The 72,089-nt window shown below is 35.1% G+C and overlaps 2 protein-coding genes across 2 annotated transcripts; one reads left to right on the plus strand and one right to left on the minus strand.

Moving 5' to 3' along the window:
- Positions 1–17,837: 17,837 nt before the first annotated feature.
- Positions 17,838–27,695, plus strand: LOC142224892 (uncharacterized). The gene is made up of 6 exons (XM_075294669.1): positions 17,838–18,032; positions 22,899–23,069; positions 23,431–25,791; positions 26,107–26,603; positions 26,768–27,112; positions 27,308–27,695. Exons 1-6 carry the CDS (start codon positions 17,838–17,840, stop codon positions 27,693–27,695), a joined length of 3,957 nt encoding a protein of 1,318 aa, XP_075150784.1.
- Positions 27,696–37,037: 9,342 nt separating this feature from the next.
- On the minus strand, positions 37,038–37,982 carry LOC142224893 (uncharacterized). Its single transcript, XM_075294670.1, has 2 exons — positions 37,829–37,982; positions 37,038–37,657 (listed from the first exon to the last, which is right to left on the minus strand). Exons 1-2 carry the CDS (start codon positions 37,980–37,982, stop codon positions 37,038–37,040), a joined length of 774 nt encoding a protein of 257 aa, XP_075150785.1.
- Between the last annotated feature and the right edge of the window lie 34,107 nt (positions 37,983–72,089).

The following is a 72,089-nucleotide window of genomic DNA, read 5'->3' on the forward strand; positions in this document are numbered from 1 at the left end:
GCGTGAGTAAACTATTACCCACGTGCACACCTCTACACGTGAGTAATGTTTTACTCACGCACACTCACGACAGAAAAATCTTACTCACGCACGATATTGTTTGGTAGGACTCACGCACATTCACGAAATGAAATACTGTGACTCACGAAAATATTTTGACTCACGAAAATTGTCATGACTTACGAATAATTTTATGAGTAATTTACCTTAGAGACGTATCTGAAAAAATGAGATTAAAATCGAGAGCATTATTCAACTCTTAACATCCCAGATGCCACTAAAGTTGTAAATCAATTCAACTCGTAAGCGTTTTGTCGGTGGGCGAGATTATTTTCGTGAGCGTATTTTTCCGAAATTCGTTACTCACCCACTCTCACGATTCACGCGTGAGTCACGACAATTTCGTGTCACGTGCATACCTCTACTTGAAACGGGTCACCTTCATTCAATACGTTTTCAAATTGGTTGTGAATTACTTCCAAATCGTCAAAATGTTGACTAAATCTTTGAAAATGTGTTTCTTTTTATTATTAGTATTAAGATTACAATATCCTTACAGACTAAAATATATAACCGCTATGGATACGTATTTATAAATTCTGGATTTTTTGAATTAATTCATCAATACAAATAGTATTATTTTATGATTTAAAGTGTATCTATTTTCTGAAAGGTCTATAAGGGGATAGTTGAAATCGTAAAAGAGATGACGAAGAGAGTCATTATAAGCACAGTCCCTTTGAAAGTATTGAATTGCCAATAAAGTTTCATGTCCGTCTTGTTGGAACATTGAGATACATACATAAAAAACAAAAAAATAATACTAAACTACATTGAGTTTTAAATTCTTGATTTTTGCACAAATTTTTACTTGAAATTTTAAGTACGTATGGACTATTTTGTACTTTAATCAAGGTGATAAGAGATCATCTAAAAAAATCAAGCTTAAGGATTCTAAAAATGAGAAATTACTGCTCACTGAAGTGCAAACACTCTTGTTTTTAGTCCAAAATAAATACAGAAAATAGAGGGAGAAAAAATATAAAGTTTACTATCATTTGTACGCTCACAGAATACTATGTCAGTGTTGCCGCTTCTTGAAATTATGTAAAACTAAAAAGCTTCCACATGTCAATTAACTATCCTTAAATTTCAATACTTCCAATTAATTTCCGTACCGTTTTCAGACAATGAAAAAATGTAGTGTCGTGTACATATTGAATGAATCTATGAAAACGATGATGCATTATGTCCCTGTAAAAATTTTCATTAAAATAAGCTTATTGACAGAGTAATAAACAATGAGTATATAATACAAAATTATAATACTTTATGGACACATAAAATATATTTAGTCATAAACTACCGATTAGTTAAAAAAATGCGTGTTTTAGAAGTGAAAGTGAAAAACAAAAGCAAAAATGTATATTGATTAATCAATTAATACAAACAATCTCATACTTATTTATTTCTATTTATTTATTGAAATCTTTCTCACAATTTAATCTATACTCATCATTCAAGAAGAAAATTGTCAAACGGCAACACTGCTTTCATCCCCTAAAACTAATATGATAATACTGCTGTACTCGAGTAAAGCTTATGAGTTTGTAAGAATATACATCCTCTCTCTGTCTCTTTACTCTCTTGATATGCGCATCCTACTCGATATATTCGCCAGGGTTGGAAACTTTGTATCCTAGAACTTTTCTGTACATGCTTGGAACTAATTAACTTCATTACAAATTTTATTTGGGGAATTCTAATAATTGGATCATTTCGAGTTATCGATCTCACAAAAACATAAAAAGTGAAATTTTTTAATATAGTTTTGTTTGAACGAAATTTTAGTAACAAACTTTTGTTTCAGCGTTTAGCAAACTATTTAATATTTAATATTAACTTCAGTAACATATACACATTCTGCTTCAAGTATATATTTTGAGGATTGGTCCAAACAAAATATTGTTTGTATTATTCGTTTTTTATTTGATTTTTGGTCGACCTTTTGTTAGAATTATAAATTAATGTTTCTTCAAGCTCGAAGTCCTTTTTTGAATATTTTATTTTATTGTTCCCCATATTTCGAGATTACGATATTGAATCGCTTCCTCAGGGGTCTACAATACGATTTATAGAAATTACATTTCATAAATATCACAGTATTAAACATTTTATAATTTAAATAAGTGTAAATATTAATTACTTTTAGTTAATAATTTAAAATGGTATTATAAAATAATATAATTGTACAAAAATTAGACAGACATATCTTAATCTCATTTTACAAGTACCAGGCGAACAGAAAAATTAAAACAGCTATAAAACCAATGACTTACATGTATAGTATCGACAACACAAAAATACTTAAAGCTACTGTAGATTCACTACACTCCTCAGCTGTCTGTATTGCACTGAGTTGGTTTTACTATTGCACGATGATCACTACCATGTATTTGTTGTTTCCTTTTCCGAAGCAAATGCCTGTAACAGTGAGCGATGTTTTCTGTATTGAAGTTCATTCGTTTCCTTGCAGGTACATTGTTTATATGAAGGGTTTATTTTTTTATTATTTTATTATTATTCGTCTATGCAGTAATCCTTACAGACTAACAATGCTGTACTACAATATTTACAAATGGTAGCTTATTCCTAAGTATTTAATAATAGTGTAATATTTCTTTTTATAGTATATTTATCTTCTGAAAGATCAAAATATTTATAGTATTTATTAAACTCATCACATAGTCGGCGAACAGGATGGTTATTTTCAAAGTTTGTGCGAAAGTACTGAATGCGAAGCAGTTCAAAATTACGAGTATGTCTTGACTGAGGTCTTGACTTGAATGAGATACTGTTAAGAAGGAACTCAGATTTAAATCTACCATTAATAACATCAGCCATAAAACAGATATTCAGCATAGTACGTCTACTTTTCAGTGTAGGAATTTGGCAAGTGAAAGTCTTTCCTTGTAAGATGGCATGGTTTGAGGAGTCCAGTTGTACCGACGTAATCAAAACAGTGCTTTTGTACAGATTCAACAAGGTTACAGTGTATTTGATACTGTGTCCCATATTACAGATCCATATTCAAGGATTGGACGCACAAGTGAAGTGTACACATTCCTTGTTACAAATGGGTCAAAAAACTTCTTAATCCAGCGTTTGACAAATCCACGTGATCCATATGATTTATTGACGGTCATAGATATGTGAGATCTAAAATCTAGTCTCCGATCCAACAGTATTCCGAGATTCAACAGTTTTAAACATGTCGTTATTAATATAGTAATTTGTATCAATGTGGTTCAATCTATAAAAAGAGATGTGCTTGCATTTTTTTTTATGTTCACTTCCATCATATTTAGAGAACACCAGTTGTACATGCTAGTTAGATCAGATTGAAGTAATCTAGGTCATCACTATTCCGGATAATTTTCATAATTTTAACATCGTCAGCATACATAAGTGTATTACCAAATAGAATTGCTGATGGAAGGTCATTTATAAATAAACAGAACAATAAAGGTCCAAGATGACTGCCTTGAGGAACACCAGAAGGCACATGTATCGATCCCGAAATAATGTTATCAAATACTACACATTGAGTGCGATTTGTCAGATAACTTTCAAGCCAGGATACCATTAATGCCCTGTTCCTGTATATCGAACGAAAGCTTTCTTTCGTATTCCAAATGAAAGAAAATTGATTTTGGTACCTCTATTTGGAAAGGCTAGTCATTTCTTATTTTGTTGTTGAATAATAAACGAACATATACAATATGCGTCAAGAAAAAAATGAAAACCTTGTTAACATTTGAATGAGTTCTCAGGGCAAATATTTGAAAAAAATTTTTGATAATCAATGTAATCTCATACAAACGAAACGAACTTTCAAAAATAGAGAAACCCAAATTCATTCGAATTCGTATGACTGCCTTTCTTTCGAATGGGGTTTCGTTCTATATACAGGAACAGGGCATAAGTCACTGAAACCCATGCGATGTAATTTGTACAGTAGAAGTGAGTGATTTACTTTATCAAACGCTTTACTAAAATCAGTATAGACGACATCAGTCTGTAAACGATCTCTAAAGCCTTCATTAATCATTGTGGTCAGTACCAAGACATTTGTTATGGTTGAACAAGGTTTACGGAAGCCATGTTGTTTGGGTGATAGAAAAGAGGAGACTTGATGAACCAAAATATCAGATATAATATTCTCCATTAGTTTTGGAATAGCACTCAGTTTAGCAATGCCTCTGTAGTTAGTAATATCAGACTTTTCCACTTTTAAATAGTGGAATGAGAAATGAGTCCTTCCACAGAGTGGGAAAGATACCAGTTCGCAAAGATTCGTTAAATAGAATAGAAAGAGCAGTCGATAGAGAATGAGCACAATATTTTAGTATGTTACTGGGGATACCATCAGGCCCCGGACGAAAAGAATATTTTATCTTTTCCATGTAACTCAGCACAATATTAGGAGATATAAAAGGAGTGGAGAGTGTAGAATGTTCCATTATCTTACATGGGTACACATCATATTGCTTGAAATTCTTATGGGAGTATATTATTGCAAAGAACTTGGAAAACATATTACATATAGATCATCCGCCTCAACAGTACCATAGTGAAGATTTCTTGGATAAACATTCGATTGACGTTTGGAATTAACAAATTTGTAAAATGATTTTGGGTTAAGTTTCAATTCATTTTTGATAGATGATTATTGTATGTCTATTCCACAAGCTGTATTCCGAACGAGCGATTGAGTAATTTGCGTAATTTGTAAAGTTTTTTCTTCCTGTTTTTTAAGTTACTTAATTTAATGTTGTTCCAGGGCGGACCAGTGTAATTAGTAACGCGAATTAATGGGACAGATTTACCAATGAATGAGTTCAAAGTTTCGTAAAATATATTTATTGATTCCTCAAGATTGTTCGCAGGAAGAATTTAATGCCAATTTACATTTAATAGTAAGGAGTTCAGTTTTCCGTAGTCAGTTTTACAAAAATAGTATTCCTTTTCAGTTTTCGTGTCACTTTTATTTCGTGTCAGTTTTTCTTGAATAGGACATATTTATATTCATACAGATAGTAGGATGATAAGGGTCGTCTGGATTTACAATAGCATTGATGCGTGAAATGAATACATCTTCTAGTTCATTCATTAGAATCAAATCCAAAAATTTATTCTTATAATTTAGAATGTTGTTGACTCGAAAAACACCATCCTTCAATAGATTTTCGATAAATTAAGAATGAAATCCGTTACTTATATTTGGTACAGAGTGATTCATATCCTTAAAAATTCCATGAAATAGATGGAAGATTAAAATCGCCAGACACAGCGATCAAATCAGAGGATCTTGCAGTAGCCATGACCGATCGGATAGCTGTGAAATGAGCATTATAAACATCGTTACAAGAGGAATATAGGAGAAAGTTACAAACAAAAATTTGTAGCCGCACCTTATTTTCACTCCCAAATACTCAATTTGATGTTCGTTAGGAATATCAAGTTTTGACGAAACATACTTTGTAGAGACAGCAATTAGGACACCACCACCTGATTTCTTCAAGCCATTAGTGCGGTCACATCTGTAAATTTGGTATCTATCGCATAAAATTTCAGTATTCAAGACATTGCTCTGAAACCAGGTTTCAGTAAATATAATTAAATCGTAATTATAGCCAAAGCTATCAGTGTATAAATTACATAATTTGGTATTAAGTCCCCCAACATTCTGATAAACCATAATAAAATTTATATCAGACAGGGTTGTATTCAGTTTTTTGATGGCTCGACAGTACGGGGAGGTAAACGGGCAACTCTATCTTTGAAAACAAATTCATGAACTACAGCTCTGTACGCCCAGAAATCCCGGTTTTCCACAGCATCAAAAATGTTGAGGACAAAAATTTTAAATGATCCTTCTCTCCATAAATTGCAGTTTAGATACTTTGACATCAACATTTGCATTCAGTTTAGATTTAATGTAGAATTGAATATCATCCTCAGTTGTTTCAGAAGCAAAACGAGCAGCAAAAATAGTTTTCATTGGCGGTGAGACTCTTAATGGTTTTGGTGCAGTACCAGCATGTAACTGATTTGTAGGCGTATTGAAAGGGGAATAGAAAGTATTAGTATCAGTGGGCACAGTAGCTAACGCCATGACTGTTCCACTATTCAGTGTGGCAGAATGTGACGGGGTAATAATAATGGGTGGAACAGCTAAAGGATTTATTTCAGTATTGTTAGTCGGAGTGGTAATTTTCCACCGCACGGTATTTCATAAATCGTTTTGTCTATAGTGGGGATCTTGCTTTTCATGTTGGAAAATAATTGTTTGACTTGTGTGCTAACGTGTATTGTCCTTTATCAAAGATTTCGGAGTTTGTAATTCGTTCGGATAATTTGTTCACATATACCAGTGACTTGTATATTGTTTTCTCGTTTTTATTCTCGTTTTGGTTTTCTTCCTCCGGTTTAAGTTGCGATATGAAGTCGTTGATTACATATTTTGGAAAATTATTATTGTATAGAATATCTCTAATAATGGATTTGTTTTTAGAATGATATTCTTTGTCACTTATGTTTAACACCCTATTTATAAGACTTTTTGCTGTGGTAATCACTATCCTTTTTGAGTGTTGTGAAAAATAATTCATTATTCTCCCCGATGCTGTTGGTTTTTGGTACCAATCTAAACCAAGTTCATAATTTTCTTTCCTGATAACCAGCGTGTCTAAGTATGGAATGCTGCCGTTTTTATACCCTCTACCATAGGATGGGGGGTATATTAACTTTGTCATTCCGTTTGTAACACAACGAAATATTGCTCTAAGACCCCCTATATATATATATATATATATATATATATATATATATATATATATATATATATATATATATATATATATATATATATATATATATATATATATATATATATATATATATATATATATATATATATTTACATTTGTCATAAGCGATTTTAATTTGTTCCCAAGAAGACGTGAGCTCATTTCTAAGGGTCTCAATAAGACTAACCTGTCGGTTATTCGAATAAATTGGTTGAGGGACATTTTGTCGTTAACAGATATATGAATAAAAGACTCGAAATTTCAAGGATCTAGTATGTCAAGGATTTCGAGATACGTATAATAATGACACAATTATAGACCGTTTGGAATGCGGACAATTCTCACAAGCCTTCAAATGAATATGAAGGATGTTGCGATGGCGAAGATGATATTGATAAAACTTATACAAAAAGAATATATTTCGTTTCCAATAACGAAATCAATTGGAATCTCCTCGATCACGGGAATGCTAGTCCCAATCAACAACGTCAATTAAATAAATGAACTGACCTAATCGAACAATTAATTTGGACAAGTTTGTTTCAGTTAACAAATCAGTCGAATTAGTTCAATTCATAATTGGAAATTTGAAAACTCAATTAAATTATGAATTGAAGATATGTCGGTGATATCTGATTTCCTCGTGGACAATATATAATTCCTATTCCGATTTGAGATATGTAGCTACACAAAAAAGAAACAAATCCATCACTAAGAAAGGTGGGGGTTATGTTCAGAAAAGTTGGATTAAAGTATGCCCGATAACCAGTAATATCAAAACGTAGTTTACTATTAAAATGCGGTTTCTCCAAATGAAATGTCAACTACTTTTGGCCAACTCTCGTAAAAATAAATAAGTCTCCTTGAAAGAGTTGAAAATACAATTTCAATTAAAAAATAATCTGCCAAATAGAAGTTTTCGTTCGTGTACAGAAAATCAATTATACATATAAAACCCTTTGAGTCACTGTTATGTGGTATTTCTAAAAGCAACCCGACAGATACTTCAATATTCCACCGATCAGCTGATTCATAAGAAAAAGAAATGTGAAAGCAAAGTCCATTGACCTATTTCCAAAAAATATTCCAATTTTCTAATGGAATGTTTACATTAAATTTCCAGTCAAATGGAACCCAGAACAAGAAGTAATCAAGGAGATCAAAAGAGTGACAATAGAGTGTGAGTAGGACAGCTATAAACGTGATGACAATACATCAATGGTCATACTGAAAACCTGAAAGAATCAATTTGAAGTAGAGAGAATAGCGAAAGGGCACCCTCTTCAATTACGGAGTTACGGTTCTGGTTATGTCTCTATGAAAAATTATATATTTATATACATGTACATGTCCTGGACAAAGCATATAGATCAATGGAGAAAATATTTTATTTGCTTAATAAAGCCTATCTATGCAGAGCATTAGGAAATGTAAAAAACCACTCTACCAAATATTCATCCGCATATTTTGAAGAACAAATTGATACGAAATGGAATTAAACCAAACAAAATTATGAATATAAAGGTAAGAACCCGAGTACCAATTCAAGGTGTAATCTTGAATTTACGTATTAGCTGAGGCGGTACAGTAACTTTGGGGTTTGGTATAGTTTAAAAAAATAAGTAATGATTGACAACAACAAAACTGTGATGGAGGAGATCGGTATGAGTGATAATTGAGTGAGTTTGTACAATACTCAGAGAGCGAAGGTTATTGTGTGAGATAGGAGTAACTTCTGGGAACAGGTTTTGTGCATTGAGAGAACGGTGGGTGAAGTGTGTTATAGTAGCATTAAGGGGTAAAACTGTAAGGGGAAAGCTGTAAAGGAATTATCATACATTGGCATATCATAACATAAGAACAGCGACGCCACGAGGTTTGGGACCGCTCTTTACATTCCTAGGTGGGGAAATATATCTGGTTATGTGGATGGTTGGGGTATGACAAGAAGGCATGCGGTATATGGTTTCTTCTTTTCTCTTTCTTAACTATTAGAAATTATTCTCTAATTATCAACCATATATACGCGAAACTCACCAAATTCACCAAAAAACATGCTTTATTATTGGCAATGTTTTTCAATATATGTTTTAATTGTTGAATGTAATTCCTTTTTGGGTTTTCCTATTTTATATTTCATGTCGTTATATTTTCGCCAATGAATGTTCCAACTGGTTAATTAAATTTTATTCAATTTAGACTTTTCCCTGAAATGTTTACTTAATTCTTTTTCTCTGTTGCATTTATGTATTCACATGCCAAAATAATTTTTTCTTATCCGTAATTTAAGTACACTCCACCACTGAATAGCACTTATACTCAAATGAAATGATAGAAAAGAAAAAACGCAAACTGACCTGTTTTGTTGATCCGTAAATTGAGCTGTTGGTTAAGTGAAGTTGGATTCTCAGAGAGAGTTCCCGTTAGCGATGGTATTCTCGGCTGGTTATCCGGTTGGAACTGGACCACAATGTTTATGTGAAAAGGGAGCAGATTAGAAATGAACTTCTCATGAGCCTTAAATGTCACAAATTATCTGGAATAGACGATGAGTAAGACCTTGTACTCCAGCGGCATACGAGGAGTACAATAACAATCCAGTCCAAAGAATGAGACAAGAAAAAACAAAGGAAAGAATTGTTTCAGGATGGATGGACAAATTTTGGATTTATTGCTTCATTAAATCGTATGTCTTACCAGTATTAAAAAACGAATCAAACAAGCCAGAGGTTACGGAAGAATGTAGCGGAAGTAGTACCCAAGCCAAGGTTTGTCTTTTTTTTTAAGGCGAAAAATTACATTGACATTCGTTATGTTTTAATCGATATTATAGGGTACTTATCGATATTGGTATTAGCGATTTTTAAGAAATTTTAAATCCGCTTTTAAGGCCGGTACTCTGTTCGGTTTTCGCGTTGAAACTCCATACAAAACCAAAAAATGCGAAAAATTTGCGAAATTTTTTCCATTTGTGATACTTTGTTTTTTCGTGTTGAAAAACTGACGTTTATAGCACGGCGCCAGTTGCAATGTGAATTAAGAAATAATTTATTTATTAAAAACTATTTGTGCGGGTTTATAAATCAAACACGGACCATATTTTTGTTCCGAAACTATACAAAGGATCAAAGGAATAGCAGATCAATTGCCCAAGGAAAAATAAAATGTTATTTTGTAAAAACAAGCAACAACCACCAACTTAATCCAATATCGCTCCCTATAAAATAGCGCTCCAAGCTACCTAAAAAAACGCCGCTTTCTATGTGCGAAATAATGGTTTCCATAAAAATTTTTCGCAAGAATGAACATAGTACCGGCCTTTAGGAAGAAATTGACATTGACATTGCCATTCAATGTATTGGGTTTATGTATGGCATAAACAAGCACGTTTATTGATTAGTTGGAATTCTATCTATAAGTTAAGGTAAAATATATACCAAATTTATGAGGAATCTATAAAAAATGATATGTACCCGTCAAGGATTATATTAACTACTTTTTATTCTACTTTATCTAAAATTTTCAATGTGAGGAAAAACACTCCAACATATAATAAAAAGGGAAATAATCTGTAGGTAGCCATCATATGAATCGGTAATTTCGTTCAGTTAATTTTTACTACAAAAATTTTTTTCCATACAAAATTTTTTCTTAGTAAATTGTCCACATTTCGTTGTAAGATTTTTATATTGCTCATGTATTTTTATAATAGAATCAACAATGGATTAACTACTGTGTTGGAAATTTATTTAAGGAAAAATTCTTCCCATTTCGTAGTTAGTGAACTAAAAAACATTTACTGAATTTTTGTAAGTTTTCCTTTAGCTAAGTTAATTTTCGTTGTGGTTACGAAAAATGAACTATATTACAGTAAACTTGTTGAACTATGTGGAAGTTAAAATGGCCCTTAAATTTACAAGACCCTTTTTTCTGTGTAAAAGTGACGAAAATGGATTCAAAATTTTTAAAATGTGTGAATACAAAAGTGGGTACTGGTTCCGATATTTTAGCAAGTGAACAACTAATAATGGAAAACCTACAACAAATTATAGAATTTCATGTAACTTCTATTATTTTCTTACTGTGGTTATAAATGAACATTTCGAAATGTACGAATGGTATGTATTTTTGTAGTATATTATTGATGTTTTGTTGAACTTAACAATTAGTGTTGTTTTAACACCGAAAAAAATGAACTGTTTTATAGAAAGAATGAACTACCACGCACAAAAATTGAACTAAATTTTACTCCACATTTTGAGATTTCCACAAAGCGTTGTTAAAACCAGGAAATTTTAATGCCCTGTTGTACTTTTTAACTGCAGTTCACGAAATTACATCATATCAAGAAGAAAAAATGAACTAAAAGTAAAGAAGAAAATCATTGGCGCCAAATCATGACCATTTTAACCATATAGTGGTTCATTCTTACTATTTTTGGGAATCGTATGAAAATGTTAGTTTGTTTTAGTTCATATTGAACTTATGTGTACGGTTATTGAACTGTATACTCACGTTTAGTTCATGAACAGTTGAGACATACTTAAAAAAAGTAAGATTTCATTAAGCTGTAGAAAATTTCGATAAAAATAATAAAATTTAACTACAAGTAAATAATTTTTTTTCAATAAAAATAAGTTAAATTTAGCGTTAGTTTAACTACGGAATTTTTTTCTGTGAACAAACTTAATGATACAAAAACTGCTCAACCAAAAATGACGCTGCGCCCCCCCTGGAATCTCGTGGTGCTCCCCTAGGGGGGCGCGCCCCCCATTTGGGAAGCTCTGCTATAACCTAACCTAACCTATGGGTACTCCTCTCTTTTGTTTATATATTTTATCTTCGTACGTAAAGTATCTATTCTCCACAATGCAAAATTTTAAAATTTACATAAAGATATTTTTTGTAATTCTAGTATGTCCCTCCAATTCTTGCCATCTTCTTTCGATGATTTTTAAAGCTAAGTCAACCGGTACGCTTGGGAATAGGGACACAACGTCAAAAGATACCAATTTTTCATCCTCATTGATAGTCAAGTTCTTGATCTTATTTTTAAATTGAAGAGAGTCCTTTACATTGTACTTTGAGTCATGTGTTAGAATTTTCAAAAGGTTTCCAATGTGCTTGCAGAGATTGCTCGAAGGTGAATCTATGCATGAGCAAATAGGCCGTAATGGATAACCATCTTTATGTGTTTTGGCAAGCCGTAAATCCTTGGTGCTGTAGCTACGTCCGTTTTTAGTCGTTTTTTCTCTGCAGGAGAAATCATGTTGTTTTTGGCCAGTTCCTCCACTAATTCGTTTTTTTTTTCGCTGTAACGATGCCGTTGGATGCTTGTTGATTCTTTGATACATCATCATGTCGCCTACAATATTCGTCATTCTCTGTTGATATTCACTTTCTCCATAGCAACTGTTGTATTGCCTTTGTCTGCATTTAAAATTAATATATTTTTATTTTTCTTTAGAAATTGTCGAGTTTGCTCCACTGTTCTTGTAACGAACTTCTCCCTACTGTTGTATTTCATTTTATTTAAATGGGTTTCTAAAGTTGTTGCGAACATGGTTCTCGTAGTTTCCTGTTCTTCCTTTTCTTGTTTGGTGGATTGTATTATATGTTCCCCATCGCTTATATATTTAAAAAGTGGAAATTCGGCTTTTGATGTTGGGAGACCATGTTTTTGTCCTAACGACAGTAACCATTTTACATTTTCAAGAAATTGAGTGTCTGTTGTATTGATAAACCATTTTTCGTTTGTTATGTCCAATTCCTCTATTTGTTGTTCTTGCAGTTTTCTTAATTTTTTCTTGTGTGTTGCGGTTGACTTTTCTTTAATTCCCCTTCACCCTCAAAAAAAAATCGCTTCTCTAACATATGTTCCAAACATATTTTGCAGGAATCACATATATTATTGGATACTGCCGAAACATTAATATGTTTGTTTTATGTGAACATATTATATGTTTGGAAGCATTTTGAGCCCAAACATATTATATGCTTGGAAGAATTTGCCCCAAAGAAGATTGTGCTCATTCCCTCACATAATTTTCCCTTCCACAAAATTTTTTAGTTCTTGGCACCTTTTTGTGTAATACAAATAATGTTGAAGAAATTATTCAATTTTTTAAATTTTACCTTTCGCCTGGACGGAGAATCGAACCGAGGACCATACAGTTTGTAAGCCGACACACTATTCACTGGCTACGTAGCTGTTATAGTCACCTGTAGACAATTATCGTTAAGTTACATTTATATAGCATAGTTTGCAGCGCCCACGAGCCCATGCAAACATAACATTATTTAACAGAAACATACATTTGTTGGCCACGTGGAGCAGTGGTTAACATGTCTGTCTTGAATGCAAAGGGTCGTGGGTTCAGTCCCTGCTCCGACCGAACACCATTTTTTTTTTTAATTTACACATTTGTACATAATTTCATTTTTGCCTTTAAGGCCGGTATTAAGTTGGCATTATCACTCTAAAATGGAAATGTTTTGCCTTTTACTTTTCTTTAATAATTCATTTCAAAGAAAATAATCTTTTTCAATTGTTTTAGCTGCAAAACTCGAACTTAATGTCCGCTTTTCTACTTGAAGGTGTCCGTCAACTCCTCTTGGTCTATTCTCTTGGTTCCGAATGTCTATTCTCTTTACTCCGAATACTCATTCTAATATTCAAATTAAATAATATTTAGACTTAAGCATATTAAATTTTTGGCCTTATCATAAAACAGTTTTCCGAAACAACATACAAGCGGTTTCACAGAAATTGCTCCCTTTTGATTCTCTCGCTGTGTTATGTTGATATCTTTCGTCAACCCTCCCGGTTTCCATCTCTATACTCTCTCTCTCTCTCTGTCGCTCTCTGAATAAAATATCACAACATATATATGTCTACTCGAAATTTGTAAATTTATATATGTTTACATTCACACATATTATTTTTATGAAACATTCATGCCCCAAACATAATATATTCTAACATATTAACATATGTGTCCCAAATATTTAGTGTTAGTTTAGGAACATTAAATGCTTGCACTTAAATATATTGTGTTTAAAAATTGTGCCCGAAACACATTTTGTTTATATCGGAACATATGAAAAACATATTTTTCTAACAGTGTTGTAATTTTATTTTCTCTTGTCCAAAAATAGTTCTTTTCTTCTTCATTAAGTTTACTGTCTAAGGATGATTTTATTCCGTCCTTTTCTCGTTCAATATCTCTTTTTATATTGTGGTGATGTTTTATAATAACATTTAGAATTTTTCTTTGAAAATTCTCAGTCATTGTCGATTTTGTCCTTATAGCTTTTACATTTAAATGTTTATTTATACTGTGTTTTATGCTGTTGTTTTTCTCTAGTCTATTTTAGATCATTTTTGAATTATATTGTTGTTTCGGCGGGCTCTTCGTTTTAATTATTCGTTTTTTATTTGATTTTTGGTCGACCTTTTGTTAGAATTATAAATTAATGTTTCTTCAAGCTTTAGGTCTTTTTTAAATATTTTATTTTATTGTTCCCAATATTTCGCGATTACGATATTGTCTACAATAGATATAGAAATTACATTTCATAAATATCACAGTATTAAACATTTTATAATTTAAATAAGTGTAAATATTAATTACTTTTAGTTAATAATTTAAAATGGTATTATAAAATAATATAATTGTACAAAAAAAAAATGGCGTAGAAGCTTCTACGAAAGAATGTCATTCACAATCGAATTACTTGGGTTGTTGTATCTTAAAACTTCTGAACATCGTTTTCTAAATTGTGAGTTAGTCTATACGTGGTATATATTAGACAAAAAAGTTATGTATAGGTAAGTCTACAAATAATTACGAATCGATATGGACTTTTTGCACGATACGTAGAGAGCCAGAATTGAAATATGGGGGTCGCTTATGTGGGGGTCATCCGAATCGGATGAATTTTGCTTTTCCAAGGGGCCCCGGTGGTCAAATTTTGGGATCGGTGTATATGGGGCCTATATATAATTATGGACCGATTTCGACCAATTTTTGCATGGGTGTTTGAGGCCATATATTAAAACCACGTACCAAATTTGAGCTGAATCAGATGAATTTTGGTCTTCCAAGAGGCTCCGGAGGTCAAATCTGGTGATCGGTTTATATGGCGGCTATATATAATTATGGACCAATGTTGACCAATTTTTGCATGGTCAGTAGAGACCATATACTTACACCCTGTACCAAATTTCAGCCGGATCGGATGAAATTTGCTTCTCTTAGAGGCTCCGCAAGTCAAATCTGGGAGAATATATATATATATATATATATATATATATATATATATATATATATATATATATATATATATATATATATATATATATATATATATATATATATATATATATATATATATATATATATATATATATATATTATATATATATATATATATATATATATATATATATATATATATATATATATATATATATATATATATATATATATATATATATATATATATATATATATATATATATATATATATATATATATATATATATATATATATATATATATATATATATATATATATATATATATATATATATATATATATATATATATATATATATATATATATATATATATATATATATATATATATATATATATATATATATATCGATCTGAGCATGTCCGTCCTTCCGTCCGTCTGTTCAAATCACGCTAACTTCTGAACGAAACAAGCTATCGACTTGAAACTTGGCACAAGTAGTTGTTATTGATGTAGGTCGGATGGTATTACAAATGGGCCACATCGGTCCACTTTTACGTATAGCCCCCATATAAACGGACCCCCAAATTTGGCTTGCGAATCCTCTAAGAGAAGCACATTTCATCCGATCCGGCTGAAATTTGGTACATGGTCTCTAACAACCATGCAAAAATTGGTCCACATCGGTCCATAATTATATATAGCCCCCATATAAACCGATCCCCAAATTTGACTTGCGGAGCCTCTAAGAGAAGCAAATTTCATCCGATCCGGCTGAAATTTGGTACAGGGTGTAAGTATATGGTCTCTACTGACCATGCAAAAATTGGTCAACATTGGTCCATAATTATATATAGCCGCCATATAAACCGATCACCAGATTTGACCTCCGGAGCCTCTTGGAAGACCAAAATTCATCTGATTCAGCTCAAATTTGGTACGTGGTTTTAATATATGGCCTCAAACACCCATGCAAAAATTGGTCGAAATCGGTCCATAATTATATATAGGCCCCATATACACCGATCCCAAAATTTGACCACCGGGGCCCCTTGGAAAAGCAAAATTCATCCGATTCGGATGACCCCCACATAAGCGACCCCCATATTTCAATTCTGGCTCTCTACGTATCGTGCAAAAAGTCCATATCGATTCGTAATTATTTGTAGACTTACCTATACATAACTTTTTTGTCTAATATATACCACGTATAGACTAACTCACAATTTAGAAAACGATGTTCAGAAGTTTTAAGATACAACAACCCAAGTAATTCGATTGTGAATGACATTCTTTCGTAGAAGCTTCTACGCCATTTTTTTTTTTGTACAATTATATTATTTTATAATACCATTTTAAATTATTAACTAAAAGTAATTAATATTTACACTTATTTAAATTATAAAATGTTTAATACTGTGATATTTATGAAATGTAATTTCTATATCTATTGTAGACAATATCGTAATCGCGAAATATTGGGAACAATAAAATAAAATATTTAAAAAAGACCTAAAGCTTGAAGAAACATTAATTTATAATTCTAACAAAAGGTCGACCAAAAATCAAATAAAAAACGAATAATTAAAACGAAGAGCCCGCCGAAACAACAATATAATTCAAAAATGATCTAAAATAGACTAGAGAAAAACAACAGCATAAAACACAGTACACCCAGAGAAGGAATATGATCACCTCAAAAATGTTTTAAGAGCAAAATGTTATTTTTGGGTGGTGACCATGTAACATGGTTTTCGCAACAATGTCATTTTCTCGGAAATCATGTATCTGATTTCGGCAAGCAGGTTATATTTTACGAGAAAATAACATTTTAGTGACAAACATGTTACATGGTCACCATACAAAAATAACATTTTGCTCTTGAAACATGTTTGAGGTGATCATATTCCTTCTCTGCGTGTAAAAATAAACATTTAAATGTAAAAGCTATAAGGACAAAATCGACAATGACTGAGAATTTTCAAAGAAAAATTCTAAATGTTATTATAAAACATCACCACAATATAAAAAGAGATATTGAACGAGAAAAGGACGGAATAAAATCATCCTTAGACAGTAAACTTAATGAAGAAGAAAAGAACTATCTTTGGACAAGAGAAAATAAAATTACAAGGGGAATTAAAGAAAAGTCAACCGCAACACACAAGAAAAAATTAAGAAAACTGCAAGAACAACAAATAGAGGAATTGGACATAACAAACGAAAAATGGTTTATCAATACAACAGACACTCAATTTCTTGAAAATGTAAAATGGTTACTGTCGTTAGGACAAAAACATGGTCTCCCAACATCAAAAGCCGAATTTCCACTTTTTAAATATATAAGCGATGGGGAACATATAATACAATCCACCAAAAAAGAAAAGGAAGAACAGGAAACTACGAGAACCATGTTCGCAACAACTTTAGAAACCCATTTAAATAAAATGAAATACAACAGTAGGGAGAAGTTCGTTACAAGAACAGTGGAGCAAACTCGACAATTTCTAAAGAAAAATAAAAATATATTAATTTTAAATGCAGACAAAGGCAATACAACAGTTGCTATGGAGAAAGTGAATATCAACAGAGAATGACGAATATTGTAGGCGACATGATGATGTATCAAAGAATCAACAAGCATCCAACGGCATCGTTACAGCGAAAAAAAACGAATTAGTGGAGGAACTGGCCAAAAACAACATGATTTCTCCTGCAGAGAAAAAACGACTAAAAACGGACGTAGCTACAGCACCAAGGATTTACGGCTTGCCAAAAACACATAAAGATGGTTATCCATTACGGCCTATTTGCTCATGCATAGATTCACCTTCGAGCAATCTCTGCAAGCACATTGGAAACCTTTTGAAAATTCTAACACATGACTCAAAGTACAATGTAAAGGACTCTCTTCAATTTAAAAATAAGATCAAGAACTTGACTATCAATGAGGATGAAAAATTTGTATCTTTTGACGTTGTGTCCCTATTCCCAAGCGTACCGGTTGACTTAGCTTTAAAAATCATCGAAAGAAGATGGCAAGAATTGGAGGGACATACTAGAATTACAAAAAATATCTTTATGTAAATTTTAAAATTTTGCATTGTGGAGAATAGATACTTTACGTACGAAGATAAAATATATAAACAAAAGAGAGGATTACCCATAGGTTAGGTTAGGTTATAGCAGAGCTTCCCAAATGGGGGGCGCGCCCCCCTAGGGGGGCGCAGCGTCATTTTTGGTTGAGCAGTTTTTGTATCATTAAGTTTGTTCACAGAAAAAAATTCCGTAGTTAAACTAACGCTAAATTTAACTTATTTTTATTGAAAAAAAATTATTTACTTGTAGTTAAATTTTATTATTTTTATCGAAATTTTCTACAGCTTAATGAAATCTTACTTTTTTTAAGTATGTCTCAACTGTTCATGAACTAAACGTGAGTATACAGTTCAATAACCGTACACATAAGTTCAATATGAACTAAAACAAACTAACATTTTCATACGATTCCCAAAAATAGTAAGAATGAACCACTATATGGTTAAAATGGTCATGATTTGGCGCCAATGATTTTCTTCTTTACTTTTAGTTCATTTTTTCTTCTTGATATGATGTAATTTCGTGAACTGCAGTTAAAAAGTACAACAGGGCATTAAAATTTCCTGGTTTTAACAACGCTTTGTGGAAATCTCAAAATGTGGAGTAAAATTTAGTTCAATTTTTGTGCGTGGTGGTTCATTCTTTCTATAAAACAGTTCATTTTATTCGGTGTTAAAACAACACTAATTGTTAAGTTCAACAAAACATCAATAATATACTACAAAAATACATACCATTCGTACATTTCGAAATGTTCATTTATAACCACAGTAAGAAAATAATAGAAGTTACATGAAATTCTATAATTTGTTGTAGGTTTTCCATTATTAGTTGTTCACTTGCTAAAATATCGGAACCAGTACCCACTTTTGTATTCACACATTTTAAAAATTTTGAATCCATTTTCGTCACTTTTACACAGAAAAAAGGGTCTTGTAAATTTAAGGGCCATTTTAACTTCCACATAGTTCAACAAGTTTACTGTAATATAGTTCATTTTTCGTAACCACAACGAAAATTAACTTAGCTAAAGGAAAACTTACAAAAATTCAGTAAATGTTTTTTAGTTCACTAACTACGAAATGGGAAGAATTTTTCCTTAAATAAATTTCCAACACAGTAGTTAATCCATTGTTGATTCTATTATAAAAATACATGAGCAATATAAAAATCTTACAACGAAATGTGGACAATTTACTAAGAAAAAATTTTGTATGGAAAAAAATTTTTGTAGTAAAAATTAACTGAACGAAATTACCGATTCATATGATGGCTACCTACAGATTATTTCCCTTTTTATTATATGTTGGAGTGTTTTTCCTCACATTGAAAATTTTAGATAAAGTAGAATAAAAAGTAGTTAATATAATCCTTGACGGGTACATATCATTTTTTATAGATTCCTCATAAATTTGGTATATATTTTACCTTAACTTATAGATAGAATTCCAACTAATCAATAAACGTGCTTGTTTATGCCATACATAAACCCAATACATTGAATGGCAATGTCAATGTCAATTTCTTCCTAAAGGCCGGTACTATGTTCATTCTTGCGAAAAATTTTTATGGAAACCATTATTTCGCACATAGAAAGCGGCGTTTTTTTAGGTAGCTTGGAGCGCTATTTTATAGGGAGCGATATTGGATTAAGTTGGTGGTTGTTGCTTGTTTTTACAAAATAACATTTTATTTTTCCTTGGGCAATTGATCTGCTATTCCTTTGATCCTTTGTATAGTTTCGGAACAAAAATATGGTCCGTGTTTGATTTATAAACCCGCACAAATAGTTTTTAATAAATAAATTATTTCTTAATTCACATTGCAACTGGCGCCGTGCTATAAACGTCAGTTTTTCAACACGAAAAAACAAAGTATCACAAATGGAAAAAATTTCGCAAATTTTTCGCATTTTTTGGTTTTGTATGGAGTTTCAATGCGAAAACCGAACAGAGTACCGGCCTTAAAAGCGGATTTAAAATTTCTTAAAAATCGCTAATACCAATATCGATAAGTACCCTATAATATCGATTAAAACATAACGAATGTCAATGTAATTTTTCGCCTTAAAAAAAAAGACAAACCTTGGCTTGGGTACTACTTCCGCTACATTCTTCCGTAACCTCTGGCTTGTTTGATTCGTTTTTTAATACTGGTAAGACATACGATTTAATGAAGCAATAAATCCAAAATTTGTCCATCCATCCTGAAACAATTCTTTCCTTTGTTTTTTCTTGTCTCATTCTTTGGACTGGATTGTTATTGTACTCCTCGTATGCCGCTGGAGTACAAGGTCTTACTCATCGTCTATTCCAGATAATTTGTGACATTTAAGGCTCATGAGAAGTTCATTTCTAATCTGCTCCCTTTTCACATAAACATTGTGGTCCAGTTCCAACCGGATAACCAGCCGAGAATACCATCGCTAACGGGAACTCTCTCTGAGAATCCAACTTCACTTAACCAACAGCTCAATTTACGGATCAACAAAACAGGTCAGTTTGCGTTTTTTCTTTTCTATCATTTCATTTGAGTATAAGTGCTATTCAGCGGTGGAGTGTACTTAAATTACGGATAAGAAAAAATTATTTTGGCATGTGAATACATAAATGCAACAGAGAAAAAGAATTAAGTAAACATTTCAGGGAAAAGTCTAAATTGAATAAAATTTAATTAACCAGTTGGAACATTCATTGGCGAAAATATAACGACATAAAATATAAAATAGGAAAACCCAAAAAGGAATTACATTCAACAATTAAAACATATATTGAAAAACATTGCCAATAATAAGGCATGTTTTTTGGTGAATTTGGTGAGTTTCGCGTATATATGGTTGATTATTAGAGAATAATTTCTAATAGTTAAGAAAGAGAAAAGAAGAAACCATATACCGCATGCCTTCTTGTCATACCCCAACCATCCACATAACCAGATATATTTCCCCACCTAGGAATGTAAAGAGCGGCCCCAAACCTCGTGGCGTCGCTGTTCTTATGTTATGATATGCCAATGTATGATAATTCCTTTACAGCTTTCCCCTTACAGTTTTACCCCTTAATGCTACTATAACACACTTCACCCACCGTTCTCTCAATGCACAAAACCTGTTCCCAGAAGTTACTCCTATCTCACACAATAACCTTCGCTCTCTGAGTATTGTACAAACTCACTCAATTATCACTCATACCGATCTCCTCCATCACAGTTTTGTTGTTGTCAATCATTACTTATTTTTTTAAACTATACCAAACCCCAAAGTTACTGTACCGCCTCAGCTAATACGTAAATTCAAGATTACACCTTGAATTGGTACTCGGGTTCTTACCTTTATATTCATAATTTTGTTTGGTTTAATTCCATTTCGTATCAATTTGTTCTTCAAAATATGCGGATGAATATTTGGTAGAGTGGTTTTTTACATTTCCTAATGCTCTGCATAGATAGGCTTTATTAAGCAAATAAAATATTTTCTCCATTGATCTATATGCTTTGTCCAGGACATGTACATGTATATAAATATATAATTTTTCATAGAGACATAACCAGAACCGTAACTCCGTAATTGAAGAGGGTGCCCTTTCGCTATTCTCTCTACTTCAAATTGATTCTTTCAGGTTTTCAGTATGACCATTGATGTATTGTCATCACGTTTATAGCTGTCCTACTCACACTCTATTGTCACTCTTTTGATCTCCTTGATTACTTTTTGTTCTGGGTTCCATTTGACTGGAAATTTAATGTAAACATTCCATTAGAAAATTGGAATATTTTTTGGAAATAGGTCAATGGACTTTGCTTTCACATTTCTTTTTCTTATGAATCAGCTGATCGGTGGAATATTGAAGTATCTGTCGGGTTGCTTTTAGAAATACCACATAACAGTGACTCAAAGGGTTTTATATGTATAATTGATTTTCTGTACACGAACGAAAACTTCTATTTGGCAGATTATTTTTTAATTGAAATTGTATTTTCAACTCTTTCAAGGAGACTTATTTATTTTTACGAGAGTTGGCCAAAAGTAGTTGACATTTCATTTGGAGAAACCGCATTTTAATAGTAAACTACGTTTTGATATTACTGGTTATCGGGCATACTTTAATCCAACTTTTCTGAACATAACCCCCACCTTTCTTAGTGATGGATTTGTTTCTTTTTTGTGTAGCTACATATCTCAAATCGGAATAGGAATTATATATTGTCCACGAGGAAATCAGATATCACCGACATATCTTCAATTCATAATTTAATTGAGTTTTCAAATTTCCAATTATGAATTGAACTAATTCGACTGATTTGTTAACTGAAACAAACTTGTCCAAATTAATTGTTCGATTAGGTCAGTTCATTTATTTAATTGACGTTGTTGATTGGGACTATCATTCCCGTGATCGAGGAGATTCCAATTGATTTCGTTATTGGAAACGAAATATATTCTTTTTGTATAAGTTTTATCAATATCATCTTCGCCATCGCAACATCCTTCATATTCATTTGAAGGCTTGTGAGAATTGTCCGCATTCCAAACGGTCTATAATTGTGTCATTATTATACGTATCTCGAAATCCTTGACATACTAGATCCTTGAAATTTCGAGTCTTTTATTCATATATCTGTTAACGACAAAATGTCCCTCAACCAATTTATTCGAATAACCGACAGGTTAGTCTTATTGAGACCCATAGAAATGAGCTCACGTCTTCTTGGGAACAAATTAAAATCGCTTATGACAAATGTCTTCATGATATTGAGATCGAGGCGCAGGGTAAAGACCCTGAAGATGCCATTGAAAAAGAGGAAGGAGATGAAGATGTTGCATCAGAAGAGGACATCGTAAAGGGAAAGTTCATATTGTCCTTGTAGCGCGAAACTATCTGAAGTGCTTCACGATCTCACCCCTCCTGAGGCAACCCAAGTTCTTCGCCCCATTAATTCCCCTTGTCCAAATCAAAATTCTGGGACCCCTAATGATTTCAAACTACCGCCATGCGAGATACCCATTTTTTCTGGGGAATATTCTTCGTGGCCTACTTTTCGCGATATATTTATCGCCGTATGTATAAAAAACCCGAGGTTGAGCTCAGTTGAAAAACTATTCCACCTTCATCAGAGAACCAAGGGTAAGCCACATGATATTGTGAGCAAAGTTCCTTTGACGAATGATAATTTCGATGTGGCTTGAACTAACCTCAAGACGCGTTATGAGAACAAGAGAGTCCTAGTGAATATTCAGTTGAAAACCTTGTTTAGCCTCCCAGTGATCACTTCCGAATCAGGATCTGCTCTGAAGAAACTCCAGAGAGATATTAATACCTGTATTTCATTGCTACAATTATATGAAGTGAGGACAGACACTTGGGATCCAATATTCACATTCATTTGTTCCAATCGACTTCCGGATTCGACGCTCACACTATGGGAACAAACCTTGTCCGATAAGACAGTCATACCCAAGTGGTCCGAGTTAGACGCATTTTTGACAAATCGTCATAGGACTTTAGAGTCCATATCCGAACTTCGTAAACAGGAATCCAGTGGTTCCATATCGAAATCTAAAGGCTCAGAAAACAAAATGGGTAACCGTGCCACAATTCCAAAAATTCGGTCATACCATAACAAGGTTTCAGATCCGAAATGTTCTCTGTGTCCAAACGAGTTCCATCTAATTAAAAGATGTCCTAAATTTCTACAAATGGATCCAAATGATAGATTTGCAGAAATAAAGAATAACCATCTCTGTGTGAATTGTTTTTCAAAATCTCACACAGCGCAAAATTGTCCCAGCAAGTACTCATGCCGTTCATGTAGCCAAAAGCACAATACACTTTTGCACAGGCAAACGCAACCGAATTATCCAAAAGTTTCACCTTCTCAACCATCTACCTCCACTGCCTTACAGTCCACTACCTCTTCTGGGAATGGTGTAGTACACTCATGTTTTGCCACTCAATCCCGAGGTGTACTACTTGGTACAGCCATTGTAAAAATCTTACATAATGGTCTCAATTATGACGCGCGAGCACTTGTTGATTCGGGGTCCCAGGGAACTTTTATTTCACAAAAGTTGTTCAATGCCCTCAAGCTTCCTTTTAGGCGCACTAATGCTCAAATCTCAGGTCTGAACAATACGATTTCTGCCGATGTCCAGAAAGAGTGCTCCTTCGTTCTCGGGTCTCACATCGATGAAGACATAGCTATAACCACTTCAGCTTTGGTTGTTCCCCATTTAGCAGGAAGTCTTCCTTCTAGAACTGTAGATTTAAATACTATTCCTAAGCTTCCAGAAATTCCACTTGCAGACCCCAAATTCCACGAAAGCTCTAGAATAGACATGCTTATAGGGGGTGACCTCATACCATCCATTATGCTTACAGGCATAAAGCGACAGTTTTGTGGATCTCTGATTGCACAACAGACTGTATTCGGATGGATTCTTACAGGTCCCCTTCCTTATCAATCCGAGACAACACCTCCCACTATAGTCACGTACTTTTGTGAAATCTCTCTGGATAAAAAGATTCCACGCTTTTGGGAGGTGGAGGATATTCCAAGGAAAAGGTTTTTGTCCGCGACTGACAGTTTTTGTGAGGATTTGTATATCCGAACTACACATAGAAATGAGGAGGGAAGATATGTGGTATCCCTTCCGTTCAAGGAATCATATCCTCAGGATACTAATATTGGGAAATCCAGGCATATCGCTATGGCGCAATATTTCCGTAACGAAGCTAGACTGATTCGAAACCCAGACTTGAAAATGGATTATGACAGCGCTCTTGAGGAGTATATATCTTTAAACCATATGGCCCCTATTAATTTTTCTCCCGAAATAGAATCTCCAGAAAGTTATTACCTTCCCCACCACGCCGTGATTAGGCCCGAAAGCAAAACCACAAGAGTTCGAGTGGTTTTTAACGCTTCAGCGCCAACCTCGAATGGCATAAATTTAAATGACATATTATACTCCGGGCCGGGTTTGCAGAATGAACTCATTGTCCTCATATTAAAATGGAGATTTTTCGAATATGTATTTAATGGCGATATCACTAAGATGTATCGTCAAATTCTGGTGAATCCTAAGCAAACCTCTTTTCAACGCATTCTCTTCAGAAAGCAACCCAACCATCCAATCCAAGATTTTGAACTTCAAACCGTCACCTTCGGGGTTAACTGCGCCCCCTATTTGGCCATACGCACTATGATGCAATTGGCTGATGACGTCATAGTCAAGTTTCCACTAGCTAGTGAAATCCTAAAAAACTTTATGTATGTTGACGATGCATTAGCAGGCGCCCATACAATTTCCGACGCAAAAGAAGCAAGAAACCAGTTAATTTTGGCCTTGAAATCTGCAGGCTTTACTATGCGTAAGTGGACCTCAAATTCGAAGCTCATTTTGTGTGATCTTCCCCCTGAAGATCTTCTCCATGACGATTTCCTCGAGTTTGAAGATTCAAGTACCGCAAAAACACTTGGTATTCGGTGGAATGCCCTTTCGCACTCATTTTTCTTCTCCGTCCAAGAGTTCCCCACATCTGCTTATACAAAAAGAGAGGTACTGTCCCAAATTTCAAGATTATTTGGCTAGCACCCTGCATCATAGTAGCGAAAATTATTATGCAGCAAATATGGATTGAGCGAACTGGCTGGGACGAAATAATTTCCACTGAGTCCTTAAATAGGTGGAAAAGCTTCCAGTCTAATTATGCTTCAATAAATTGTATAAAAATACCGAGATGGTTTGGGTTTTCTCCAAAATGTGCTGTGGAATTTCATGGATTCAGTGATGCTTCTGAAAAAGCATACGCCGCCAGCATATATACGTATAAAGACTGACAATTCCATATCCACACATCTGGTATCTTGTAAGACAAAAGTTGCTCCAATTAAAACTCAATCGATTCCAAGATTGGAGTTATGTGGCGCAATGTTACTTGCAGAGACCATTGAACATATTATCCCTCAATTAAAATTGGAAAGCTATTCTGTTTATTGTTGGACAGACTCTACAATAGTCTTGTCCTGGCTCTCCAAGCCTCCATGTTTTTGGACTGCTTTTGTAGCAAATCGTGTATCCAAGATCACCGAAATAATTCCGCCCTGTAAGTGGCACCATGTCGAATCCGAAATGAATCCCGCAGATTTGGCAAGTCGCGGTCTTTCTCCTCAAGACTTATGTGACAATCAACTATGGTGGCATGGACAACCATTTTTAAGAAGTGCTACCCAAATCTGGCCAAAGTTTGAGGCTGTTGATAATATTGATGTTGAACGGAAGCCTGTAATAGTTAACTTTACCTATTTCAATAAATTCGAGGACATTTTAGAACGTTTTTCATCTCTTCCGAGAGCATTCCGGGTCATCGCGTATACCGTTTCTTTTTTAGAACACATCCTAGATATCGTTCCAATTTTCAACGAGATAGCACAAACGTTTCTGCTGTTGAAATCTCATATGTTCAAAATCAACTCCAGATTATGTGCCAGAAGGCACACTAACCAAAAGAGTATGTGACCCTAACCAACAAAAGGCCAATATCTTCTTCAAGCTCCCTCCTAAGCTTCAATCCGTTTATGGATAGTGAAGGTAAGATACGAATATGTGGACGCCTCACCGCATCTCCATCACTATCCTATAATGAGCGCCACCCAGTAATCTTACCTTACAATTGTCAATACTCCCGGTTATTAGTTCGATTCATTCATGAGATTTCACTTCACGGTGGTAACCAGCTAGTATTGAGACTAATTAGAGTACAATATTGGATACCAAAGGTGAGGAACCTTATAAAATCGACCATTAACAAATGTAAACCATGCATCTTTTATAAACGGCGTTGTCAAACACAAATAATGTCTGCATTGCCTCCTTCCAGGTTGGAGATATCTCGTCCATTCGCCCATACGGGGTTGGATTTTTGCGGACTTTTTGACATTAAATCATACTCCGGTCGCGCATGTCGCATATCTAAAGGATATGTATGCGTATTTGTTTGTTTTTCAACCAAGTCCATCCATTTAGAAGCAACTTCTGACCTCTCAACCTCCACTTTCCTCGCTGCCTTCAGCAGATTTATTTCTAGACGTGGTTGTCCTCTTCATGTCTATTCCGACAACGGCACCAATTTCGTGGGTGCCTCCAAAAAAATAGCCAAAGAATTCGTTTTAACATCCCAGAAAGGTATAACCGCCAATTATGCCTATCAAAATCTCATTTGGCATTTTATACCACCAGGTGCTCCACACATGGGTAGGCTGTGGGAGGCGGGCGTCAAAAGTTTTAAGAGTCACTTTAAAAAAGTTGCTTCTAATTTCAAACATACATTCGAAGAATTTCAGACGGTGTTAACGAGAATCGAAGCTTGCCTAAATTCACGGCCTTTGTCTCCAATTTCCGAAGATCCTTCCGATTTATCTGCATTGACTCCAGGTCATTTCTTAATTTGTTCACCAATTTAGGTGCCAATAGACCCAACTATCCAAGACTTTCCAATTTCAATTGTGAACCGTTGGCAAAGGTTAAAAGTTATTCACCAGAACTTTTGTATTCGTTGGAAGGACGAATACCTTAAGGAACTTCACAAGCGGCACAAATGGAAACGTCCAACGGAAAATTTGAAGGAAAATACAATGGTTGTAATTAGGGAAGAAAATTTACCACCGAACTGTTGGAAATTGGGTAGAATAAATAAGGTCCATTTGGGAGCCGATAACAGAGTTAGGGTAGCTGAAAATCAGACTGCCAAAGGTTGCATTACTCGACCAATTACAAAGTTAGTCGTTCTCCCATGCGAAAATAATTCTTCCTAAATATCACTTGATATATATTCCATTTACCTTCAAAATTCAATCCTTCCATCGTTATACGATTACAGTCAACCATGCGTGGAAATAACTCGGGCTCGAAGAATAAAAAGCAGAACCATCAAAACAAGCGATCACAGAAGTATCTTTGCCGGATCTGTAGAAAACCGCATCCTCTACGAAAATGCAAGAAATTTCTTGATATGAATGCCAGGAAAAGACAAGAAATGGTTAAGAAGTATGGCTACTGTCAAAATTGCCTAGCCCACGAACATTCAGAGAACTCGTGCTTCACAACAACAGGATGTCACCACTGTCATAAAGCTCACCACACCCTCCTACATACCAATCCTAGATTGCAGGAAAACGATCATGACACAGATGCAGAACCAAGTACATCGGCCGCATCTGTATCTAATCGAACTCGAACAAATGGTGTAAGGGGAAAAGGGACCCACACTTTTAACTCCAGAAATACAACGCTCTCGGCTCTCCTGAGGCAAAATGCTGCTACATTGCTTCCAACCGTCATTGTTTCCATTACAGCAAAAGAAGGACACCACAGATTAAGGTGTCTCATGGATTCGGGGTCAAAATCAAGTAGTATTTCGTCCAAAGCAGTGAGCAAACTCCATCTAACCACTTTAACCTTAGAGGATGAAACAGTTTGCCCAATTACTCTTACTTCCGTATACGATCCTAATATATCTATTGACGCAGTTTTGAAAGTGAATAACAGAATTTCCATCCACACCCCTTCAAAATCTCTTCCATCTTCCCTTAAAACCAACTTTTCCAACATTCTACTGGCCGACAATGAGTTTTTTAAATCAGCCCCAATCGACATTATACTTGGCGTAGATAACTATGCTCGTATCACAAGTGAAGGCTTTCTAAATAGAGCTGGATTGCCAACCGCTCAGAATACCATATTCGGTTGGACCCTCTATGGTACCTTCTCGACTTAAAACATCAATTTCTTGCCAATTCCACTCACCAATTTTCATTTCGAGTAACTCCACCAAACCCAACTACTGAACAAAGCACTTAAAATCAATGATAAAGAAAAACGTAAACGATAGACTGAATTCTCAAAAAAAAAAAAAAAAAAAAAAAACAAATAAAAATAACGATGTATATATTACTTAATATTATCTTAGAAAATTTGCATGAATTAAAATCATATAAATTGAATTGTATCATTTTAGCTTTTATATTACCATTATACTAAATTTACGTCATTATAGATTTACAAGTCAGTACTTAAGCCCAGGTTTGGACCACATCTCAATTGCAGCCACACTGCAAGGGGGGCGCAATGTTTATGCCATACATAAACCCAATACATTGAATGGCAATGTCAATGTCAATTTCTTCCTAACAGCGGATTTAAAATTTCTTAAAAATCGCTAATACCAATATCGATAAGTACCCTATAATATCGATTAAAACATAACGAATGTCAATGTAATTTTTCGCCTTAAAAAAAAGACAAACCGTGGCTTGGGTACTACTTCCGCTACATTCTTCTGTAACCTCTGGCTTGTTTGATTCGATTTTTAATACTGGTAAGACATACGATTTAATGAAGCAATAAATCCAAAATTTGTCCATCCATCCTGAAACATTTCTTTCCTTTGTTTTTTCTTGTTTCATTCTTTGGACTGGATTGTTATTGTACTCCTCGTATGCCGCTGGAGTACAAGGTCTTACTCATCGTCTATTCCAGATAATTTGTGACATTTAAGGCTCATGAGAAGTTCATTTCTAATCTGCTCCCTTTTCACATAAACAGTGCTACTGGAAAATGAAGTGAGAAGAGAGTAATGAAATCATTGCAACATATGAGGGAGTTTTTAGAGACATTTTGTGTATATCTCGTATGATTGTTTGTGTTTGTTATTGCGTCATTGATGCTGTTGTTGGTTGTTTTGATTCTAGAGACAATGGAATGTTCCTTGTGTGTTGTTGGTATCTTTTGTGGTGAGAGTTGTTTTCTTGCAATAGCGAGATCACAAAGGGATCGTGTGTGTGTGTGTGGAGTTGTTTTTCTTTACGGCTAGTATGTATCCTTTATGACTATTTGTATCTTTGAATTTTATGTTGATGCATTTATGAAGTGCACACGTGGATTTAATTTTGCAAAATTGTACGTGCGGTATTGGTCTTTATTAATGAAAATACATTTATTTCGAAACATTTTAGAAACTGAGAAGTGAATGATGTGATGCTAGAGAAATCAAAAACGCTTTTTATTGATAAAAAAAAAAACAAATAACAGATTAAGGAACTGTATATTTCTGTTAATAGTTTAAAATTAGTACGGATTTTTAATTGATTTACATAAAAAATATACAGCATGAGTGATCCTGTAATATGGATCACAGGGTGGAGATACAACCAGTTTTTGAATCTATATTTTTTATGTTACAGCAATTCCTACAGGTGAGTACTAAGTTCGAGTTTAGCCGCTAAAATTAAAAATAAATCACTAAGAAAAGCATAAAATTATACGTCTTCAATACAAATTTAAATATAACTCGATGGAGAATAGCCTAAACCAAGTTTTTTATAAAGATTATTTGTTTATAATGGATTATTAAAGACAACTTATCATGAAAATTGCGATTTTAGCCTCTAAACTCGAACTTAATATCCACCTTAAATACTAAATGCTATACTGACAAGTGGAAATTATGTCTAATTTTATAATATTTTTAATTTCAAATATATTCTGAGAATAATTTCAAAAACGTCCCATTAGTCCATGGATATGATTTCAATAATGTACCTACTGGATGGATTTTTCAATGTGGTAAGTTTTTCTATAAACGGTATTTTGTCCGTTTTTAATAAAACCAAAATTTCAATTTATTAAAAATAATTATTTTCAATTTCAGGTAGACAGGTCTTGCAATGGTAATTTTTTGAATATTCTTACTGTTTAATCCTTATTGGCTCTAGGAAATACTCTGGAAAGCCGTAAGTTAAAAATCAATATGAACGATAGAATTTGATAATATTTTTCTTATATTTTGTATAACTTTGCAATTTCAGATGGTTAGGTTAGGTTAGGTGGCAGCCCGATGTATCAGGCTCACTTAAACTATTCAGTCCATTGTGATACCACATTGGTGAACTTCTCTCTTATCACTGAGTGCTGTCCGATTCCATGTTAAGCTCAATGACAAGGGACCTCCTTTTTATAGCCGAGTCCGAAAGGCGTTCCACATTGCAGTGAAACCACTTAGAGAAGCTTTGAAACCCTCAGAAATGTCACCAGCATTACTGAGGTGGGATAATCCACCGCTGAAAACTTTTTGGTGTTCGGTCGAAGCAGAAATCGAACCCACGACCTTGTGGGCATGCTAACCATTGCATCACGGTGGCTCCTGCAATTTCAGATGCTTATAAGACAAATCCGCCCAACAAAAGTTAGCCAAAATCGATGAAATTGGACAAGAATTCAATGCATATAGTAACTTGTGCCACATATATCTTTCATATGGATAGAAAACATGGAAATTTAAATTAATTAGTTTAGTCCTAATAACATAGAATATTACTCTTATGAAGAAGCAATTACTAACTACCGACAAGTAACTGCATCCAACGTACGAATAAAAATATTTCCTTTATTGTATATCATAAGCCATCGTTTTGTGTAATATAATTATAATTTTTATACCCTCCATCATAGGATGGGGGTATATTAACTTTGTCATTCCGTTTGTAACACATCGAAATATTGCTCCAAGACCCCATAAAGTATATATATTCTGGGTCGTGGTGAAATTCTGAGTCGATCTAAGCATGTCCGTCCGTCCGTCCGTCCGTCTGTTGAAATCACGCTAACTTCCGAACGAAACAAGCTATCGACTTGAAACTTGGCACAAGTAGTTGTTATCGATGTAGGTCGGATGGTATTGAAAATGGGCCATATCGGTCCACTTTTACGTATAGCCCCCATATAAAGGGACCCTCAGATTTGGCTTGTAGAGCCTCTAACAGAAGCATATTTCATCCGATCCGGCTGAAATTTGGTATATGGTGTTGGTATATAGTCTCTAACAACCATGCAAAAATTGGTCCATATCGGTCCACTTTTACGTATAGCCCCCATATTAACGGACCCCCAAATTTGGCTTGCGATTGCTCTAAAAGAAGCAAATTTCATCCGATTAGGCTGAAATTTGGTACATGGTGTTGGTATATGGTCTCTAACAACCATGCGAAAATTGGTCCATATCGGTCCACTTTTACGTATAGCCCCCATATAAACGGACCCCCCAATTTGGCTTGCGATTGCTCTAAGAGAAGCAAATTTCATCCGATCCGGCTGAAATTTGGTACATGCTGTTAGTATATGGTCTCTACCAACCATGCAAAAATTGGTCCACATCGGTCCATAATTATATATAGCCCCCATATAAACCGATCCCCAGATTTGGCTTGCGGAGCCTAAAAGAGAAGCAAATTTCATCCGATCCGGCTGAAATTTGGTACATGATGTTGGTATATGGTCTCTAACACCCATGCAAAAATTGGTTCCCATCGGTCTATAATTATATATAGCCCCCATATAAACCGATCCCCAGATTTGTCTTGTGGAGCCTAAAAGAGAAGCAAATTTCATCCGATCCGGCTGAAATTTGGTACATTCTGTTAGTATATGGTCTCTACCAACCATGCAAAAATTGGTCCACATCGGTCCATAATTATATATAGCCCCCATATAAACCGATCTCCAGATTTGGGTTGCGGAGCCTCAAAGAGAAGCAAATTTCATCCGATCCGCCTGAAATTTGGTACATGATATTGGTATATGGTCTCTAACAACCATGCAAAAATTGGTCCACATCGGTTCATAATTATATATAGCCCCCATATAAAACGATCCCCAGATTTGGCTTGCGAAGTCTCCAAGAGAAGCAAATTTCATCCAATCCGGTTGTAATTTGGAACATGGTGTTAGTATATGATCTTTAACAACCGTGCCAGAATTGGTCCATATCGGTCCATAATTATATATAGCCCCCATATAAAGCGTTCTCCAGATTTGACCTCCGGAGCCTCTTGGAGGAGCAAAATTCATCCGATCCGGTTCAAATTAGGAACGTGGTGTTAGTATATGGTCGCTAACAACCATACCAAAATTGGTCCAATAACACAAAAATTGGTCCATATCGGTCCATAATCATGGTTGCCACTAGAGCCAAAAATAATCTACCAAAATTTTTTTCTATAGAAAATTTTGTCAAAATTTTATTTCTATAGAAAATTTTGTCAAAATTTTATTTCTAGAGAAAATTTTGTTAAAATATTATTCGGTTCATAATAAAATTTTCATCATTGTCAAAATTTTATTTCTATAGAAAATTTTGTCAAAATTTTATTTCTATAGAAAATTTTGTTCAAATTTTATTCGGTTCATAATCATGGTTGCCACTCGACCCAAAAATAATTTACCAAGATTTTATTTCTATAGAAAATTTTGTCAAAAGTTTATTTCTATAGAAAATTTTCTTTCTATAGAAAATTTTGTTATACAATTTAGAAGATGGTGTTAGGAGGTTTTAAGATGCCTTGCCATCGGCAAGCGTTACCGCAACTTAAGTAATTCGATTGTGGATGGCAGTGTTTAGAAGAAGTTTCTACGCAATCCATGATGGAGGGTACATAAGCTTCGGCCTGGCCGAACTTACGGCCGTATATACTTGTTTGAAATAAAATACTGGTGGTTATAGAAAATTGACTTGTTTTGTACGAAAATTTCTTAGTTATATACAGGCTTTTTGTACCTTTGATTGAAAATTATACTGACAAACAGTTTATTTCAAACCAATTTCTTAATACATGTTTCCCAAAGAATTTTTCATTTTTCCGGATAGCAGGAATATTTTGAAAGAGTTTAAGTATATTCTTCCCACAGCATAGTAATAATGAACTAAAATACGATACAATTCATGAACTAATTTATAAGAAAATCATGAACTTATCTAGATGAAAAAAATCTGTGGTGCCAAATCATGGTCATGGGTTAGTTAATTTTTCATAAAAAATAGTAAACTTTTTTTCGGTGTAGACATAAAATCAAAATATCTGTCTTGCCTTCATGTTGAAACAATTGCCAAATTTTCCACTAATTGATAAACTCTTTTATATTAATAATCATAAACATTTTTATTTTTAATTATTTAATTAGTTATTGTTAATCATATTTTCAGTTTTTTGTTAATATTGTTAATATTTATTTCTGTCGAAATTTATACATTTTTTGGGGGGGCGCGAAGCAAATTGGGTTGGGAAGCTCTGGGTTATAGGATATAGTTATGAAATATTTACTGGACAACTGCATGGAAAACTTGACAACAAAACCAAAAATTTTGACGAAATATGTGGACGATATATTTGCTGTGGTTCGGGAAGGTGCAATACAGGAGATCTTGACAACATTAAATGGCTTCCATAATAGCATAAAATTCACGGTAGAAATAGAGAAAAACGGCAGCATTCCATACTTAGACACGCTGGTTATCAGGAAAGAAAATTATGAACTTGGTTTAGATTGGTACAAAAAACCAACAGCATCGGGGAGAATAATGAATTATTTTTCGCAACACCCAAAAAGGATAGTGATTAACACAGCAAAATATCTTATAAATAGGGTGTTAAACATAAGTGACAAAGAATACTATTCTAAAAACAAATCCATTATTCCAGATATTCTATACAACAATAATTTTCCAAAATATTTAATCAACGACTTAATATCGCAATTTAAACCGGAGGGAAAAAACAAAACGAAAATAAAAACGAGGAAACAATATACAAGTCACTGGTATATGTCAACAAATTATCCGAACGAATTACAAACTCCGAAATCTTTGATAAAGGACAATACACGTTAGCACACAAGTCAAACAATACTCTTAAAAAAAATATTTTCCAACATGAAAAGCAAGATCCCCACTATGGACAAAACGATTTATGAAATACCGTGCGGTGGAAATAATAAGGAAAAATGTGAAAAAGTCTACACAGAAAAAAGTGTCTGCTAAATTTAAGCAGATTTTTACAATAATTTATTACAAGAATTTTCCAGAATTTTAGTTCATTTTTCGTATCTCTAACGAAAATTAACTACTCGAAAGGAAATTTTACAAATTTTAAGTAGCAATCGTTTAGTTCATAGCCTAAAAAATACGATGGAAATTTCCTTAAAAATTTTCTTAACTGGAAGTTAAAATTCTTATGAAATGTAAAATACTTTCTCAATAATAAGTGTAATTTACTATAAAGAGTTTTTGTATGAGAAAATATTTTTTTACGAAAATTGAACTTTTTTTTTTTTTTTTTGTTTTTTTTTATTAAGTCTATAGATACAAAATCCTTACAGACTAATATGTACAAACAAAGATAAAGATAACTACTGGTTTAAGTGTAAAATAATATTTCTCTTCAGAACAACTCGTTGCTCAGACAGATTTATAATGGCATAATATTTATTGAACTGAAGGCATAACCTTCGTAACGGATCGTTGTTTGCATAATCTGATCTATAATACGGAATTTTTAGCGGTTCAAAATTTCTGCTACATCTAACAGGTATGTTAAATGACAGTTTGTTGAGAAGAAACTCAGAATCAATTTCACCTTGAATTATATTCATTATGAAAGAAATATTTAACATAGTTCTACGACTTTGCAGTGAGGGTAATTTTATAAGATTTAGGCGAAATTGATACGATGGTAAAGACTGGCGATCCCAACCTCTGTGTCGAAGGCAGAATAGAAGAAATTGCTTCTGGACGGATTCAATCTTATTTGAGTGGATTGTATAATATGGATCCCAAATTATAGAACCGTACTCAAGGTTGCTTCGTACTAATGAAGTGTAAAGTATCTTGGTAATTGAGTAATCTCTAAATTCTTTACTCCAACGTTTCATGAATCCGAGAGTAACAAATGCCTTACTGATGGCCATAGACACATGTTGGCGAAAGTTCAGTCGCTGGTCCATTAGCAATCCAAGATCCTTGAAAGAATCTACTGCTTCCAGCTCGTTAGTCCCAATAGAATAACTCGACTCGAATACAGTTCTTCTCGAAAAGCGCATCAATTTACATTTCGAGATATTTAATTCCATTAAATTTGTCTCACACCAATCGTCCCAATTTACGGCGTCAAGCAATGAATTTAGTATAGTATAATTCGTCTTGGCAAAGCAATACTCTCGGTTCGAATTGGTGTACCTAGATCGTGGGAGATTTGGGGCTGCAAGATGCAATATTATAGTAGGGTGATAACGATCTTCAGGTTGCGTTAAAGCATGACAGGATTCCAAACTTATATTAAATGTTCTATTAACAAACACCAGATCAAGTAATCTGCCGTGTGAATTGAAAATATCATTTATTTGAAAAAGGCCAAGATTAAGTAATGAATGAAGAAAATTATTAGAAATACTATTTGAGATTACAGGAATTAAACTCTCAGATTCAGAAGAGTGTAGCCAGGAGACATAAGGGAGATTGAAATCGCCTAAAACTATTAATGTATCAGATGACGATAATAAAGATTGAGATGCTGATGAAATAGCCGAAACGTGTTGAGAATAAATTTCGTCGTTCGATGAAGGTGGAATATAAGAACAAGAAATCAATAATGACATATTTTTCAAGAGAACTTTGACAATAACTATCTCAATACCAGTTATATCTTGAATTTGAATCTGTTCAGAAGGAATTTCAGCGGACACTGCTACCAGTACTCCCCCACCTGATTTCTTCACATTAATTTCGCGATCGCGTCTATATATTCTGTATTTCGAACATAAAATTTCCATATCATAAACATTTGGTTGAAGCCATGTTTCAGTAAATGCAATTATATGAAAATCGAAACCAAAACTGTCTGAATAAAGAGTTGACATTTTAGTGTTTAAACCTCTAACATTTTGATATACTAAAGAAATCTTGTTATCGAAAGCAGCAATTAGTTTTTTGGAACATTGTTTGAATTTTTTGGTAAATAGACAATATCAGTTTGTGCTGGTTCTTTATATATGTATTCCTTAATTAGAGCATTGGGTGGCCAAAATTCTAGATTGACCACTCTATCAAAAATGTCCTCAGGAACAATGATCTTAAACGATGCCTTGTTTCTTCTTTCACGATATTTGAATTTAAAAATGCTCAGTTCGATTTCAGTTTGTAACTTCGATTTAATATAATAGGCAATATCCTCGATAGTTGTTTCCGCAGCAAATTTAGCTGCAAACACAGTTTTCTTGGAAGACACCACTTGTAATGGTTTTGGTGGTATATTTGACAAAGGAGAAGTTAAAGGGGTGTGAAACCTATTGGATATAGATGGTGTCATAGTAATTAAAGACGAATTAGGAACAGTTAAGTTTGAACTTTGGGAATTTGCTGGATTACTCGTTGATGGATTTGATGTTTGAGGTGGTGGAATTGGCATAGCTAAATTTGTGGCCAATTCTGCGTTGAATACGTGCTGGATTGGTGTTATGTTAATGTTTGAATTGGTATTAAGATTAGATGTAGTTTCCGTATCTGTAGGATTTGATGGTTTTTTACGTTTTCGTAATGAATCTATGGGAGACTGCAGAAATTTTTCTAAACATGATGCATTCTCAAAAACTGTTTTATATTTTGCAAATTTCTCAGTTAATGCAATGAGATCTTTATTAATTAGGTCGAATTCTGCACGGGTATTTTTAAAGAAGGCATAAAATTCCACGTCGTATATTTTGCAATTTTTACAGCACCATCGCAAGCCTTTATCTTCACGCAGATTGTCGGCAGTACGAGCCGCCAACTCAGCACATTTTGCATGGTATGATGAATGACACAACCAACAGGTAACAAATGGTTCTTCAATTTTCTTTACTGTACAATTCGCTTTTTCACAACTCATATTGGGATGTTATTATATTTAATAAGTGTATAGGTAAACGGTGTACGGTATCAGTATTCTGAATGGCTTGTGAATGGATAGACGATTATTGATAATTATGTTAAATGTTGTTACAGTTATTTAAAGTATAACTTTAGGCTGATTATTAAATTGTGAATGTGGTGACTTTGCGTGGTGAGTATTTAAACTCAACATATATTTATTTGTCAAACGTATCAGCTGTTGTTTGTTATTACCATTAATAAACATAAATCGGTTAACATACAAATATTAAGATTCCAGGAAATTTTCCAACAATGCAAAGTTGCAAAGATATAATAATAATTATTTTAAATGCGAAAACTTGCCACTATTTCAACGATGGCCTGCACACGATGAATATCACGGCTTCCTCTTCGGAAATCTGTAGCCAGGAAAACACAGCAGACTGTATAGAATGGTTCAAGTAAGTCTTTTTGTAGTTTTTGTTTGGAGCGAATAGAAACGCGTGTGATCAGCTTAACAGTAATTACACGTAAACTTGAAAGCGGATAGCAATTTCTTACTGGGAACTCCTATAGTTAATAATAGTTGCTACAACATTTCTCAATGAAATATTTTTAGTTCACATGTAATTAAATTTATAGACATTTTCGTCAAAAATGGGTAGATATCATTTCATGAAGTTTTTGGTAATTTTAAGTTAAACGTTTCATCGTTCTTATACTGATATGCATTTGAGAGTATTGGTTTTAGAGTAAATTGTGTACAGATGCGATGAACTAATGCATAGTACAGAGATCTTTCACGTCAAAGTGGAATATGTTTAATGTAAAGATGATGTTACTTGAAATTTTTTTGAGAGTGAGAGCATGCAATGCAATAATGAGAAATGGTAGCGAGTGATGGGGATGTTGTGCATATCTGAGCGTGGGGTTGTTTTTATTTTGGTTCTTTCAGTGGTTTGTGTGTTTATTATTCGCGAATGGTTTATTTGTCTGGATGAGGTGTTGTTTTCAATGAAGGCACATGTGTTTTTGTTGTTGTAGGAATGTTTTGGTTTTGTTTGGCATGCTTCAGTTGTATAGTTGGCGTGAGCTGTTGCACCTTTTTAGCAATTATGTAACTAGGGAATATAAAGGTATGGAATATTTTGGTTTTTTGAGACATATATTGGCGTTTGTTTATTAAAACTTTTAAATGAAAGTTATTAATATTTTAGCGATGAGGTGTACGATGGCGTAGTGATTATCGCTAGCTTAGAAAAAGGTTATTAAGAATGTTCAATATTGAGGAAAAAATGCTGAAATGGAAAGTATATTGAAATTGTTTTATCTAATTTAATTTTTATTATTCATGTAAAAAATAAATATTCAATTTCAGAGTAACTCCAGATGAATTTGGAAAATTGTTTGTTACACCTCAGCGTATAGTTTAATATAATTGGTAAGTATTCTTTTTAAAATGTGGTTTTCTTTTAAAAAGTATATTTTTTATTTATATCATTATTTGCTAATTATTATTATTATTATTATTATTTTTTTTAAACCAGTTTAATGTTTTTCTTTGTTGTAAAAAGCATATTTAATTTCAGAGCAACCCCAAGATGGATTCGGCCATATTTTTATATTTCTCCTCAGCGTATAATATAATAGAGAAGTGGTAAGTTTTCTTTTAAAAATTGGCTTTATTTTCACAAGAATATTTACATTTTTATGACCTTTTTATTATCAAAATTACAGGTTTTTAATACCTTATTTTAGTATTACTTTAATCAAATATTTTTGGAAACCAATTTAATATTTTTAATGTAAAAAAACAAATATTTAATTTTTGAATAACAATTTGGAAACATTTTTATGAATTGGTAAGCTTTCTTTAACATTCTTTTAACCAGAATATTTAGTTTTTTTTATGCATATTATTTCTTTAATTAGATTTTTTTGGAAACCAATTTAATGTTTTTTATTTAATGTAAAAAATGAATATTTAATTTCAGAGTAACGCCAAATGAATTTCGATAACTTTTTTTAACCTCAGCGTACAATTTAATAGGGAATTGGTAAGTTTTATATTAAAACTTTGGCTTCCTTTTAGCAAGAATATTTATTGTATTATGTCCTTCACATTGATAACAAAATAGTTTTATGATTTAATATATTAATTAATTCATTATTTCTCTAATTGTTTCAGGTACAAACTTTATGAGGTACGTTTATCTAAGAAAAGTTGAATTCCTTAGACCATTTAATAAAATGCCCCCAAATATGGTAAGTTACAAGCTAATTTAAAGAGCTAAAAAAATATATTTTATTACATGTTAATTTTGAACAATTTTCTTTATTCCTTCCATTTTTTCAGCAAAATATATGAAAAGTATACTTACGATGAATAAACAACTAAGGAAAAGTCAAAATGTCCAAAAAGCGAGTTAAAATAAACTACTTTCTTGTTTCACGTGGTCATAATTTTTATTCACAAAAACATTGTATTAAGAACTTTCATCATAAATTTTTATAATAAAGTACTTTTGCTTAAAGAAAGTTTAATTTTTATGAAAATTTTCATGATAGTAAAACGGTTTGTTGTTCCTTTAATTATTTAATTTCTCTGTACTGTGGAATGATTGATTTAAAAATAGTTTAGTCGTCGACATTTTAAAGAGACTGTTAACCAAATTTTATTATCGGATTTCCCAAAAAATAAGCAAGTAAACCAAAATAATACTGACTTTTTAACTTGGTAGGGTTATATATATATCTTATCGTGTTGCAAATATGAACTAAAATACAATGTTATAGATGAACTAAAATTTAAGAGAATTATAAACTAGACAAGTTGAAAAAAATCTTAATCTTAATCATGGTCAATATTATTACAGTTTAGTCCATTTTGCAATGGAAAAGGGTTCACTGTTTTTTCAGTGTATGTAGGAACATCCAAAAATAAGAATTTCAGGACATAAATCGTATATTAAATTAAGCACCAACTCGAATACCACAAAAACTGCACTAGGGGACCACTGTGCGAGAAACAATTATAACCCAAACTTTGACGACGTAAGAATATTAGAAAGAGAAAATAATTACAACAAAGGGTTTACATTAGAAACCCTTCATATAAACAATTTACCTGCAAGGAAACGAATTAACGTCAAAGTTGATACAGAAACCATCGCTCACTGTTACAGGTATTTGCTTCGGAAAAGGAAACAACAAATACATGGTAGTGATCATCGTGCAATAGTAAAAACAACTCAGTGCAATACAGACAGCTGACGAGTGTAGTGTACAATAGCTTTAAGTATTTTTGTGTTGTCGATGTCGGTGGTTAAATTTCAAGGGCCGATGTTGATTTTTAATAAAACACAAACTATTTAGGAAATTATTGTAATTTTATTTTATTATGATATATTGGTATTACTCAATTATGTATGGAACAAAATATCGGCCAAATGGGCGCCGCGACCTCGGTGGCACACAAAAAAAAAAAGGTATCTTGTAAATTTAAGGACCATTGTAACTTTCACATAGTTCAACAAATTTACTGTAATATAGTTCATTTTTCGTAACCACAACGAAAATTATCTTAGCTAAAGGAAAACTTATAAAAATTCAGTAAATGTTTTTTAGTTCACTAACTAAGAAATGGGAAGGATTTTTCCTTAAATAAATTTCCAACACAGTAGTTAATGCATCGTTGATTCTATTATAAAAATACATGGACAATATAAAAATCTTACTACGAAATGTGGACAATTTACTAAGAAAAAATTTTGTATGGAAAAAAATTTTTGTAGTAAAAATTAACTTAACGACATTACCGATTCGTATGGTGGCTTCCTACAGATTATTTCCCTTTTTATTATAAGTTGGAGTGTTTTTCCTCACATGGAACATTTTAGATGAAGTAGAATAAAAAGTAGTTAATATAATCCTTGACGGGTGTATATAATTTTTTATAGATTCCTCATAGATTTGGTATATATTTTACCTTAACTTATAGATAGAATTCCAACTAATCAATAAACGTGCTACTGGAAAATGTGAGTGCATCATGTGAGGGAGTTTTTAGAGACATTTTGTGTATATCTCGTATGATTGTTTGTGTTTGTTATTGCGTCATTTATGCTGTTGTTGGTTGTTTTGATTCTAGAGACAATGGAATGTTCCTTGTGTGTTGTTTGTATCTTTTGTGGTGAGAGTTATTTTCTTGCAATAGCGAGATCAGAAAGGGATCGTGTGTGTGTGTGGAGTTGTTTTTCTTTACGGTATGTATCCTTTATGACTATTTGTGTCTTTGAGTTTTATTGCTACATTCAGTTCTGTTGATGCATTTATGAAATGCACACGTGGATTTAATTTTGCAAAATTGTACGTGCGGTATTGGTGTTTATTAATGAAAATATATTTTAGAAACTGAGAAGTGAATGATGTGATGTTAGAGTAATCAAAAACGCTTTTTATTGATAAAAAAAACAAATAACAGATTAAGGAATTGTATATTTCTGTTAATAGTTTAAAATTAGTACGGATTTTTAATTGATTTACATAAAAAATATACAACATGAGTCATGTGCGTGAAGATAAATTGTAAATTGTAAATAGCTAAGACACAAACCAGACAGATTTAGCGGCGCACCGAATGGGTTAATTGAGTTATGCTAAAGCGACCAAAAAATGGTTATATTTATTTTGACTAATTTTAACCAATAATAAATTAACTAACCGACAAATTTGATACCATAATAAAGGTCTCGGAGTGCACTTTCAGAATATAAGGTCACATGGATAAAAGACACAATAACGATTGAGATATTGCAGAAATAAAACCGCACTAATAGATCATTATTTTTTATAAATTTAGGCCACTGTGCAAAACTGCCCATGATATTTTGGTACCAGGAGAAAGGGCGTGACGTGTACTTTCTGGCTATATGGTCGCTATATTCGAAACCAATCCAGAAATTTGTGTTTTATGCAATTTAAAGGAAAAATACTAACTTGGATGTATTAATATAAGGAAAAATGTCCCACTGTGCAAAACTGCCCAGGATATTTTGGTATCAGGAGAAAGGGCGTGACATGTACTTTACGGCTAAATGGTTTTTATATCCAATACCAATCCAGAAATGTGTAGTTTGTCCAATTTTATGCAAAAATGCAAACTACGTTCGAAATATAAAGAAAAATATCCCACTGTGCAAAACTGCCCAGGATATTTTGGTATCAGAAGAAAGGGCGTGACGTGTACTTTCTGGCTATATGGCCGCTATATTCGAAACCAATCCAGAAATTTGTTTTATGCAATTTAAAGGAAAAATACTAACTTGGATGTATTAATATAAGGAAAAATGTCCCACTGTGCAAAACTGCCCAGGATATTTTGGTATCGGGAGAAAGGGCGTGACATGTACTTTATGGATAAAAGATTTCTATATTCGAAATCAATCCAGAAAATTGTGTTTTATCCAAGTTAATAGGAAATTACGAACTATGATAGAAATATAAAGAAAACTGGCCCACTGTGCCAAACTGCCCAGGATATTTTGGTATCAGGAGAAAGGGCGTGACATGTACTTTACGGCTAAATGGCTTTTATATCCAATACCAATCCAGAAATGTGTGCTTTGTCCAATTTTATGCAAAAATGCAAACTACGTTCGAAATATAAAGAAAAATATCCCACTGTGCAAAACTGCCCAGGATATTTTGGTATCAGAAGAAAGGACGTGACGTGTACTTTCTGGCTATATGGTCGCTATATTCGAAACCAATCCAGAAATTTGTGTTTTATGCAATTTGAAGGAAAAATACTAACTTGGATGTATTAATATAAGGAAAAATGTCCCACTGTGCAAAACTGCCCAGGATATTTTGGTATCAGAAGAAAGGGCGTGACGTGTACTTTCTGGCTATAAGGTCGCTATATTCGAAACCAATCCAGAAATTTGTGTTTTATGCAAATTAAAGGAAAAATACTAACTTGGATGTATTAATATAAGGAAAAATGTCCCACTGTGCAAAACTGCCCAGGATATTTTGGTATCAGAAGAAAGGGCGTGACGTGTACTTTCTGGCTATATGGTCGCTATATTCGAAACCAATCCAGAAATTTGTGTTTTATGCAATTTAAAGGAAAAATACTAACTTGGATGTATTAATATAAGGAAAAATGTCCCACTGTGCAAAACTGCCCAGGATATTTTGGTATCGGGAGAAAGGGCGTGACATGTACTTTATGGATAAAAGATTTCTATATTCGAAATCAATCCAGAAAATTGTGTTTTATCCAAGTTAATAGGAAATTACGAACTATGATAGAAATATAAAGAAAACTGGCCCACTGTGCCAAACTGCCCAGGATATTTTGGTATCAGAAGAAAGGGCGTGACGTGTACTTTCTGGCTATATAGTCGCTTTATTCAAAACCAATCCAGAAATTTGTGTTTTATGCAATTTAAAGGAAAAATACTAACTTGGATGTATTAATATAAGGAAAAATGTCCCACTGTGCCAAACTGCCCAGGATATTTTGGTATCAGGAGAAAGGGCGTGACATGTACTTTACGGCTAAATGGTTTTTATATCCAATACCAATCCAGAAATGTGTGCTTTGTCCAATTTTATGCAAAAATGCAAACTACGTTCGAAATATAAAGAAAAATATCCCACTGTGCAAAACTGCCCAGGATATTTTGGTATCAGAAGAAAGGACGTGACGTGTACTTTCTGGCTATATGGTCGCTATATTCAAAACCAATCCAGAAATTTGTGTTTTATGCAATTTGAAGGAAAAATACTAACTTGGATGTATTAACATAAGGAAAAATGTCCCACTGTGCAAAACTGCCCAGGATATTTTGGTATCGGGAGAAAGGGCGTGACATGTACTTTATGGATAAAAGATTTCTATATTCGAAATCAATACAGAAAATTGTGTTTTATCCCAGTTAATAGGAAATTACGAACTATGATAGAAATATAAAGAAAACTGGCCCACGTCACGCCCTCTCTTCTGATACCAAAATATCCTGGGCAGTTTTGCACAGTGGGACATTTTTCCTTATATTAATACATCCAAGTTAGTATTTTTCCTTTAAATTGCATAAAACACAAATTTCTGGATTGGTTTTGAATAAAGCGACTATATAGCCAGAAAGTACACGTCACGCCCTTTCTTCTGATACCAAAATATCCTGGGCAGTTTGGCACAGTGGGCCAGTTTTCTTTATATTTCTATCATAGTTCGTAATTTCCTATTAACTGGGATAAAACACAATTTTCTGTATTGATTTCGAATATAGAAATCTTTTATCCATAAAGTACATGTCACGCCCTTTCTCCCGATACCAAAATATCCTGGGCAGTTTTGCACAGTGGGACATTTTTCCTTATGTTAATACATCCAAGTTAGTATTTTTCCTTCAAATTGCATAAAACACAAATTTCTGGATTGGTTTTGAATATAGCGACCATATAGCCAGAAAGTACACGTCACGTCCTTTCTTCTGATACCAAAATATCCTGGGCAGTTTTGCACAGTGGGATATTTTTCTTTATATTTCGAACGTAGTTTGCATTTTTGCATAAAATTGGACAAAGCACACATTTCTGGATTGGTATTGGATATAAAAACCATTTAGCCGTAAAGTACATGTCACGCCCTTTCTCCTGATACCAAAATATCCTGGGCAGTTTGGCACAGTGGGACATTTTTCCTTATATTAATACATCCAAGTTAGTATTTTTCCTTTAAATTGCATAAAACACAAATTTCTGGATTGGTTTTGAATAAAGCGACTATATAGCCAGAAAGTACACGTCACGCCCTTTCTTCTGATACCAAAATATCCTGGGCAGTTTGGCACAGTGGGCCAGTTTTCTTTATATTTCTATCATAGTTCGTAATTTCCTATTAACTTGGATAAAACACAATTTTCTGGATTGATTTCGAATATAGAAATCTTTTATCCATAAAGTACATGTCACGCCCTTTCTCCCGATACCAAAATATCCTGGGCAGTTTTGCACAGTGGGACATTTTTCCTTATATTAATACATCCAAGTTAGTATTTTTCCTTTAAATTGCATAAAACACAAATTTCTGGATTGGTTTCGAATATAGGTTTCGAATGGGCAGTTTGGCACAGTGGGCCAGTTTTCTTTATATTTCTATCATAGTTCGTAATTTCCTATTAACTTGGATAAAACACAATTTTCTGGATTGATTTCGAATATATAAATCTTTTATCCATAAAGTACATGTCACGCCCTTTCTCCCGATACCAAAATATCCTGGGCAGTTTTGCACAGTGGGACATTTTTCCTTATATTAATACATCCAAGTTAGTATTTTTCCTTTAAATTGCATAAAACACAAATTTCTGGATTGGTTTTGAATAAAGCGACTATATAGCCAGAAAGTACACGTCACGCCCTTTCTTCTGATACCAAAATATCCTGGGCAGTTTTGCACAGTGGGACATTTTTCCTTATATTAATACATCCAAGTTAGTATTTGTCCTTCAAATTGCATAAAACACAAATTTCTGGATTGGTTTCGAATATAGCGACCATATAGCCAGAAAGTACACGTCACGTCCTTTCTTCTGATACCAAAATATCCTGGGCAGTTTTGCACAGTGGGATATTTTTCTTTATATTTCGAACGTAGTTTGCATTTTTGCATAAAATTTGACAAAGCACACATTTCTGGATTGGTATTGGATATAAAAACCTTTTAGCCGTAAAGTACATGTCACGCCCTTTCTCCTGATACCAAAATATCCTGGGCAGTTTGGCACAGTGGGCCAGTTTTCTTTATATTTCTATCATAGTTCGTAATTTCCTATTAACTTGGATAAAACACAATTTTCTGGATTGATTTCGAATATAGAAATCTTTTATCCATAAAGTACATGTCACGCCCTTTCTCCCGATACCAAAATATCCTGGGCAGTTTTGCACAGTGGGACATTTTTCCTTATATTAATACATCCAAGTTAGTATTTTTCCTTTAAATTGCATAAAACACAAATTTCTGGATTGGTTTCGAATATAGCGGCCATATAGCCAGAAAGTACACGTCACGCCCTTTCTTCTGATACCAAAATATCCTGGGCAGTTTTTCACAGTGGGATATTTTTCTTTATATTTCGAACGTAGTTTGCATTTTTGCATAAAATTGGACAAAGTACACATTTCTGGATTGGTATTGGATATAAAAACCATTTAGCCGTAAAGTACATGTCACGCCCTATCTCCTGATACCAAAATATCCTGGGCAGTTTGGCACAGTGGGCCAGTTTTCTTTATATTTCTATCATAGTTCGTAATTTCCTATTAACTTGGATCCAAGGACATCCAAGTTAGTATTTTTCCTTTAAATTGCATAAAACACAAATTTCTGGATTGGTTTCGAATATAGCGACCTTATAGCCAGAAAGTACACGTCACGCCCTTTCTTCTGATACCAAAATATCCTGGGCAGTTTTGCACAGTGGGACATTTTTCCTTATATTAATACATCCAAGTTAGTATTTTTCCTTCAAATTGCATAAAACACAAATTTCTGGATTGGTTTCGAATATAGCGACCATATAGCCAGAAAGTACACGTCACGTCCTTTCTTCTGATACCAAAATATCCTGGGCAGTTTTGCACAGTGGCCTGAATTTATAAAAAATAATGATCTATTAGTGCGGTTTTATTTCTGCAATATCTCAATCGTTATTGTGTCTTTTATCCATGAAAGTGCACTCCGAGACCTTTATTATGGTATCAAATTTGTCGGTTAGTTAATTTATTATTGGTTAAAATTAGTCAAAATAAATATAACCATTTTTTGGTCGCTTTAGCATAACTCAATTAACCCATTCGGTGCGCCGCTAAATCTGTCTGGTTTGTGTCTTAGCTATTTACAATTTACAATTTATCTTCACGCACATACATGAGTCGTAATAGGATGATTTATATTTATTCTACATCTGGATCACAGGTTGGAGATGTAACAATTGTTTTTGAATCTATATTTTTTATGTTACAGCAATTCCTACAGGTGAGTACTAAGTTCGAGTTTAGCCGCTAAAATTAAAAAAAAAATCACTAAGAAAAGTATAAAACTATACGTCTTCGATACAAATTTACATAAAACTTGATGGAGAATAGCCCAAACCAGGTTTTTTATAAAGATTATTTTTTTATAATGGATTATTAAAGAAAACTTATCATGAAAATTTCGATTTTAGCCGCTAAACTCGAAATTAATATCCACCTTAAATATTAAATGCTATACTGAAAAGTGGAAATTATGTCTAATTTTATAATATTTTTTATTTCAAATATATTCTGAGAATAATTTCAATACCGCCCCATTAGTCCATGGATGTGATTCTAATAATGTACCTACTGGATGGATTTTTCAATGTGGTAAGTTTTTCTATAAACGGTATTTTGTCCGTTTTTAATAAAACCAAAATTTCAATTTATTAAAAATAATTATTTTTATTTGCAGGTAGACAGGCCTTGTAATGGTAATTTTTTGGAGTATTCTTACTGTTTAATGCTAACTAAGCTGACATCTTTATTGGCTCTAGAAAATACTCTTGAAAGCCGTAAGTTAAAAATATGAACAATAGAATTCGATAATATTTTTCTTATATTATATTTTGTATAACTTTGCAATTTCAGATGCTTATAAGACAAATCCGCCCAACAAAAGTTAGCCAAAATCGATGAAATTGGACAACAATTCAATGAATATAGCAACTTATGCCGCATATATCTTTCATATGGATAGAAAACATGGAAATTTTAATTAATTAGTTAGTCCTAATAACATTGAATATTACTCTTTTGAGTAATATCCATCCAACGTACGAATACAAATATTTCCTTTATTGTATATCATAAGCCATAGTTTTGTGTAATATAATAATAATTTTTTGAAATAAAATACTGGTGGTTATAGAAAATTGACTTGTTTTGTACGAAAAATTTCTTAGTTGTATACAGGCTTGTTGTACCTTCGATTCCTCAATTTCTCTACTTTTTTGAAAATTATACCGACAAACAGTTTATTTCAAACCAATTTCTTAATACAAGTTTCCCAAAAAATTTTTAATTTTTCCGGATAGCAGGAATATTTTGAATTAGTTTAACTATATTCTTCCCACAGCATAGTAATAATGAACTAAAATACGATGCAATACATGAACTAATTTTTAAGAAAATCATGAACTTATCTAGATGAAAAAAATCTTTGGCGCCAAATCATGGTCATTCTTACTATGGGTTAGTTCATTTTTCATAAAAAATAGTAAACTTTTTTTTCGGTGCACCTCCATCCGATGGTCCAAATTTTCGATGACGCTGAGGCATAATGGAGGTTCTATGCCGTTAATGTACCGAATTATCTCATCCTTTAGCTCTTGAATTGTTGCTGGCTTATCGACGTACACCTTTTCTTTCAAATAACCCCAAAGAAAAAAGTCCAACGGTGTCAAAGCACATGATCTTGGCGGCCAATTAACATCGCCATTACGTGAGATAACACGGCCATTGAATTTGTTGCGCAAAAGAGCCATTGTTTCGTTAGCTGTGTGGCAAGTGGCACCGTCCTGCTGAAACCACATATCGTCCACATCCATATCTTCCAATTCAACCGTCGAACGGAACGGACGCGTTTGGGTATTAAACCAGCAAAAAAAAGTGTCACCAAAAAAGTAATGAAAATGTTCTTTTTGGATCCGGAAGTGGTGCAAAATTGTCGCAGAAGCGATTTAACATGGGCTTGTCATAGGACGGAAGTCCTCCATTTCAACAGCCGTTGCACTGAATTTGCATCACTTCTTTAGGTGTGATCCGAATTCAATGTTTTGGATGTAAATTAAAAAATTTTGTGATATTTTATCAAATAAATAATTTTTATAATTTTTTATAATTTTTAATGGATTCTAACACTTGTCGGAATCGTTTGACCTCAAATATTTTCAAAAATTCACAATTTTTTCTGATTGGATTTAGCATTTTTTTCGACAAAATTTAAATGATTTGTACCACTTTATGAACTCTTACTCTGTTTTTAACCTATTTGAAAACAAAAAAGTTAAAATTACCCATTAAAAGTATGAAAAAACCAAGTTATAAAAAATTGAATTAAAAGAAGTTCCTGGGTAGTTAAAATAAAGAACATCATTGGGAGTGCATCTTCTGCAAGTGCTTTTAAAGTTGTGCCTTTGGAAGAACTTCCAAATTTTTTTGCTGGGTAGCGGATAAAATCATCGTAATAAATACCTACTACGAATTTCAAGTGTGTTGGGATATTAGGCCACCATACAGAGAAATTCAAAGACATCCACTGGGTTGCTAACTTCAGGGCCCAGTGGACGGGTATCGACTGGAGTTATACATTTGGGCAATGAACAAGAGTTAGGCCCAATTAGTCGACCTGTAGACGGGTCGACAGGTGGCGACAATTTGACAAGTCGGACCTTTTCCAAGGTAACGGCATCAAAAGGAGGTAATCCCTCACGAAAGAGATTCAAGGAACGCAGAAATGCTTTGTTTATCCTAAAGAAATTAGGATCAGTCGACCCAAGCACGTTGGCGGCTAAACAAAGCGATTCCTTAAAATGGGCTCAAGGAATTCTTGAGGCTGGAAAAAGGGAACGATCACCGGATGAGCTGCCATCCTCAAAAAGGGATCAACGATCGTTTGCCTCAGTTGCTAAAGACAGCCTTGTGATGGCTATCATAAATAAAGGAGCATTGGACGGTATGGTTCCAAAGCAAAAATGGGGGGAAATTGAGAATGCTGGAAAAGTTTCCCGGCCCAGATCCTCGACACCAAGAGGCTGGTTGGTATCAAGGACGATTTAAGCTAGTCGCATTTGAGGACCAGAGGTCTATAGAATGTTGTAAAGCTGCTCTGATACTAATTGGTGAAGTTTGGGAAGGAGCTGCTCTAGAGTTAGTCGAGAAGAAAGACATACCGGCTAGACCAAGAGCACATGCGTGGATACCTGCAAACCCTCCTGACCCTGAATCTATTTTAAATAGACTGAAAAATGCAATCCAGATCTTCCAACAGCTGATTGGAAAGTTGGCCGTTTGGATGAAGTGGATGGGCCAAGACGGCATGCAGTGTTTATATTGAACACTCAGTCTTTGCCACATCTAGCAAAGTCCCAGGGCCGTGTATGTTATGGCTTTCATTATATCCAAATGAAGGTGTATAAAAACGATCAGCTAAAGGATTCAAAAATGGACAAGCCTCTGTCTGAATCAGAAGTAAGCGGATCCTCTTGCGAAGTCGAGGGGGATACCAAAGTTGAAGACATGGATAGATACCTTATGCGTGAGGAGGCTTCTACTGCCTCAGAACTCACCAAAGTTGAACCTATGGTTATTGCGAGAGTCACCGATATCTCTGAAGAGGACATTCTTGATGACTCGATTGAAGCGGCTGATGTGACGGTTGTTGAAAATCTCGATGGTCCTACGGATCCTCCAGATAAATCTTCATCATTGTAAGGCTGCATGTGCTGCCTTAAATGTTCTCCTGATGAAAGGGGACATAGACATAGTTATTATTCAAGAACCATATGTTTATAGAAACAAAATATGTGAATTAAGTACTCCGGGGTTCAAACTATTGCAGTATACTGGTAATGATGTAATTCGAGCCTGTATAATTGCTAAAAACGAGCTTAACTTGTTTCTGCTTCCTTCAATGTGCAATGCAGCCAATTTAGAAATAGCCAAATGCAAATATTGGGTATCTTCGGTCTATATGGGACATGACAGGGAGATGCCTCCATGTGCCGTTAAGACCTTAGTTGAGGAGTCACTGAAAACAAAGACGAAACTCATTATGGGATTCGAATGCGCATCATAGTATATGGGGAAGTAGTGATACTAATGCAAGGGGAGAGTCGCTAATAGAGTTTATTTTGCGTACTAATCTGGTAGTTTGCAACAAGGGAGATGGCCCAACCTTTGTCACCAAAAACAGGCAAGAGGTTTTGGACATCACCTTGGCCTCGCAAGAACTGAATGAAATGATATCTGAGTGGCATGTTGTAAGTGAACACAGCTTCTCAGATCATCGCTACATCAGTTTCAAATTTGATGTTCATACCACCAAGACCATATTTCCGCCAAATGTTAGGAAAGCTGACTGGAATAGGTATAGGGAATCGTTCAATATAATGATACCGGAAATACCAGAGACAAATATGAGCACTGTGCAAGTTATCGAACACGCAGTGGAGAGGATTACTAAGGCCTTCAACATTTCACTGAAAGCTGCATGCTCTAAAGGGAAGCCAAGGGGGAAAAATCGACCACCATGGTGGTCTACGGAGTTAGGTAATATGAGGAAATCGTGCAGGAAGCTCTTTAACAAAGCAAAGTCCACCAGAGCTCCTGTGGATTGGGACGCTTACAAGAAGAATCTGAGAGGATATAAGCGAGAACTGAGAAAGGCTCAGCATAACTCTTGGAATGATTACTGCAGCAGTATTGAGAATACGTCCGAGGCTTCCAGACTACGGAAGGTTCTAGCATCCACCAACTCCGCTCCAGGTTTCATTAAAACATCGGAGGGCAATTGGACAACGTCCAGTGAGGAGACGCTGGAGGTACTATTGGACACACATTTTCATGGAAATCAGACGGTTGAACCATGCACTGGCGGTGCCACAGTGGCTCAGCGGTCGTTTCCTATCGAGGAAATTGTATCAGAATCTAGAATAAAATGGGCGTTAAATAGCTTTGGATCATTAAAATCCCCCGGACCTGATAGAAATACTCCGGCGGAGTTACAAGCGGTGGCTGACAGAATTATTCCATGGTTGTCGGCAATATATATAGGATGTATCAACTTAGCATATATTCCACGACAGTGGAGAGAATCAAAAGTCGTTTTCATACCTAAAGCGGGAAAAGCCTCTCACTCGAATGCGAAGGATTTCCGACCAATCAGCTTATCATCATTCCTACTTAAGACTCTGGAGAGGATGATATATATTTATCTTAGCATAACTCTTGGAATGATTACTGCAGCAGTATTGAGAATACGTCCGAGGCTTCCAGACTACGGAAGGTTCTAGCATCCACCAACTCCGCTCCAGGTTTCATTAAAACATCGGAGGGCAATTGGACAACGTCCAGTGAGGAGACGCTGGAGGTACTATTGGACACACATTTTCATGGAAATCAGACGGTTGAACCATGCACTGGCGGTGCCACAGTGGCTCAGCGGTCGTTTCCTATCGAGGAAATTGTATCAGAATCTAGAATAAAATGGGCGTTAAATAGCTTTGGATCATTAAAATCCGCCGGACCTGATAGAAATACTCCGGCGGAGTTACAAGCGGTGGCTGACAGAATTATTCCATGGTTGTCGGCAATATATATAGGATGTATCAACTTAGCATATATTCCACGACAGTGGAGAGAATCAAAAGTCGTTTTCATACCTAAAGCGGGAAAAACCTCTCACTCGAATGCGAAGGATTTCCGACCAATCAGCTTATCATCATTCCTACTTAAGACTCTGGAGAGGATGATATATATTTATCTTAGAACTAGCGTCGATTCAAGTTTATTTCGAAACGACAACATGCATACTCGAAGGGCAGGTCTACTGAGACCGCATTACATGAACTAGTCAGCTTTATTGAAAGCTCACTATCTGTCAAAGAATACACAATCGTGGCGTTTCTAGACATCGAAGGGGCGTTCAATAACGTCCATCCGAGCTCGATATTAAATGGACTGACAACTCTGAATGTTGATCCAGGTATACTTAGGCTGTTAGACGAACTCTAAGTAAGAGACGCATTTCAGCCACACTAGGACAAGCAAACATACAAAGGTATGTGAACAGAGGCACTCCTCAAGGAGGAGTTCTATCACCTCTTCTTTGGAATGTTGCTATAAACGACCTTCTGGTTTCCCTAGAAAAAGAAAGGATACAAGTGGTGGCATACGCAGATGATGTGGCGCTAGCAGTCAGGGGAAAATTCCCATCAACAGTTAGAGATATTATACAGAGAGCCCCCCGGATAACTGAGAAATGGGCGAAAGATAATGGTCTTGGGGTAAATCCTGCAAAGACAGAAATAGTCATGTACTGCAAAGATCGCAAAACTCCCACGGTTAGGCCCATTTCCTTGGGGGTATTGAAATTCCCTTTAGGGAGTGTGCAAAATACCTTGGCTTTATTTTGGACAGGAAGATGAACTTTAAGCTTAATATTGAAGAAAGGGCGAGGAAAGCAACGGTAGCTTTATACTCGTACAAAAAGGCAATAGGGCAAAAGTGGGGACTAAAACCAAAAATTGTACATTGGCTATACACGCCAGTGGTTAGACCTATAATGCTATATGGTGTTGTAGTCTGGTGGCCGGCACTTCACCAGCCGACAAGTTTAGACAAAGTTCAGCGTATGGCGTGCTTGTGTATCTCAGGTGCATTCAACAAGACAGGAACGAACTCCCTTAATGTCATACTGCATCTATTGCCTTTAGACATTTTGGCCAAACAGTCAGCTGCAACAACGGCTGTGCGGTTGCGCGAGCTATCGCTGTGGTCGGAAAAAAGTTACGGTCACAGTTCGGTCCTCAAAATAATGCCAGATGTGCCTAACGTAGTGGATTACACTTTGGCGAGTCCACTTTTCGACAAAAAGTTTGAGACTCTAATTCCCAACAGTGAGGCGTGGTGTACACGGACCCCGGGGAATAAAAGATATATAGATTTCTACACTGATGACTCCACATTGGATGGCCAAGTGGGTTTTGGAGTATATTCTAAAGATCTGGAACTTCGAATAGCGAAAAGATTACCTGATCACTGTAGTGTTTTTCAGGCTGAAATATTAGCAATAAGAGAAGTGGTGAATTGGCTGAGAAGTAATGCTTCACGCAATATTGGCATTAATATCTACTCAGACAGTCAACCTGCACTAAAATCCTTGGACTCTGTGTTCCTCAACTCGAAAACGGCCATCGACTGCCGCAAATCTCTCAATGAGATGGCTGAGTAGCACAATATTCACCTAATATGGGTGCCTGGCCACAGGAACATACCGGGGAACTGCGAAGCAGATGAGCTAGCAATGCTAGGAACTACCTTACATATTCCAGGGGAACTAGAATCTGTTGGTGTGCCTCTGGCTACCTGCAAGCTCTTACTGCATGAGAAGGCTGTCATGATGGCAAATGTTCGATGGGAGAATTGTAAGGGTTGTAACGACACCAAGCAAATATGGCCCCATTTAAACTTAAACCGCACACTAGATATGCTAGTGTTCTCGAGACGCCAGATTTCACTTCTGATATCTGCTATAACGGGTCGCTACCTGATAGGCGATTTTGCAAAAACTGTTGGTGCGAAGTATAATGACTATTGTATGAGCTGTCCTCATGCGGAGGAAAAGGAATCAATAAAACACCTCTTGTGTGAGTGTCCTGCATTTTGTGTAAGGCGTAAGCAAATTTTAGGGGTATATAGCTTCAGATTACTGGCGGACCTGGAAAACGTTAACTTTAGCAGTCTGCTAATGTTTTTGGAATAATCTGGTTGGTTCAACAGAAGAAAATAATCGAGAAGGTTCAACGGTTAAAACTAGAAGTGCCCATATGTAATAGGTACTTTTAGTTAATGTGGTATCACAATGGACTGAATAGTCTAAGTGAGCCTGAATCTTAATCGGGCTGCCACTTTAACCTAACCTAACCTAACCTATATCTTCCAATTCGGGTTATAAAAAGATCGTTATCATCTCACGATAGTGAACACCATTCACAGTAACTGCCGGACCGGCCTCATTTTGGAAAAAATACGGCCCGATGATGCCGCCAGCCCATAAACCGCACCAAACAGTCACTCTTTGTGGGTGCATTGGTTTTCCGACAATCACTCTTGGATTCTCATTCGCCCAAATGATGCAATTCTGTTTATTGACGAATCCACTGAGGTGAAAATGGCCTCACCACTGAAGATGATTTTCTTCGAAATTGATCATCAACTGTTGCCATTTCTTGGAACCATTCTGCCCATTCACGACGTTTGGAATGGTCAAGAGGCTTTAGTTCTTGTGCCAATTGCACCTTGTAAGCGTGTAAATGCAAGTCTTTATGCATAATGTTCATCAACGACGAGCGTAAGAGGTGCAATTGTTGGGCACGACGACGAGTTGAGGTGGACGGCTCTTCAGCCACACTATCGCGAACAGCAGCAATATTTTCTACAGTACGAGCTGTACGAGCATGCACTGGTGTTCTCACATCTTCTACAGACCCGGTTTGCTCGAATTTTTACACGATTTTTGCGATTGTACGTACATTTGGACGATCAAATTGATTAAAAAAATCACGAAGTGCACGATATGCATTTTGATTTGAACGCCGAAATTCATAATAAGTCTGGATAACTTTAACACGTTGTTGGATTGTGTATCGCCCCATGGTTCAAATTGAGTAAGTCTGTAATAGATAAATGTCAAAATTCGAAAAAAAACTTTGCGTTTAGATGTGGTTCACATTCAACATCGGCCCTTACAATTTAACCAGCCTTTATACATTTAAGTCATTGGTTGTATTGCTGTTTTCATTTTTCTGTTCGCCTGGTACTTGTAAAATGAGATTAAGATATGTCTGTCCGATTTTTGTACAATTATATTATTTTATAATACCATTTTAAATTATTAACTAAAAGTATTTATTTAAATTATAAAATGTTTAATACTGTGATATTTATGAAATGTAATTTCTATAAATCTATTGTAGACCCCTGAGGAAGCGATTCAATATCGTAATCGCGAAATATTGGGAACAATAAAATAAAATATTTAAAAAAGACCTCGAGCTTGAAGAAACATTAATTTTTATTGTTTGTATTGTTCAAACATATTATATTTCACCTTAGGCATACACTGATAGAAATTTTCTTTGTGTATATATATTTTTAAGGCGCCAATTGGTTACTTTCATTCTTTTACTTGCAGCATATTCTCTAGGCCTCTCTTTCTAATCATATATTTGTTTATACGGTATTTCTGAATTAATATATGTTTGCATTCAAACATTCTATATTTAGAAAAATGTTATGTCCCAAACATAATATGTTCTAACATATTAACGTATATGTCCCAAATATGTTATGCTAGTTTATGAACATTATGTGCTTGCACTTAAGAATATTGTGTTAAAAACTTTGAGTTCCAAACATATAATTTTTACATCAAAACCCTATAGAGTTTTTGAAAGAGAAAATTGTAAGTACAGTTTTAGTTTCTGAGATACAAATCAGCAGAAAATTTCAGCAAACGACTGACTTTCCTGCAGTATGTTTGATGTTCCAAAATAACAGGTTGTTTGCTGTTTTAGCAAAAAAAAACTGCTAAAACAGCAGCATTTTGTTTGCTGAAAAACAGCAGACAGAGTTTGCTATTAACAACAGACTTATTTCTATGAGTGTACGTCAAAAACAAATTTTTGGACAAAAGTGAGTTTGTCCGCTTTAAGTTACAATTTAGTTAGCAAAAGTACGTTTTAAGTGCTATTGTGTCTATTTTCCATTTCTGTTCTGCTTTGCTCAGGAATTGAGACTAATCCTAGTTTCAGTTTTGGAGCCATAGCGAAAATATGAGTGGGGTTGCAGTAAATGAGGACGAAGCACAACAGGAAGACGGAGAAATATAACTAAAAACAATTTTACAATTTATAAACTATTGTGCGCGTACCCATTATTAAAAGGTAAGTAAAATATGAAATTTAAGTGAAAGTGGCATTTATGGAAAAACATAATATAAGTGTGTGATAGTATATGAGTGTATGTATACGCAAATGCACCCAGCAAAAAATCCATTACCAGGTATGAGTACAAGTATGCCTGCGCAAAATAGGTAACAACTTATTCGTACATATATCAGCAGTAATACTTTTACATGGGCATGACATTGGAGGATAGTACTTCAGTAGCAGTCGAAAAATAAGTACTTCGTCGCAAGCATACCAGCTCTCCAAAAATAATAGGTTTACCACAGTGTTGCCAACTCACCATGGCCAAAACGCACAAAAATATATTAAAATACAAACATACCACTTCCTACCAAAATCGAAAATTAAATGCTCTACTAACAAAAAAAAACAATATTAATTAAAAATAATCAATACCACCTTCATAACACTCAAATTCTATATTTGGCAATAAAGTTGAGTTTCTTAAGCTCCTGAAAGTCTAATTCTATGTTTTGTATCAATTAAACTTAATACTGTTCAAAATGAAAAAAAAACACCAAAAGCACTAAATAAAAATGCCAGAAAGCACCAAGTTGGTGCTTTTTTTGAAAAGGCCCCAAAAAGGCAATTTGTTAGAAATCAAGAAGCACTAAATTTGGTGCTAAAAGCACCAAATTGGCATCACTGGTTTACCATAAATAGAATCAAAAAGAGCGAGTGAGTTGCTGCTCTCATATCTATTTATAGATTTTATTCTCTTTTATAAGTTAGTTTCGTATTCTCGGTCTTTTTACTACCCCTTTCTCTCCCTCTGTTTATATTTATGGTACAATTTGTACTTTTAAAATCTCTGTGACGCCAGGAGGAATCGAACTCAGACCTGTTGTTTTGTAATCCAACACACTATACCCTACTCCACGGCATGGATTTATTCAATGATATCATTTTACAATATAAATGATCTACTATACAACTTAAGAAAACAAGGGTATATTTTATTGGCATTATAAATTAATATGTTGCAATTTTCTTCTGAAATGTAATTAACGCTACTATTAACGGTGCCACAACCGCTGTTGAGGTTATTCTATTAAAAAAAATGTCAAGAAAAAAGCAAATTTTTCTATCATCAAACGTATCGGACGTTGCGTTAAGTGCGCGTAAAAATAAAAATCCCCCAACGAGGTATTCAAATTTTTTGATGCAAAAATAAAGGACACAAAGCAAATAAGCGTAGAATGAAATTAGTTACTGAGGAAAATTCTCGAGGTGTTGAAGAAAAGCCAAATTGTTTGGGTGCCGGCGAAACTGCAATGTTTGTCAAATCTAACAGCGAATGGATGATAGATAACCGAGCTACTTGCCACATGTTTAACGAAGAATCGCAATTCATAGAACTCGGCAAAAGCTATAGCGGAAATATTAAATTGCAGACGACAAGGAGGTATGTATCAAAGGTACTGGAAAAGTTTAGATTTTTGTAAATATACAAGGCAAGGTTAGGTTAGGTGGCAGCCCGATGTATCACGCTCACTTAGACTTCAGTCCATTGTGATACCACATTGTTGAACATCTCTCTTATCACTGAGTGCTGCCCGATTCCATGTTAAGCTCAATGATTATATTATAATATTAAACCCTAACTTTTAATGCAATGTTATTGCTTATTATGTCACTTGTAAAGATTTAAGGGAACTAACAACAAATACTTTTTGATAATTTATACAATTATTTTATAAAAAGAGTTTTCATCTATTCAAAACATTTCCAACTAATATTTGGTGTCACGTGTATTTTAAAATAATTAAAGTTGATTACTTCTGTGCAATTTATTGTCATTGGTTAGTGTTAAATGGTCTATGATATCCTATCGTTCAGGTTCAAATAGAGATCATAAGCCTTTTGCAAAAATTTAATGCCAATCTTTCGTTTTACAACTTTCCAAAGGTTATTTTATGACTTTTAGATTAGGCAACTGAGTCAAGCACCAACCATTTTTCATCGGAAATCCATTGTTTTACCACCTTTCACGTGTGCTGGAATGCTTATATAGACTTCCGACAGCATAACACCCTCGACTGTATAAATCGGGCCAATAACTTTTCCAGAAAAACACCCACAGACCCAAATATTGCCCCCACCATGATTGACAGAACTTTTTGTATTTCTTGGATTAAGACTTTCCTTTCAGCCTACGTCCTAAATTTCTACCATCCGATCCACGCAAGTTAAACTTTGAGTCGTAGGAAAATATAACACATGTCTCAGGACGTTTAACCCTGGACAGTCATCCTTCGTCAAAATGACGACGCATAATTTCATTTTCGATTTAAAATGCATTTTGGTCGATTGGGAAATAATAAATTTAAGTTATAGCAAAACAACAATTTTATGAATTTTTGTCTTATACTAATTAAAAACAAATTGAATTAGGAAATTAACTCAATTTTGGTTCTCATTTTTGCTCACGATGCAAATTATAGCGTCTTGAAAAAAGCCGTAGTCAAAATGACGAAGGATGACGTTAGTGTACAAAAAATAAGGATGACTTTCCAGGGTTAAGGAATTTTTGTGAAAATTTAACGCGCGTTAACCGATTTTTCTGGAAATAAGTTGTTTTTTGTATAATCGCACTCCTACTTTTAAAGCTCTACATCTGATCGCTATGATTGGAGTTATATCTAAATTTGAACCGATTTCAATCAAATTTTACCATATTACTAAACTATCAATTATACTCCATGTGCAACTTATAAGCAGAGCAAACGAAATAAAACGAAAATATCACCTTTGATTTAACCTAATATTTTTATTTTCGGAGCGGAGCGGTGTTTTTTTGGAAAACACTCCGCTTCGGATTTTAAAAATATTGCTCCCACTCCGGCAAAAAAAGGGTTCGCTCAGGATCCCTGAAGAAAAATTCAAAAATTATTTGAAAAACCGCTATATTGTAAGAAATTTTGTTTAATATGTACATTTTATGAAAGACCACGAAAAGTTGAAAACTGAATCTAAAGCGCATAAAAATCGGTAAAAATTAAATATTTACATTTGTAATATAGTGCCAACGCTAGAATTAATCACTCGATTGAAAAAATCGCATAACAACTCACAAAAGCATTTCATAATTACAAACACAAGAGTTCGTAAATAACGATGACGACAATACAAGTTATCATTGGTTTTTAATTTTTGAAATCAATTGCTTATAGCAACATTCGGTTAAAAAGACGAAATCATTCAGTCCGTTGAATTGAATTAAATTGAAAACAAACTTTGTTTTGGATTTAAGTATCGATCCACTTCACATTAGAAAAAATAGTATTTTAACAAGTTTCCGATATAAAATGTATGGGAAGAGTAGAATAGTTCCCTGGCATAAAATTTCAACATGTTAGTTTCTTGACAAAAAACGATATTTACATCGATACTTACCGATACATTAAACATACCTTGATTTTGCCATATCCAATTTGGTCCACGTACAACCCTAATGCCGGGTGTTATTGTTGCTCGCATTGCTGGAAAAGTAATTAATATAATATAATTATTTTTCAACCATTTACACATAATATAAAACAAGTAAGTAAAGAAAGTCGGGCGGGGCCGACTATATCATACCCTAGGTTAGGTTGGGTTAGGTTAGGTGGCAGCCCGATGTATCAGGCTCACTCAGACTATTCAGTCCATTGTGATACCACTTCTCTCTCACCATTGTGTGAACTTCTCTCTTATCACTGAGTGCTACCCGATTCCATGTTAAACTGAATGACAAGGGACCTCCTTTTTATAGCCGAGTCCGAACGGCGTTCCACATTGCAATGAAACCACTTAGAAAAGCTTTGAAACCCTCAGTAATGTCACCAGCATTACTGAGGTGGGATAATCCACCGCTGAAAACATTTTTGGTGTTCGGTCGAGGCAGGAATCGAACCCACGACCTTGTGTATGCAAGGCGGGCATGCTAACCATTGTACCACGGTGGCTCCCATATCATACCATACCCTAAACCAGAAAACTTCAACCGGCGGCTTTTTTCGTATTGCAATCTTACCCACAAAATGTCGGTGGCAGTGAGTAAGACACCAATTACCATGCGATCCTTTACATTGATACAAATACGAGAATAAAAACACCACTAGTATATAACGATGTTCGTATGCAGTGTCTTGCAATCTTAAACCAATCGACATCATAACAACGCTCGGTAAACAAAAAACGAGTGTGGCACTTAAGTGTGATTGCACTCAACAGCAACAATTACCAGCAGTTGGCATTAGCTCAAGAGAATTGAGAGAGTACCAAATAGGAAAATACCTATAGACCTTATAATACATAGATGAGCCATGGGTGTCAAACTATGTTTGACAATTCCGAAGATTAAGAATAAACGAGAAAAATAAGAGCACGATTACAATCTCTTTCGTTTTCCTTTTTGTAGTTTGCCAATTTTACACAAAATTAGAACGTTTATGATGCAACAGAGGCTTTATAAATAAATTAATATAAAGGGTGATTCTTTTGAGGTTAGGATTTTCATGCATTAGTATTTGACAGATCACGTGGGATTTCAGACATGGTGTCAAAGAGAAAGATGCTCAGTATGCTTTGACATTTCATCATGAATAGACTTACTAACGAGCAACGCTTGCAAATCATTGAATTTTATTACCAAAATCAGTGGCAGAAAATCCGCTTTTTTATCGACAAATTTTGTTCAGCGATGAGGCTCATTTCTGGTTGAATGGCTACGTAAATAAGCAAAATTGCCGCATTTGGAGTGAAGAGCAACCAGAAGCCGTTCAAGAACTGCCCATGCATCCCGAAAAATGCACTGTTTGGTGTGGTTTGTACGCTGGTGGAATCATTGGACCGTATTTTTTCAAAGATGCTGTTGGACGCAACGTTACGGTGAATGGCGATCGCTATCGTTCGATGCTAACAAACTTTTTGTTGCCAAAAATGGAAGAACTGAACTTGGTTGACATGTGGTTTCAACAAGATGGCGCTACATGCCACACAGCTCGCGATTCTATGGCCATTTTGAGGGAAAACTTCGGAGAACAATTCATCTCAAGAAATGGACCGGTAAGTTGGCCACCAAGATCATGCGATTTGACGCCTTTAGACTATTTTTTGTGGGGCTACGTCAAGTCTAAAGTCTACAGAAATAAGCCAGCAACTATTCCAGCTTTGGAAGACAACATTTCCGAAGAAATTCGGGCTATTCCGGCCGAAATGCTCGAAAAAGTTGCCCAAAATTGGACTTTCCGAATGGACCACCTAAGACGCAGCCGCGGTCAACATTTAAATGAAATTATCTTCAAAAAGTAAATGTCATGGACCAATCTAACGTTTCAAATAAAGAACCGATGAGATTTTGCAAATTTTATACGTTTTTTTTTAAAAAAAAGTTATCAAGCTCTTAACAAATCACCCTTTATTAAAAGTTCATATTTGAACAAAAAATTGTGACCAAAACCGCGAAAATACGAAATTTAATTTTGAGCAGCATTGCTCTTTACTAACAATTGCTGTCAACTGTCGAACTGAACGGACGTGTTTTCTAATAGCGGAGTATTTCATCGTAATAAGTACTTATTACGAATTTCACGTGTGGTGGAAATAATAAACCGCCATGCAGCGAAATTCAGTCATCCACTGGGTTGCTAACTTCAGGGCCCAGTGGACGGGTAACGACTGAAGTTATAAATTTGGGCAGCGACCAAGAGTCAGGCCCAATTAGTCGACCTGTAGACGGGTCGACTGGCGGTGACACTTTGGCAAGTCGAACCTTTTCTAAGGTGACGACATCAAAAGGAGGCAATCCCTCTCGAAAGAGATTCAAGGAACGAAGAAATGCTTTGTTTATCCTAAAGAAATTAGGATCAGTCGACCCAAGCACGTTGTCGGCTAAGCAAAGCGATTCCTTAAAATGGGCTCAAGGAATTCTTGAAGCTGGAAAAAGGGAACGATCACCGGATGAGCTGCCATCCTCTAAACGGGATCAAAGATCGTTTGCCTCAATTGCAAAAGACAGCATTGTGATGGCTATTATTAATAAAGGAGCATTGGACGGTATGATTCCAAGGCAAAAATGGGGGGAAATTGAGAACGCGATGTCTGGTGTCTACTCAGAGGTGCGAAAAAAGTTTCCCGGACCAAGTCCTCGACGGCAAGATGCTGGATGGTATCAAGGACGATATAAGTTAATAGCTTTTGCAGACCAGAGGTCTATGGATTGCTTTAAAGCTGCATTGATGCTAATTGGTGAAGTTTGGGAAGGAGCCGCTTTGGAGTTAGTCGATAAAAAAGACATACCGGCTAAACCTAGAGCACATGCATGGATACCGGCAAACCCTCCTGATCCTGAGTCAATACTAGAGAGACTAAAAGAATGTAACCCAGATCTTCCAACCGCCGATTGGAAGGTTGGTCGTTTGGATGAGGTGGATGGACCAAGACGACATGCAGTGTTTATATTAAACATAGAGTCGCTGCCACATCTAGCCCAGACCCAAGGACGCGTAAGTTATGGCTTTCATGATATCCACATGAAGGTATAAAAAAGCGATCAGCCAAAGGATACCGAAACGGACAAGCCTCCGGTAGAGTAAGCAGTGAAAAAATCTCCTAGCGAAGCCGAAGGAGACATAAAACCTGCAGACTATGGCGAAAATCATATGCGGGAAGTTTCTACAGGCTCAAGCCTTACCAAAGCTGAACCGCGGATTGTTGCGAGAGTCACCGAGATCTGAAGAGGAAGCCCTTGTTGACTCAATTGAAGCGGCTGATGTGACGGTGGTTGAAAATTTGGATGGTTCTACGGTTCCTCCAGATAAATCTTCACCATTGTAAGGCCGCTTGTGCTGCCTTAAAAGTTCTCCTGATGAAAGGAGACATAGATAGAGTTCTTATTCAAGAACCATACATATATAAGAACAAGATCTGTGAATTAAGCACTCCGGGTTTCAAACTTTTGCATAATACCGGTAACGATATAAATCGAGCATGTATAATTGCTAAAAACGAACTAAACTTGTTTCTGCTTCCTTCATTGAGCAATGCAGACACTGTCGTAGCCAGTCTAGAGATATCCACATGCAAATATTGGGTATCGTCGGTCTACATGGGACATGATAGGGAGATAGCTTCTCAGATCATCGCTACATCAGTTTCAGATTGGCTGTTCGTACTTCAAAGACCATATTTCCGCCAAATGTTAGGAAAGCTGATTGGAATAGGTATAGGGAATCGTCCAATTTGATGATACCGGAAATGCCGGAGACAAATATGAGCACTGTGCAAGATATCGAACACGCAGTGGAGCGGATTACTAAGGCCTTCCAACATTTCACTGAAAGCTGCTTGCCCCAGAGGAAAGCCAAGGGGAAAAAATCGGCCGCCATGGTGGACTACGGAGTTAAGTAATATGAGGAAATCCTGCAGGAAGCTCTTTAACAAAGCAAAGTCCACAAGAGCTCCGGAGGATTGGGACACTTACAATATGAATCTGAGAGAATATAAACGAGAACTGAGAAGGTCTCAACAAAACTCTTGGGATGATTACTGTAGCAATATTGAGAATACGTCAGAGGCTTCCAGACTACGGAAGGTACTAGCATCCACTAACACCGCTCCAGGTTTCATTAAAACATCGGAGGGAAATTGGACAACGTCCAGTGAGGAGACGTTGGAGGTACTTTTGGACACACACTTCCCTGGAAATCAGACGGTTGAACCATGTTCCGGCGGTGTAACAGAGGCTCGGCGATCATTTCCTATCGAGGAAATTGTGTCGGAATCTAGAATAAAATGGGCTTTAAATTGCTTTGGACCATTCAAATCCCTCGGACCTGATGGAATTACTCCGGCGGAGTTACAGGGAGTGGCTGAAAGAATTATCCCCTGGTTGACGGTGATATATAAACAATGTGTAAACTTAGCATATATTCCAGATAAGTGGAGGGAAACAAAAGTCGTCTTCATACCTAAAGCAGGAAAAGCCTCTCACTCGAGTGCGAAGGATTTCCGACCAATCAGCTTATCCTCATTCCTACTTAAGACCCTGGAGAGGATAATAGACATGTATCTTAGAACTAGCGTGGATTCAAGTTTGCTCTCGAAACGACAGCATGCATACTCGAATACACAATCGTGGCGTTTCTAGACATCGAAGGGGCGTTCAATAATGTCCATCCGAGCTCGATATTAAATGGACTGACAACTCTGAATGTTGATCCAGGTATACTTAGGCTGTTAGACGAACTTCTAATAAAGAGACGTATTTCAGCCACACTAGGGCAAGCAAACATACAAAGGTATGTGAACAGAGGCACTCCCCAAGGAGGAGTTCTATCACCTCTTCTTTGGAATGTTGCTATAAACAACCTTTTGGTTTCCCTAGAAAAAGAAAGGATAAAAGTGGTGGCATACGCAGATGATGTGGCGCTAGCAGTCAGGGGAAAATTCCCATCCACAATCAGAGATATTATACAGAGAGCTCTCCGGATGACTGAGAAATGGGTGAAAGATAATGGTCTTGGTGTAAATCCAGCAAAGACAGAAATAGTCATGTACTGCAAAGATCGCAAAACTCCCACGGTTAGGCCCATTTCCTTAGGGGGTACTGAAATTCCCTTTGGTGAGTGTGCAAAATACCTTGGCGTTATTTTGGACAGGAAGCTGAATTTTAGGCTTAATGTTGAAGAAAGGGCGAGAAAAGCCACGGTAGCTTTGTACTCGTGCAAAAAGGCAATAGGGAAAAAGTGGGGACTAAGACCAAAAATTGTGCATTGGCTATACACGGCAGTGGTTAGACCTATAATGCTATATGGTGTTGTAGTCTGGTGGCCGGCACTTCAGAAACCGACTTGTTTAGATAAAGTTCAGCGTATGGCGAGCTTATGTATCTCAGGCGCATTTAGTAAGAAAGGAACAGACTCCCTTAATGTCATGCTACATCTATTGTCTTTAGACATTTTGGCTAAACAGTCAGCTGCAACAACGGCTGTGCGGTTGCGCGAGCTATCGCTGTGGTCGGAAAAATGTACGGTCACAGTTCGGTCCTCAAAATAATGCCAGATGTGCCTAACGTAGTGGATTACACCCTGGCAAAACCACTTTCCGACAAAAAGTTTGAAACTCTAATTCCCAACAGTGAGGCGTTGTGTACACAGACCCCGGGGAATAAAAGATATATAGATTTTGTATACTGATGGCTCCAAATTGAATGGACAAGTGGGGTTCGGAGTATATTCTAAAGATCTGGAAATTCGAATAGCGAAGAGATTACCTAATCACTGTAGTGTTTTTCAGGCTGAAATATTGGCAATAAGAGAGGTGGTGAATTGGCTAAGAAGTAATGTTCCAACAAATATTGGCATTAATATATACTCAGACAGTCAACCTGCAATAAAATCCTTGGACTCTGTGTTCCTTAACTCAAAAACGGCCATAGACTGCCGCAAGTCTCTCAACGAGATGGCTGAGCAGTACAATATTCACCTAATATGGGTGCCTGGCCAGAGGAACATACCGGGGAACTGTGAAGCAGATGTGTTAGCAAGGCTAGGAACTACCTTACATATTCCAGGGGAACTAGAATCTGTTGGTATGCCTCTGGCCACCTGCAAGCTCTTACTGCGTGAGAAGGCTGTTATGATGGCCAATATTCGATGGGAAAATTGCAAAGGTTGTAACGACACCAAGCAAATATGGCCCCATTTAAACTTGAACCGCACACTAGATATACTAGTGTTCTCAAGGCGTCAGATAGCACTCCTAATATCTGCTATAACGGGTCGCTGCCTGATAGGCGAATTTGCAAAAACTATAGGTGCGAAGTATAATGACTATTGTATAAGCTGTCATGACGTGGAGGAAAAGGAATCAATTAAACACCTCTTGTGTGAGTGTCCTGCTTTTTGTGTAAGGCGTAAGCGAATTTTAGGAGCATATAGCTTTAGATTACTGGCTGATCTGGAAAACGTTAACTTAAGCAATTTGTTAATGTTTTTGGAGCAATCTGGTTGGTTCCACAAAAGTAAATAATAGAGAAGGTTCAGTGGTTAAGACTAGAAGTGCCCATATGTAATAGGTACTTTTAGTTAAATGTGGTATCACAATGGACTGAATAGTCTAAGTGAGCCTGAAATTTAATCGGGCTGCCACTTTAACCTAACCTAACCTACTAACAACACAAAAGCAAATGCGCGAAAATTAATGTTTGGGACTAACTCTTTAAGAAAAAATCAAAACGAAATGTCAGAAAATGAATTTTTGGAAATGACACATTTTTTTTTTAAGAGAATAGTGGATCATCTATGTATTATAAGGTCTATGAAAACACCAAACTGCTCAGATATGGGTAACCAATTTGTGTGATTGCTTTACTAAGGTGTTTTCGAGAGACCAACACTCATACTAACAAACACCGACAGTCGCCGGTTGCATTGGATATTGGTGGTTGAAAAAATTTTTTCCCAATTAGTGTTTTAAGATTGCAAATATTGGTGTTTACTAAATACACTGGTCGGTTGCGGTAGATCGCAGCCGTTCTCTGCCCTAAACCACCCCTACCGAATTAGTAAACATAAGTATTTGTAGGGCATCATTGGTATAGATTTGGAAGATAAATCGTAGATCCATGTTTATGAAAATGAAGGGCACATGCTTATGGGAGTTCTATATCAATCTGAACAGAAATGCCACATCCTTGGAGCTATACTTGACTTAATACCTGCAGAGTTAGTTAGCCAACAGTATTAAGTCAATTACTAAAAAATAGGAAATCGCTAAATTAGTATGGGTAATAAATCGAAATTTGTAAAAGTCGGGCAATATTATTATGTTAGAGCTACATGTAAGTCTAAATACGATCGGCTAGTACATCAAAATTTGAAAATTGGGTAACATTGGTTAATAAATAAGAGTATTATTGTCAAATTTAGCAAAATCGAGCGATGCATATATTTGCCCAACTTAGATCAGGCAAGTGCAGCCGTGGGAGGTCTCTCTCCTCCGGTGCTATGGGCGGCGGTTGGACTCCGAGAACGGGTTAATCCTTCTCACCGCGTCAGCTACAGTATATTCATGAATCCTGTTCAGACCTGTCTGGTATGCTGCCTAATCTAGAGGCTCTCTTTTATAACACTGGATCTCGGGCTCTAGAAGGTGAAGATCAACCCTTACATTCCTGGGAGGAGGTTGCCTATTCACCAGATGGTGGTTTGGATACCAACTTCGATAGCAACCCAAGAGGTACTGCTTTGACAACATGTAATTGTGTCGACGCACTGGGATGATCTTGGTCTCCGCATAAAGGTGATGCAGGGGTGAACTGCGGAGACATCATGTTGCAGTTCTAAGGGCAGCGTTCTGACAGGTCTGTATGTTATTCCACTGCGTGTCGCTCGTCCACACTGGCGCTGCAAAGTTTACCACTGACCGGCCAATTGCCTTATATGTAGTTAGCAAGATTTCTTTGTCCGCACCCCAAGTGCTGCCGGCAAGCGACTTGAGGACCTTGTTTCTGTGGAATGTGACCCCGAGAATCTTGGAGTAATTTGTTGTCGGAATTGTTTCGCCATCGACTCTGACATTCAACTGCTTGCGTACTTCCACCGTCCATGTAATGAATAGTGTGGCTGAGGATTTGGTGGGAGTTATCCTCAAATTTCTTGCAGTGAAATAACTGGTAAGATCAGCGAGGTAGACATTAATGGCCTGCACAAGACGTCTTATAAGACATATCAAGACATTTTTGACTATTGAGGGTCATTGTTTACTCTCATTTGTTCCCGCAAATCATTGTATCACGCCAAACACTATTGACATATTCAGCATTTGCAAACTCACACACATTTCGCGTATTTGCAAGTTTTATACGATGTACCTATTGTATTTCCATCTCCACGCTAGTAAAATGTATAAAACCACCACCATTTGTTTGGAGTTGTGAGTAAGTGAGAGAAGGAGAAACTGAGAAGCAGAAGAGAGCAATATAATGTCAAGTAGGGATGCCATATCACAATAAAACAAATGTTTTTATAGCTGAAAGCAGGGAGATTGATGGTAATTGCGGTGGTAATAATAATTGGAAATATATTTTTATATTCAAATTCCTAAATATTTTTTGGTTTAAACTGATAATATCTCATTGGACAAAAGGTTTAGCAGCAAAAAAAGATTTTCTAATAACAACAATTGGAAACTATTTGATTTTTTTATTTTTATTATAAAATATAATTATTCAGTAATTATTACAATGTAAGTACTATGTTCATATTTACATAACATATTAGAATAAAAAATTAGGTGTTGCAATGAATAAAAATTATTTGATTTAATGAGTCGGAGTTTGAAGCTAAATTTGTTCTCTTTTCCGAGAGCAAGTGTCTTGCAATCGAAAATACTCTTTCCGAAGCTGCACTACTGGCAGGTACTGAAAAGATTTTGCAGCTAAGTTTGAACATATATGGAAGTTGTAACTTTTGTGAATGCCACCATTCAATAACATTAAAATCTTCTTTATCAAATTTGTCTGATTGAGTTCCAATTGGTGAGGACACTGGATTAGTAAAATATGTCGTTAAAAGAGATGGGGGATCTTGTAGATCGGAGACATCCGTGAATTCGAAGGTGTCTTGTTCAGCACATAGCGTTAAAAGATTTTTACACTCCATTTTTATTAAGTTTTTTTTTTTTTCGTCCTCACAGAAGTGATGTAATTTTTTTGCGGGAGGAAATAAGAATAAGGCTATTTTATGCGTTATTTTTAGGTTCGGAGTGATAACTGATTTAATTTCTTCGCGTAAACATTTTTTAATTTTTTTTATATATTCCATATCGTCGTCCTCAACAATACATGTATTTTCTAAACCATGTATTTTCTAAACCACGCATAGACCAGGTGCAATATCGCATAATTTTGGCCTTCTAGTTTTTTTGAGGCATTTTCAAACTGTTTCAGCACATTAACCACTCCTCGAATAAATCGAATGTCGATGTTGTCTACTTTTCGCGACTCTTTATGTTCTTCTAAAATGTTGAGAACCTCCATCCAATTCCTCTCTATGGAGTCAAGGAGATAGTATAAGGTGTTCCAACGAGTCGGACAAAGGCTTTTTAATGTATGGGATAAATTGCAGTTTTGTCCTGATTTTTTAAAATATTTCACAAATTTTGAGCACAAATTTGATAATTCACCAACTTCCTCCACATTTTTTACGGCTCTTTCCACTACGTTATTTATTAAGTGGTTGATACAAAAGATATGATTATTATTTTTAAATGCTGCTACCATATTCGACCCTCTGTCGGTGACCATAATTGCACTGTCGAGGCTACAGTTAAAATTATTCAACAACTTTTGAACTTTTTTTATCACAGCATCTATATTTTTTCAACTATTAATAAAACTATTAACATAACAAAAAAAAAATACCAAAAACTTACTTGTACTTCTTTCGCCATCCATTGAGATCAATCCTAACAATCGAGATATCAAATGATTATTCGCTATAAAATGAATTGTTACGGATATATAACTCTGGCGTAAATAATTGTCCATCCATATATCTGGTCATTCCGAATCCGTTAAGGCATGCACAATTTATTTCTTGTTTGACCTTCTCGGTAATTCTATCAAAAATAGTGGAAATGTTGCGGGATATGGTTGTTGAATGCGGAAGTAATTTTTAACGTCTACGTTGGATCCATATTTAGCACCAACACCTAACACAAATTCGGTGTATTCTTTTAATCCACTATCTTGAGTCATTTGGAATGGTCGGCGGTTTTGGGTTATCCATAGTGAAAGTAAGTCTTTTTTTAATGTCATTATTTATACCTATTTTTCCCACATTTTGACGTTTTTGCACAAAGCATTTGTGTTTAACTAAGTTCGAAGTACTGCGAGTGTCGTACTTCAGAACTGCGTAACAAATTCTAAAACCAAGTTTTCCCTCAACGTATTCTCGATGTCCTCAAATAGTGTGGCATGGTTGACCGTATCGAATGCTTTCGATAGGTCAAGCGCCACGAGGACCGTCCTATGACACGGCTTGGGCTGATTAAGTCTCCTATTGATATGTGTCGAAATGGCATGTTAGGCTGTCGTCGTACTGTGTACCTTACGGAATCCATGTTGATGGTGGGCAGCTGGAAAATTCTCCACAAGGCTGGGGAGGAGTAGTGCCTCAAGAGTCTTGGCTACTGGCGAGAGAAGGGATATCGGTCTGTACGGTGTACGATTCACCTTTACTCGAATCTTTGCCTGGCTTCAGTAGTGGAATCACTTTACCAATCTTCCAGACATCGGTTAAAAGGGTGATACGGTCAAAATTTGGTCAATATAAACTTGACGTAGTAGT

The sequence above is a fragment of the Haematobia irritans genome, chromosome 2 (assembly GCF_050003625.1).
Source record: "Haematobia irritans isolate KBUSLIRL chromosome 2, ASM5000362v1, whole genome shotgun sequence".
Lineage (NCBI taxonomy): Eukaryota > Metazoa > Arthropoda > Insecta > Diptera > Muscidae > Haematobia > Haematobia irritans.

Bases quoted from the DNA above. Each gene is read 5' to 3' on its own strand.
- LOC142224892 (XM_075294669.1), top strand. From the start codon at position 17,838: ATGATTTCTCCTGCAGAGAAAAAACGACTAAAAACGGACGTAGCTACA. The intron at 25,792-26,106 runs GTACTGTCCCAA...GTATCTTGTAAG, and splicing joins CTGCTTATACAAAAAGAGAG to ACAAAAGTTGCTCCAATTAA. The intron at 27,113-27,307 runs GTTGGAGATATC...TGCCTTCAGCAG, and splicing joins TCTGCATTGCCTCCTTCCAG to ATTTATTTCTAGACGTGGTT.
- LOC142224893 (XM_075294670.1), bottom strand. From the start codon at position 37,982: ATGAGTTGTGAAAAAGCGAATTGTACAGTAAAGAAAATTGAAGAACCA. The intron at 37,658-37,828 runs GTAAAAATTGCA...AGTCTCCCATAG, and splicing joins TAAAGGCTTGCGATGGTGCT to ATTCATTACGAAAACGTAAA.